This window comes from Topomyia yanbarensis, chromosome 3, assembly GCF_030247195.1.
Source record: "Topomyia yanbarensis strain Yona2022 chromosome 3, ASM3024719v1, whole genome shotgun sequence".
NCBI lineage: Eukaryota > Metazoa > Arthropoda > Insecta > Diptera > Culicidae > Topomyia > Topomyia yanbarensis.
Window position 1 is genome coordinate 144,813,799 of NC_080672.1, and position 72,089 is coordinate 144,885,887.

A 72,089-nucleotide genomic window follows, 5' to 3' on the forward strand; every position below is an offset into this window, starting at 1 on the left:
CCGGTATTCACACAACTATAAAGTAAAAACATTTTTACAAGATAGTGCAAATATCATTCCATAAGTGTGCAAAAATTCATTGAATTATCTTCAGTAGTTTTTGAGATATAAAATTAAGAATTTTATCGTGCAATAAAGTTTAAGGGTTAATATCTTAAAGAAAAAAAGGAATTTTAACGAAATATTTATACCAAAAGCTATTCACCACAATCCCTATACAATAAAATATACCTCATGAAGATCGGTGATTTTGCGAAAACTTCGAGGAACACTTGACATGGCTTTACTCAAGTACGAAGTGGACAAGCTTCTTCGTAGGATGCTAATATGAATGAGTTTGTCGTATCCACGACGTCATCTAAGTCGTCTAGTTGACTAATTGTTGGAAAATATCCGTTCAGAGCCTCTCAGATTGATGTCTGAGCTGCCCCAAATGATGTGATGAGCATTCGCATCACTGCCGATTATGAGCGGAAGCCCATTTCTGCTACAATGATACAACGCTTTTGAAATCATCAGAAGGAGATGATTCGTTATGCGGTAGGTATGCTGAACAATATATATATATATATATATATATATATATATATATATATATATATATATATATATATATATATATATATATATATATATATATATATATATATATATATATATATATATATATATATATATATATATATATATATATATATATATATATATATATATATATATATATATATATATATATATATATATATATATATATATATATATATATATATATATATATATATATATATCTACGTTTCCGACAGTCAGAGTAGTGAGATCCGATATGAGACACGCGTCAATAGCCTTATTTGCAAGAATGCAAGTACGAGGCATTTCACGTGGGTTAGTCATGCCTGTCTTGTTGTAAGCAATGAAGGCAGTGTTAAGTAACTTTCCAAAATAGAAGTTTCCTTTATGGAAATATGGTTCTTGAACCAATGCTATGGAAGCTTTACCTTCCTGCATGAGTCGAGATAAATTCATAGTTGCTGTACGTTTATGTTGGAGATTGATTTGTGCTATTCTAACCATTGTTGATTAGAGAACTGTACATTTCATCTCCAACATAAATTGCACAACAACTAGAGGACACCAAGTGAGTTGGGATGTTAACGCATATAGCGAGCCATATCAGGTTTAAATGGGACATGATCATTTGATTCCCACGATTTGCGAAGAAAATAATGGTCCACTGTGTCAGAGATTCGCATAACAGAGTAAGGGCAAAACCCAAAATGCTCCGTGCGCGACTGACATATTTTAGACCCTCCAGTCATTAAGTCCTCGGCACGGAACTACACCTTGACTTAGGGTCTCCTACTTTCAGTCGCCTCCTACGACATGGGAGCAGGGCTCGAGTGGCTCAATTCTAGGCCGGATACCACACGGCCTCTGGACTGGTTCATCTGTACACATCGAAATTTGATAATCGAAACTCAACAAAACTTCACCGAACTACCATCAGCCGAGAGTCTCAGCAAACCCCCAGCCAACAAAATTCGGCAAAATTAAGTGGATCATCGGTGAAAAAACTTCGGTGTGTAGAGTGAACGTTCCGCTGCGTAATGCAGCATACTGAGGAGTTCGCCCAAATCTTCCCAGGCTCCCTTCGCCATTGAGAATGTTTTAAACCCCCTCAACAATTTTATCCATAGCACGGGTCGCATGACACTATGGAATTGGGGTTCCCTGTTTGGTGGATTTTTACCACTGGAACAGGTAGTCCGTAGTGTAATTCACTACACGGCTTATCTAGGCTGTTCAGTGAAAGAAGCTGACATTGAAGGACAGCTTCCATATTTAGATGGGCGAACAGCCGCAGAAGGAATGAAGGATAACGGGAGGAGAGGGATTTGGGCTAAGCGCTTATTTAAAAGCGGCGCTGGCTCGCCTTGTCAGGGCTGCTTTAGGGTATGTGGTATTTAGGCCGAGAACGTATAGGGCCCACTACCTCGTCCTACCACACCCGCAGTCAGCCCCCGCTGCTGGTTCGGGTCGCGAATAACAACTAGTTGCTATCGCGATTAAGCACTATCCACCACCTATGACCCGCCCGGTTGCTTGCAGCTCAGCTTCCCACATAGCGTTCCTCCACCACCACGGGGCCCAATTTGAAAAATTTCTGCTTGGAATCCCGATAGTTTCAGGAGTACTATGAATCGGCTATGGCTAAGCTTCTATTATGCGATAAGGTTGCCGTGGTGCTGCAAAATATACACAAAAAAATGTGTTTAATAAGTAAACAAACAGTAACCTTTATTTTCCCCTTATTTGCAACCGAGAGCTGATTTGATACCAACTCCAACAAAGTTGTCTTGAATTATGGCATTTTCACCATATTATTCCTTATAATATTCTTAATACAGGCCTATGAATTTCTTAAGGTGAACTTAGGAAATTCATGTTCTCTTTATGAAATGGCTAAGTGTTTTATGGAATCAAAATTGTGCAGGTTCATAACTACCCATAATGGCACGTCAGTCCCATGTTCTATGGGATTCCCTATCCACTTGGGACTGACTTGCGATTATAGGCAGATAAGTAGTATAGTAACTTATGAAAATCTTAAGATTTATCTTCAGTGTACATATAACATTTTCATAGAAAATAATGGAGAAATGAAATTATAACGGATGTTGATCTTACCCCTGTGGGGTGCTAGTTTTACCAGATTTTCGAGTTTACTGTTTTCCAGTTTTGCAACCAACGATTTTCAATTAAATAAAACTTTTGAAGCTCTAGTAAAATTGGGCTATATTGAGAACCTTCTAAAGAAGAATTCTAATTCTATATTTTTATTAGTTTTGTGGTAACTCAGAAAAAGGATTAAGCTTAAGGAGTTGGGTTTATCCATAACTCCCCTGCGAGATGAGGAAGCAGACTGATTTTTCGATTTAAACATTTATGTTGAACTACCGATTAAAAGTAGCTCCCGTGACGTAAAGTAGCCCCCGATGATGGCACCACAAATTTTTATTTTCTTTAATAATTTCATGCATAACATTTTTACCCCCGAGCCAGAATTTCTCAACAGTCCATGCAGTAAGGGGATTGAATCTTCAAACAACATAAACATACTGTAGTTCATTAAATTTATTAAATTAAAAGCCCACACTATTATAGGCAACACTATGGCTCATTTGGCCGCTTAGTTAAAGTGTCAATTCGATGTTTTCGTTCCCGTTCCAGCTGCTTGGCATACTCCCAACAGTCCTGGTCCAGCATGTTCTTGCCCCGGGAAAGACCAATAAGGCGAGCCAGTACCAATAGCGAATGCAAATCTTCGGCCGAAGCATCCGATTCCTTACGCATCTGAATAAAGTCGTTCTGAATGATTTCTGGATCGAAAGTTTTCATATCAAACTCCTGAATTCGCTGTAGTGTGAGGAAGTTACGCATGTCATTCAGTTTCGGTTGGATGAAATGCTTCCCAGCTTTCAGCGTTTCCGCAATCAGTTTGACTGCATCCACATCCGGAATCATAGGCAGATAGCAATTGGACTAAAATTCAATAGTTCAAATGTATTTATTTTGCTGTTTTAAGAATGTTTTCTTACCGGAAGCATGCTTTTTCCCTCGCTTAGTATTAGTACTGGAACATCTGCATTAAATTCCAGTTGGTAAAATTGGAAATTATATTTGAGCTTCTGCGTTTTGATAAGATGTGCAATACTTTGAACTGCTTCCACGCCACTGGCTTCAAGCTTGCCCGTTTGTAAACGGGTTTCATCTAACAACAAATGTGTATGTGGTGCCAGTTGGAGCAATCCACTGGTCAGTTTATTGGTAGTGTAATCCTTCCTAGAAAAAATCAATGCAATCTTCTGGATTTCCTGACTGTTTAATATACTTACTTTGGCACAAACTGTCTTGTGTTCATGTTTTCCAATGTCATTGGAAAATAATGACTGGCTGGAAGCAGAAGTTCGAGTATTTCGTACAGCCACTTCGTATAATCCGGTAATGCCTCTATTGGGATATTCCCCAGATTCAGACTAAATTGACCAAGTGATTCCAATTCGTTACGAATGTAAACGGTTGATATCAAATGGCAGAGCAAATAATCGGCTGCTATTTTGTCCTCGAACAGACACTGTGTCAACAGATTCTGAATATCCTTCCAGATGGCACTGTTACAGGTAGATTGATCAGAACTAATTGGTAACAGTGGGTTACCGTGCTTCAAATTTAGTACGCTAACCGCATGAATTCGCGGTATGAGTGATGGTGGAGGATGTGTAGTATGGTGTTCCGACATTTCATCTTCAAAATCTTCAATCTGATCAGTGCTTCCATCCAGTGCAGGATCAACTGAGAGAAATCCTATAACATCAACCAACGTGTTCAGTTTTGAATCTTCAATGCCTGAATACAATTTTACCAAACACGCTTTGCTAGGTCTTTCGGAGATGGGAGAATTAAGCAAATATTCTGCCGAAATAATTTTCCTGTTACATTTATTAGAACAAGAACCCGTCGAAGAACTGTTTCCTACAACAGAGCAGAAAGATGTTTCTGCGGGGATCGAAGGTTTCTTGATCAGGATTTTCTCTGTATCATCATCGTCAGTTTCCATCACTTCCTCGTCCGTTTCAAGTGTACGTTTGTTACAACCTGAACCATGAGAGGACATACTCCGCAAATTAGGTTGATTTCTCCCATTTACCTTTGCTTCATGTTCTAGCGCCCAGCTATTATAGGCTGGGATTGATATGACGAACATCGATCGTCGTTCGCCGTAATGATTGTAGGCAGCTTTAAAATCGATCGACTCGGTATCCTTATTTATCACCAGAATATCGCGATATTTACCATTCTGTACCCGTACTACTTCGTTGTTTTCTTTTCGGCGCACCTCATACCTTTCTAAATAACATTCGGGATCTTGCATATCTTGGATCATTCCTCGGAATCTAACTAATGTGTTGTCCCGTAAATCGTGCAGATGTGTACAATTCAAAAGTGGAATTCTATCACGCACTTCCTGTCTGATCAAGTATTCCTCACATTGTGCCACGTTCTCGGCAAAATACTCCGGAGTCCAGGTATCTATATCCATTACTATCAATATAACTAAGAATCAACTGAACACAAAGCACCAAGAATAAGACCACCGGATCACAAAACTACACAAAGCGTTGGTTATACACAAACCAGTATTGCGGATGCAAACAAAACTACTTAACAGCCTCTCGATCCCGCGCGAATTACTGCCAAATGATGTCTTTTTTACTCGATAAACGCAAATAATCGATTTATATCTAAAATAATCGAAAAATCAATAATCGATTAGAAGCTTTAAGGACGATTCAGACGATACATCAGCTTCCGTCAACGTCAACGGAACGTCACCGTTCCGTCAGGATAAGTTACATGCCGTTGAATGGAGGCATTCACACACAACATCAACGGCACGGAACGTTTTGACGTACGGCACGTGTGAACGGGCGCAAAAGAAACGTATTTAACTTATCCTGACGGGACGGTGACGTTCCGTTGACGTTGACGGAAGCTGATCTATCGTCTGAATCGTCCTTTACTCTTTCCGATCCGATTCAGTACCGTACACGGACACCTCTTTTATGTTTTTTATATGCGAGCTTTTACACTTCTTCGTCCGGTGCCTGCGCCGGACAAGTGTAAATGATCGCGCATTTGAAACTGTACGAAAGAATATTGATGTCCGTGCACGGCACTGAATCGCCCAGTTAAACTCATTCCGGAACCGGTTTGGATTTCTGAATGGAGTCATTATGGATTCCAAATCAAATGCAACAACCGATTCCGACTCAGAATCGGTTGTTGCATTTGATTTGGATCCATACTGACTCCATTCAGGATTGCGAATCAAATTCCGAATGGTTTGACCGGGCGTCAATGAATCGGATCAGAAAGGTGTAAATTTGGCTTTAAACGACAGCATAATTCATTGAGGCTGTGCTAACATTAAAGTACGATTCAGACGATACATCAGCTTCCGTCAACGTCAACGGAACGTCACCGTTGTGTCAGGTTAAGTTTAATACTTTTCTCTTGTTCCCGTTTACACATACCGTACGTCAGAACGTTCCGTGCCGTTGATGTTGTGTGTAAATGCTTCCATTCAACTGCATGTAACTAATCTTGACGTTCGGTACCGGTGACGGAAGCCTGATATATCGTGTGAATCGTACTTCAATATGAAAATCACAGAACAAAACATGACAAGCGTCCCCAAACTAAATACCTTTTTTGGTTGCAAGCTAAGATTTCCTACATAATCGATTATTGATCTTAATCGATTATCTTGTTCGATTAATCGAATCAGTTATAATAATTCTAGGACAATTTTTCAGAAGGGCTGTACAGCAATTACATGCTTTCGAGGAAATCAGCATTGAAGTTTTTCAGAACTTTTTTAATTCCTATTTTTTACACGAGAAGATGGAAACCAAATTCAAAAGCCAAAACTAACATGATAAGTGAATGCATCATATTATACTTGCATATCCTTGGAACAAAATGTTTCCGCTCTGAAATACGAGAAAATGTGTATTACGCCTTTTTGATATATCAGTACATCATAACGCCCTTCTTTACCGTCCTTTGACAATCAACTAGTGCTGCTGCGGCTTTTGACATCAGCCTTGTTTTGAGTTCGTTTTGCTGCTACGGCTTTTCGTTTGTTTTTAATCGCGTGTGGTTTTTTTCAAGTAAAATTAGCTATTTTAAATTTTGGAACATCTTTCCGTTATAATAGATACAAAATAAAGGTAACTATATCATGTGAAAGTAAATATTAAACTTAAAACTATTATTTTAGATGATCGTGAATCCAACTAAGTATACGGAAGCAACCATTTATTTTGTCATGCTACGCACAAAGTAGGATGAAAAAGTACGAAACGACAAAAAGATTGCTGGATTACTGACAAGTCGGTTACGTTATTGCTAGTCCATCATTTACTACAGCCGTTCTCGTTCGCAGCTGCATTGTGATGTGTGAGATATGTTTGTTCCATTGATGACATGGTACGACACAACGAGAGTGAACTATTTCATCGAAATCCAAAACCGTTCAACCGTATACGTCGAGGGTTGTTATCGGAAGATGTATCAATTCACTTGAGCCGCATGGATCAACCAAATAGATGCCTTTATTGCATTTTCAAGAGCTACTATACTACCTCAACAAACTCATGTTGTATATGCAACGCTATATTTTTGTTCGAAAACAAATGCATTCAATGCACGTTATTATAATCGTTTCGCCGTTGTCGCCCAAACAAAAACAAATTAAAACAATTTTCAATAGATTACTGTATGCATGACGATGTTGTTTCAAATGTGAGCTGTTGCTATTTCAGTGACGTGCGATCTTCGTAGTCAATCTAAGACATTTATTGGAGAGAAACAGTTTTCTAGGTTTTAAAGTATCTGTTATTGATTCCTTCGTAATTTCTGCTTAGTATAATTGATTTGAAACTGGAATAACTGAGTGGATTGTTTGTATCTTATCGCATTCGGATGGAATAGATGAAGCTATATTAGATTGTGAACATAGTGCGCAAAAATAAAATGTATTTTTTGTTTACTATTGCTTTATATTTAATATCATCACATTTAATATTCACATTCCCTGCAATACTTTCGTCGAACATGTTTCCACAGATCAATACTTTTAACCGTTTCGCTATGGACATTTTTCTGTTTCGGTTTGTGGCTAGATTGAGATGTCACAATTAATAAAACTAAACCTATGTTGAAATACATCCTACTCATTTGCAAAGGAAAGAACAGTGTCTCCGATTTGAGTGTATTGATATACTAATGCCCTTGTACATTGCTTATGTAGTTGATAGAAGCTCATCGGTAACAAACAGTGAAGCATTGGTAGTCTTGATTCTTGAGCACTTTTAACGTACCGGGACAGTATGTAGAGTTACTGCAAAAACACTTAATTGACCATCAGAAGGGAAAACATACATGAATGACATGAATAAAACCGCTTTATCACTTAACCTTAAATAATCATGTTGGTCGCAGTGTTGAAGACTAGGATAGCTAGTTTATGGAAACCCAATCCATTATGCAAGAACCATGATGGTTTTATCAATCAAAATGTAAAATATGATTTATTTACTCTATAAGCAACGAAGGGCTCAACAGCACCGTACTTCAAACAAGAGGCTGTTGTTATCGGGCGCGTCAACATAATCGAATTGAAAACCGTCGGTAATGCAGGGCGTACTGCTGGTAAATATGTGATAAGGGTCTAATGCACTCAATGTTTATTTTCGGGGAACTAATGTTAGGTTTATAATAATTGTAACCATAGCTGAAAATAATAGGCAATGAGCTCTCTCAAGCATCGCTAGACTCTTGAAAGCGCTAAAAATTTACCATAACTACTGTAAAACTAAATTAAATATGGGGGCTTAACAACAACTTTTTTTCCCTATAAAGTAAGTTGACATAAGCCCTTTTTTAAAAGTCTTAGTAAGGTGGTCCAGACCGTTCTTTTCTATTTCTTATCAAAATATATGATAATTTAATGCATAAGCTTCAATAAAATGTGAAAACCCATATTGTTTACATATTGCTGTAACGCCCTTCTGAAAAATTATCCTAGAATTATAGCACTCTAGTTAGAGTGCGGCCAAGACGCGTTTGACGTATCCAAACGAGCAGAAATCTGACGTATTTCTATTGTGAATACGTCAAATTTCATGTTCGTTTGGATACGTCATGGCCTCTTGGCCACACTCTAACTAGAGTGCTCTAATAATAAAGCTCTCGCCCAGGGATGCCATTATGCCAGATTTATCTGGCACAGCCAGGGTTTTTGGCAGCTTCCGGACAAAAAGACAAACCTAGAGCGTTTTTTCATTATATCATCATATCTAAAAGAAACGTCAAACGGAGAAAATCGCGTGCAAAAATTTCCTTGCAACTTTCAAATTTATTTAACAATTAAAGCACACAGAAGGCTATTAATTCTACTATCACCTCTGCATTTACTCATTGCAGGATCGTATAAGCATATTAAATGTTTTTCGCGAAGATAATAGAGAGATAATTGATAACTATTATTTTATTACATTTTGCCGATCACTTTTGCTATTATGCTCGTTTACATATGTGGTCTTGGCAACTCTGTTTGTAGATGGCACATTTTACTGTGACGTTTAGAGAGACGGGCTTGTAGTTGTGATATATTTCATGTGCTGTATTGCAACCGTGAGTGTAGATATGAGGTTTGGCATTGGAAAAACATACTAACTACAGCCGACTTGGAGAAACATCACAACGCAAAACATTACATCTACAAAATATTAGCAAAGCTTTGGTATACTATATGTGACATTTTGACTTGAGATTAAATTAACATATAAAGAGTTATCATTTTTGTCTATTATTTGTGGACGATAAAGAGTCAATGCTTAGCTTTTATTTGGCATAATAAACTCAGTTTGTTTACATTTGTTAGATATTAGGTTTTGAATAAACGGTATAGAAACCTCTCATTCTGCCAGATTTTTAAGTTTTAGAAGATGCAACACACACATTTTGGAAATTTAGGGTAATAATGTCCCAAATTTTACAAAAATCTATTGATACAGGTTCTATGAAAACTACAATGTATTCCAAATTTCGATGACTTTGAGTTCGCTGTCAGGTGCCAGATTTTACCAGACATTTCTCGACAAACATATGATTACGACCTAAAAACCAACTGTCAAAATCCACTTTGAATGGAAATTCCAGACAAACCGTTACTAGTCGAACACAGTTCACAACAGTTTATGAAAGAGAAAGCTTTTCTCTTTCGTTTATTATCAACATCTGTGATTGGCGTGTAACGGTTTGTCCGGAATTCGAGATTTTTAGTTGAACCGCCAGATTTTCTTTGAAAAATAGTGGCAACCCTGAGTCTCGCCCAGTATAGTTCAACCGGAATTCCGGCTGGTTTCAGCTAGTACTCCGTCTCCAAAGATACAACCGATTCTAGTTAGAATCCGTTGTGTCACTGGAGCCAGAATACCAACTGGAACCAGCCGGAATTCCGGCTCACTTCAGACTGAACTTTACTGGGCGAAAATTACTCGATTTACGGATACTCGATTGCCCATTGTCAATTGACATTTCGACGTGTTTTGATTCGAGCCAATAATAGGGGCCCTTGCAAAGTATATAATAATAATATACAATGTATATATGTCGATTTCATCAGTTTTGCAAGTTGTTTCGCGAACAATAAGATTTTCAATCTTTTCGTATTATAAACTATAGCAGTAATAAAATAAACCAGCTTGTAATCATAACTATAACATAAACACAAGTTTTGTGAATAAAAATAAAAGATGGAAGGAAAAGGAAAAAAAAGTAAGTAGTTTTTTATCTATATTTTTGTGTGGTAGAATGGCTGATAGGAAAATGGCCTCCTTCACGATTTCGTTGAAAAATTTTTCGCTGTACGTGCACTACTTTTGGAATTATAATGGACCTGTATAAATAGATCCGTAACGCATACTTCTGAATATGGTCAGTACCATACAAATCTGATCATTTCTTCGCTTTTTGATTCAAATACTTGATGACAGACCATTTACGGTCCATATCGCTCGGGTTGATCTTTTTGCCTTGCTCATATAAAGGTGTGTTATGTGTTTTGCCTTTCTCAATAGAAAGGTATTGCAATTGCTCTGAAAACCGACTTTTTAACGGAGGGCCGAGTGACATATACCATTCGATTCAGTTCGTCGAGTACGGCAAATGTCTGTGTGTGTATGTATGTATGTATGTATGTGTGTGTGTATGTGACCAAAAATGTCACTCATTTTTCTCAGAGATGGCTGAACCGATTTTGACAAACTTAGTCTCAAATGAAAGGTGCAACGTTCCCATAGGCTGCTATTGAATTTCTAATGGATCCGACTTCCGGTTCCGGAATTACAGGGTGATAAGTACGAACACGCAGAAAATGTCGATTTTAATAAATTCTGCAATGAATGTATAAAGGTGAAAAATTTTCCAAAATATGAACACAACTGCTTCGATTTGTAGTATTAGGTCACTAACATCCATTCAAAGTCTATTTGGCCACATTGGCCACCATCCTCGGTTCCGGAAGCCCCGGCGGAAGTATCTAAATTCAGAATAACAGTCACATCGGTTTCTCGGAGATGGCTAGACCGATTCGACTAAACTTGGCCTCGAATGAAAGGTATTGCGTCCCCGTAAATGGCTATTTAATTTCATCCCGATCCGACTTCCGGTTCCGGAGTTACAGGTTGTGGCGTGCGATCACATAGCAAATTGTGATTCAAACCGATACTCCGATGAAAGCAAAAAAGGTAAAAATTTCGCTAAAATGTCTCTCAAACAACTTAAATTTGCTGTTCTAGGTCACCGACGGCCAACCAAACTTTCGTTGACTACATTGACCACCATAGACGGTTCCGGAAGTGCCCGGGAAAAGCGGCCATCTTTCAAAATTTACGAACTCACATCAGTTTCCCTGGAATGGTTGGGCCGATTTTCACAAACTTAGTTCCAAATGATAGCTATAATATCCCCACAGATGTCTATAAAATTTCGTACGGATCGCTTATATGGGTCCGGAAATATAGACTAAATCGTCCGGTCACATATGAAATTCCCATATAAGCCAGAACTCAATTTTTTTTTTCAAAGGGGGGACCCCATGAAATTTCAGAAATCGAATTCGTATTTTTGATGCCAAACATCTTTAAAATGCATGAAACGTCGAGATTTTATGTTATCTCGAAAAAAATTTTTTTTTGTAAAAATCGACTTTTTGGGACTTTGCCGATTTCGCAATATTACCGTGGCTGTTTTTTTCAAAATTTTAGAACTCGAACTCTTTTAATGAATATAAACAACGCACACATTCTCGTGATTCATAATTGAGAAAGGCACAATTGCACCGCTAGGTGGATTAAAATAGGTTTTTGACTACGTGAATGCACTATTTACGTCGTATTCAAATATTTGTATCATCTTTCGATTGTGCGGCTAAGTATTATTAAATATGCATCAATAATAAGAATGTTGATTTCGATGGAATACGGAATTCAGACCTGAAACTAGGCTTGTGTAAGCAGAGCTTAAAAAAATTGATATCCCTGTGTGAACTTGAAAGAAAACAAAATTCAATTCATGCCCACTGCGCTGAATGAAATTTTTGGTTCGTTTCCCTCGTCATTCGTTCTCCCGACACAGCGCATTAAAGTTCGGACATGTTCTGTTTCAGAAGAAAAATTAATTTTGTTTTTATGGTAGCTCTGAGAGGGATCATTGAGCAAAAGTGCACCAGATATAGATTACGCAGTTAATTTATGCTAGAAAATGTAGGAGATGCTAACTTCTGCCTTCAAACTGTCCACATAATAACAAATGAATGCTTTGGTTGGTGAATGAATTTATATTTCTTCTGCACTCAAGCATTCGACTCTGCATGAAATTTCAGTCAGTTGAAAAGTGAATGAATGAGGGAGGCGTTGAATCTGAATGTCGGTTTCGGTAAATGCAAGCAGAAATAGGTAGCTGATTTTGAAATTTCGTAGCACTGTGTGTAAGAATAATACAATTCGCACTGACGTTCTCAAACTATCCATATCTAGAATCGTCTAGAGCTAAATACAATTAATATAAGGTTTGTTCCAGTACACGGAAGTTGCTCCCTGTTGCTCCGGAGCAAAAAATTCTTGCTCCTTTTCACTCCGGTTTGCTACCAAAAGAAGAAAAAGGGAAGAAGATAATACAGGAACGTTTTTCTCCCTGTTTGCTCCGGAGTACTTCCAGTTTCTCCTGGTACTGGAACAAACCTATAGATAATTTGTTCCGAAGTACTTAGTATAAACAATTTGTCCTATATGATAATACGGAACAATAAGGGATCATCTATAAATGACGTAGCATTGTATGGGGGAGGTAGGAGTTTTGTATTTTGTTATGATGTGTGACGACAGGGGGGTAGGGGGTCATGTCATACTACGTAGCTTTTTTAAAGGGGAATAACTAACATCGTTTTTTTATTTCTTTTTTTTTTTTTAAATTACGGGTCAGGGAGGGAGGGGAAGCATTACCGTCAAGCTACGAATTACCAGGGGGTATTTGGAGGTTTTTGACGAAATGCTACGATGGGGGAGGGGGGTGTTAAAAATCACTCAAAAATCTCTCGCGACCTTGAAACTTCATTGATTACATTGATGTTGAAACTGCATGGGCCCGCTTTAGTAAAGTTGTGGCAAATTGGGTAATCTGTAATCAGAGAACTCATATTTTTTATAATCATAGCTATTAATATATATCTAAAGTCCACGAGGCGTGAGGCTAATTTCTGGATTTCAACATGAAATCCACCAGATCCGTAGTTCAACGTAGTTCATATCAATGGTGCAATGGTGAGACGGGAGGTGTACAGTTAATGCACATAGGTTGCAGAAATAGGTTGTGGAGACAGCCCGATTGCACACTGATAAATAACAACAATTTGATATCTTCCAAATTTTAGAAAAGGCTGCCGAGAATTTTTTGCTTAATATAAATTATAATTTTTCTAATGAAAACCGTTTTACATTCGTCTTAAAAATTTATTTATAGAGAGTAAAAAACCGTTGTCAAATCCTTCAGGCGATCAACAGCCTCATACAGAATCCCACAGTGAGCCGCAGCATCATGCGGGCCAACAGAGAGGCAAAGGTAAAGGGAAGCAGCAGCATTCCAAACAGATCGAGGTCGGTTCCGGAGACACAAGTGTGCATCAAAAAGGACCCCAAAAACAACAACAGCCACCTGTTCATTTTGCCGGTGGGGGCGATGCAGAGCAGCATCCGCCGCAAGCCTACGGAAAACGCACGGGAAAGTATGTTATAAAAGACAGTGATTACGATCTTAGCATGCGTGATTGATTTCATTGTTATTTGTGATCTTTCAGACAGCAAAAACAATTGCAGCAGGAATCATCAGTACCGACGAACCCAATGCAGCAACCTTCGCAAACGCAAGAGAAAAGTGTACGAAAGTAAGTTATAAAGCAACATTAATATGATCAAAGAATCTGATCTTCTGAACTTTCATCTTTTGGACGGGGCTAGTCTACCTGTTCGCCTTTTTGTGCCGCGAGACATGAACTGCCGTCGTTGCAAACAATTGGGTCTACAGCGACTTATTGTAGAAACAAGGCACGCTGGAGACTTCGCATGATCTCTCAACATATTCCGCACATAAATTATGTGGGGCAAAATGAAACATTTTTTTAAAGAACGCTCCAATAAGAAATGCAAAAAAGCGCTACGCCACCAACAACGACTAATTTCTACGTTTCCTTGTACCACAATGCGCAAGAGTCTGACCATCCCATTGTGGGAATATCTTCTAATGTACCTATAAAATTTCAAAAGAGGAAAAGCAGTTTTCTCTCTTAAGCTTCCTCATAAAGACCTGACCGTGTCCCTGGAAGACTGCTGTTACAAAACCGAAGTAAGTGGTTGCTGGTCTAGGTAATCTTTGAAACTAGCAGGAATTTCCACATGGTGTCCCTATATATCAGTTCCTCCATTTTTCCCCCAGGTTTTACACAAAGCATTTGCGCTACGATTAAAGGTCAGACGAAAAGAGAACCCGACGCAAACAACAGTGGACAGTCTCCTACCTCGTGGTGGGCAGAGATTGCTTAGAATTGTACGCGAAAGGGACTTTTGAACGTCGGATCCCCCAAATTTTTCCCAATTCACGCGATGCTACAAATGCAAATGAAGAACTTGATGAAAGCTGAAAAACGTGATTATTGGCACCGGTCCGTCGACGGATTAACGGACGGATCATCAGAGAAATACTGTTTCGTCTGGTGGCTAGGGCCTACGTTATAAGAAAGATCGCGTAGCTTCAACAAGTTTTTAAATATTTCTTCTCAGAGGTACCAACAAACCTTGGTCCAAGAGAATGGCTGAGGGTCATGACTTCATTCGGCTAGATATCTTGGGTCATGTACAATCATTATACGTAGAATGCCTATCTCCGGCGTATTAGGGTCATGGAGAGCGGTATCTGCGCTTGTGGTGGTAGTTATCGCGATATTATACACGTTGTCTGGTTGTGCGCTAAGTGTTCTAGTACCACATTTCCGTTAAAAGAATCCCTTCAGCCTTGTTCCAGTCTAGTCCGAGATACTATAATTAATTCGTTACTGATACTTTTGGCATGTATCAGGCAACTAGCAGTTGGAAAATTGGATTCTGAGATGAGCAACTGTGCGGACTAGTCGATCTGAACACTGTTCATTCTAGACATACGATAGCGGATGTAACCTTTTTCTCAAATGTATTGGCTGGACGCACCAAAAGTCATCGTCTGCGTGATAATCTAACCTTCAACGATAGTCCTACGGTACTACGACGTCGTCGGATCTTCGAGCCACCTAACCGATCGCGAAACTACACGCAGCACGAACCATGCACTAGGTTCATGACCGAGTTCAACCGTCTGGCAGATGTGATCTACACTACTCCGAGTGTGATGGGCCGTAGATTAAGCCTTTATTACAGAGGACAACTACTTTAGTGCTGTGATTCGTAGCTGTAATTTATAATTATTCCCTATTCAGTAAATTAGCTTTAAGAAATGGGTAACGGGCTACAGCCTACTACAAATAAAAATTATGATTTTCATTGGTATAGTTTTCGATAATCAGTTTGGACAAGGAAAAGTTTTTTTCCAAATAACTTTTTTTCCTTGAAAGTGCCCAACTTGAATTTTTGACGGTAGGTAGGGAACATAATTACCTATCTTGGAACAAAATTTCATCCAAATCAAAGATGGTTTTTTTTTCTAAACCGACTTTATATTTTTAAAATCGATTGTTTTCAGTGTAGGAGTCTATAAAGAATTTTTTCAATAATTTTATTAGAAAAAATTGACTAATTTTGTGAAAATCACTCCTACAACATTTTTTTGTAAGATTTGTCATTTTTAGTAATTTAAAAAAAATGGCAAAAAAAGTTTGACCCTTTTCAAAAGACAGTCCAGATCATTTTTGGAAAAAGAAAGTATGCAAAGTGGTTTTTTGTGACAAAGTTCTCATGTACAGAAAGTTTCATTGAAATCTGAGAGGGTGCTGCCAACATTTGTTCGAGTTGGCGTGAAATTTGTCAAAAGAACGTACGCGTGATCAAATAATACATGACGCATAATTAATTTTTAATTTTTCAGGCAGCAACAACAATCGCAACAAAAGCAGCAGCAAACACCCCAAGAGCAATCATCGTCTATGGAGCCATCTGGTGGTAAGAAGCAGGAAGGCGAAGTCAAGTTGACTTACAAGTAAGTTGATTGTTTATAAAATCGCTATGTTTGATGTCAACCTACCAATGCGGGGTTTCGTTAACCACGGACCACGGGGCGTAACGAAAGTTTATTTTGTTTGAATGGTTGTATAAAAAGTTCTTGACAGGAATTGCTTATCTATTATCTGGCTGGTCTACGACTTTTCCCCGAAAATTATTCCTCCGAAACTAAAACACCAAAGTTGTTTCCCCGGGAAGAGCTGTTCGCCAGAAGATCATTCCCTCGAAAGCACAAATTCCTAGAAAACTATTTCAGAATATACTCTTTTCCAGAAACGCATTATCTCAGAAGTTCATTCCCCAGATATAACAATTTTCCATAAATTTTTGATAAGATGGATAAGATGGGAAAATCTTATTCAGATTGTTAGCCATTTTGCTCCCCCTGAAGAGTGCACTGCTAGCGGCATTAGACAAGACTTTTTTACATTTCTTCTAGTAATATAAATACATGTAGGACAAGTTTCAGAATTTAGTACAGGTGTGGTTTTGAGAGCCATTTGTCAAAAATGATCGGAAGCGGCAACCCCTCTTCTTAGTATCCAAGAGAATGAAGCAGTGTTGTGCGTTGCGGTAGTTGGTGGCTCATAACATATTAATTAGTAAGCAAAGTTATGTGGCGAAGCCCAAACTTTGCGTATTACCTATGACAAAAAACGGCTGCGGTCGGTGTAATCCATTCGTATACCCGGTTTACTCGAACATAGGGATTGATTCCTTCTTTCAAACATGAGCAGTTCTTTGTATCTGTGTGCAAAATAGCTCTTGCTCTCAAACTTGTGATCATTCGAATAGATTTTATAAAAGAGTTTTCCTTCTTTTCATCATGAGTTGTTCTTTTGAGTTTAATTTTTGATACATTTGTTTTGATTAACTTGAAAAAATTAAATCTATGCATTGAAAAAATTAAATCTATGCATTTAATGGTTGAGTAGGTTTGATTCAGTGTAGAATAGATATAGCCATTTTTTCTCCTGGGAAATATTATGAATTATGCAATAATAGTTCCTTAAAGGGAAAATTGGATTGAGCCAATTTGCGCATTAAGAGCACTAAACCTAACTTAAAATTTAGTTTGTATGTGTGTCGAATTCATCTCTTCAGTAACTAACACCATTTGGGTGTCTAGTTAGACGATGTTTCTAATTTAGTACCCAAATTAGCACTAGTTAGACACAAAAATTTCCAAACAGTGCACACATTATATGTGAACGCTTGGAACCAATTTGCGCATTAGGGGCGCAAAACCTAAAAAACAAACTTAAATTTAAGTTAGGTTTTGTACCCCTAATGCGCATATTGGTTCAATCCAATTTTCCTTTTTGGGAATTATTATTGCATAATGCCAGGCGTTTGGCTCCCTAAGCATAAGACAAGAATTCGTTTTCGCTTTCTCGTCAGCAAACCGAAGCTTCTGAATTTGCTTCCCGTGAAATCATTCGGGACAAGTCAGTTGCTTTTGATGCTCCCATAAGTCGTGTGAACTGTTTGGAATTTTTTGTGTCTAACTAGTGCTTATTTGGGTACTAGTTTAAATGCATCGTCTAACTAGACACCCAGATGGCGCTAGTTACTGATGAGATGAATTCGAAACACACAAAAAACAAACTTAATTTTAATATTATGAAATTCATGCAAAAATACGAAACGTCTGCATATCAACTAGAAATCGTAAATTCTGATAATTGTTTCTTTTTCTTTCCAGACAAAGACAACTGCTTAAACAACAGCAACAACCACAGCCGGTACAAACGCCCTCTCAGGAACCTGCAAAGCAGCCATCACATGCATCCACACCGTCTTCTCATGGGTCATCGCCCTCCCATGCTGCTGCATTGCAACAAGTTGCTGAGGATTTCAGCTCTATGAAAATAGACAAACAAAAGATACAATCTTCAAATCTGCTACAGGTTCTTATTCGTCCCAATGCATACGGAACTCGTGGCAAAAAATTCTCAGTCGAAGTCAACTATGTCCAGTTGTTGATTGATCGTCTAATCGGTTCGGCATACCACTACGATGTGGATATAAAACCGCCGGCATCGCGCAAATGGCAAAGAGCTGCGTTCGCTGCATTCGCATCACAATTGTTTAAAGGATATAATTTCGGTTTCGACGGCCACAAGAATGCATACTCGGCCAAACGGCTTAAAGCTGATCACTACGAGCAGGAAGTGAAGGTACTGGAAGATGGCCGGGAGCGCAAGTTTACCGTCACCATGAAGGAAGCAGCCGTAGTGGACATGACCTGCCTGAAAAAGTAAAATTTCTTGAAGCGAGCAACTGAAAAGATCAATAACAAACTTTGATTTTGTTTTAGTTATATGAACAATGGTAGTCTCGCTAAACCAATGGCGGCCATCCAATGCTTGGACGTAGTTCTTCGTACAGCATATGAGAATAATAACCGATTTGTGAAGGTAGGTTTATTTCTATATATTTTGCAGAAGAAGAACATAGCGATATATTCTGCATCTCCCTTCCGCACACAAAAATAGAAGTGCAGGGCTTGCCAAGTCAGATCTAGAGTTTCCCATTATCTTGCTTAAGAAATGATAACAAATGAGTGGGTAACGTTTGTGTTGTCATAGTTTGCAATCACTTTCTCTATGTTTAAACAACGATCAGTTGTGATTTACTGTAGACCTGTAAGCTTCATCTGTCTTTTTCGTTTAAAAAAAAATTAGAATCAAGGTTAAGGACATGCTGAATAGAGCCACAAGGTGGCAGCTAAAATGGCTACCGTCATTTCTGCTTCTTCTTTTTATTTCATCGTCAAAATCAAAACATTGCATTGGCGCGCAAGACAAAATCTTTTGTAACTTGAGTGTCTTATCTCAGATTGCTTAGAAATTGTATCACTGTATGCAGGCATGTTAGCACAAGCTGATGAATAGGTTCTCTTCACGGAATTTTGATTCGTTTGGGAAATTTGTACCTTTTTATTTTTCAAAACAAATGAAACACGTGGTGCAAAAAACAGTCAGCTGATTGCTGAACGATACGCTTGTGTGCGTGCCATCTCATATCGGTATAGTACTTTCTAGCCGCACACAGATGCTGAACGTAACCCGAACATAACCGAACCTTTGTTGTGATTTTGGCATCGCTTCACCTTAAAGTGTTTTTATTCATACAGTAATGACCCGTTTTTGTCAACCAATCGAAAAATGTTGGTTGATAAAACGGGGAAGTTGATAAAATCGGGATTTTTTTTATCTACATTTTTCCATGCTACATAATTAGAAGCAACCTGAGAGCTAGGCGATTTTTTCAATTAAATAATCAAAGCTAATTTTTTTCTCAATACAGATATTTCAATTTAGAAAATTCTAATGCCATCGTATTCTTCAGACATTTTCACATAAAACACGCTCATAAACTCAATATAATTTGAGCGCATCCTGAGATACACCGTTTTAAAGGAAAAAACTGGTCTCTATATTTTGTAGATCTGGTATAAAATAGAGCTGGAATTTAGATCTAGCAATGGAGATGCCCTTAGCATATCTGTTTACTGCTTATAAACGTATATTTGAAGGGCTTAGTGCAAGAACGGCCCAAGTCAAAAGTATCAAAAGTGGGTTAATCACAAATTATTGTATGTTATTATGTAATGTGTGCAATCACACCGACTTCTGACCAAAAAAACTCAATTTGGAGGTATTTATTTGAATAAAATATTGTTTAGCATTTGAAAAATTCTTCAATTCTTTAAAAGGAAGAGCGGCCCAAATCGAATTGGGCCGTTTTTCCTTTTAGTCCTTGTGAGGGATAAGTAATCTTACATAGGGTAATTTTTTACGACGTTTGTACAGGAGTATACATGTTATTACATATAGGTTTTTACACATAGAATATTTAAAACGATTTGATGGTACATCATGTCAAACTTAATAGTTATAACGTTCACTATTCGATACCTGCTTTTTTATATTGAATTAATGTCGGATTCGTCCCAGTCTCCGTTCGAAGGATTTTCAGTACGAGCCCGTTCATATACCACATGAACAATAAAATCTTCATTTTTGACTCCCTCCTTCCCCACCGTGGACAAGCGAGGTCAATTCATGTACCCCTCCCTACCTTCTTCCCACGATGTCCACGTTGATTTTCAAAAATTTTATTTGGGTGGCTTCATAAATAGTAATGGATGTTCAATTCCAGAAAAAAAATTATTCAATGTGTTAACTTTAACCACAGAATACCATAGCATCTCTTTGAGAAATTTCTATGGAAATGTCTCATTTCTGAACGACATTGTAATCTATTGGATTTACGTTTCAAAGAGTCATCATAATAACACAAAGTTGATATAGATAGATTGACAGATTATTGAGTTGGCTCGTAATTTCAACAACCTTTCAAATCTAAAAATATTTAAATGTTCAGATCTTTTCAATTTAAATAAATGCCTGCACATTCACACACTTTGCTATTATAATCACTTTGGTTATTTCAAAATTACGAAAAATTCAAATGCAAATTTGTTTCACTTTCTTATATAAGACAAAAATATAATGCAAAGTCCCAGTGGGCATTTCACATCCCTTTTTCCCCTTCTCCGTGGACAAGCGCGGACTTTCTCTTAACCTCTCTACACCTCTAAATTGTCCACGTGGTATATGGATAGTCCCAATCGGAATCAGAGTATGTGCCATCTGATAACATTGATTCTTCGGAAAGTTCTGATTTTAATTTGGCTTTGGAAGTTTCTGAATGCCGTCATATTCAAGATGGGGGAAGGGGAGGGGAGGTTTGCTTCTCTAATCTTCCGGCCATCACATCACATGATTTGGTATTCTTAGTATGTATAACAAACATAAAGATGTGACACAAGTTGCTAAAAACGCACAAAAATTCTGTCAATCCTATTTTTCATTGGATTGTCTGCTCTAAAAATATTACCAAGGGCCGTTCATAAATGATGTCGTGTATTGACAGTTGGCGATAAGCCTTGAATTATCGAGAAAAACTAAAAATTTGAGACCAAGGGGTGAGTCGCTCAGAAAAATGTGCCATACACACTGTATCTCCTACGATAACACGATATAAGATTACGATTCACAGTAATGCACGATCATTTCACTCGTTACAACAATGTGTGGCACAACGAGACACACTTTTGGAAACTCAAAAACTGTCAACAAAGTGTAGTGGCCAGTGAAAATAGATTTTCGATTTCCCGCTTTTTTCCCGGTTTTCCCGACAATATTTAAATGTTTTTCCCGGTCTAGGAAATCGACAGAATAAAACATAAATTATTGCTATCATGTCTTTATTTTACGTGACACACATAAAAATATCAGATATTTAGTTTTTGATTAGTTTCATTTTTTCATCAAGAATATTGACTTCCTTTTGAGCGTCTGCCAGAATTTTAGCTTTTTTCACCTCCAGTTCACTGATTGATCTGGACGCCACACGTTTCTGCTCAGCTTGCTTTAATTTTTCGTTGTCCTTTTTTTCCTGGCGTCTAATGCTTCCTTATACTTGGAATACGCGCTTCTGGAATATTGCAACAAACTTTTGCAGATGTAAACCTTTGTTAGTCCACCGGCATTATGCACCGCATCATATACAATACGCTGGGCTACTAAGCTTTCCTCGAGCTGGTTAACCACTAGGCAATCTTTATTTATTGAGAAACCACGTTCCGATGAAGCATTACCATGGGAAAGTATCAATATTTTCTTTACGAAGCAGCTCAACAACTCTAATGATTTCCCTGAATCAGATATAGCTGTCATCCAGAAATAGTCCACACGTTGTTTGGTCCTTTGGTACGTTGACAAACTGTGCTTGAACGACGGTAATGAAATTAGGTGCGCATACTCATCTTTAACTCTATCGGCCGATGTTCCAGTCATATGTCCTTTCTCTACTACCGTTTGCAAACAAAATTCAAGCCTTTTCTTTGCAATATCGGAATACTGAACAAGTAATTCCGGATTCAGGCACGAAATGAATCGAGTGAAGCTAAAGTGGTAAGCTAAAGGAGAACGTTCGAACATCTTCTTAAGAAACCCGACGAAATATGCTTTACAACTGGATCGGAATAGTAAAACATGCTTTTCTGATTGGTCGACCTTCAATTCGTTGAGCACCACCTTTGCGGTAAACCCGATATCAACATTCGAGACAGCAAGCAAATTATCTTCCACTAGCTGTAAATTAGCTAGTGATTTTGGTTTAGTTTTAAGAATTTCTGGTTTGACGACTTTTTCCATTACCAGCAAAACTATTCCAGTGAGATCATCATACAAAAAAGGCGACATAGGTTCCTCATCTTGAAATTTTTTTAGAAACGGTTCGACCGATGCGGCTGAAGACATGAAGAAAGACAACTTGGCTTTGAACAGTTTGTCACCGACAGCCTCAGCAACGATCTTGAAGTTTTTCGTACCGACGAGCCCTGGAAAACTCCTTTTGTAATCCGGATGACTTTCCTTCCATTTCTTTTCAGTCTGTTTGTTGATAGCGTTGACATACATTTTCAATTTAGGTAGCATTTCATTAGCTCTTTCAGCTACACGGTGGTTTTCAACCCACCTAACTGAACAAAATTTCAACGGAAATAAAGACGACCCAGTCACCGCTGAATACTCTGCTAAGCGCAGGGGAACATCGCGAAACAAATAGTACAACGATTGCAAGAAATCATCAATGTGCCAGTTTGTTTCCTTCATTCCGTATTTAAACGAATTGTGGACAACGTGTAAGCCACAACTTCCTATATTCAATAATTCATATGTGTCTCCTCGTTGTTCACGCAATTCTTTTGCAAGATCTTTGACCAGCTTCAAATTTACATTTGGTCCATCCATTGACACTTGAATAACACGACTTAATAAAGAAGGGTTTGGTTTGAGACAACTTTTCAGCCCATCTAATAAATCAACAGCACGTGTAGACGATAAAAAGGCAGAGCCTATGTATGATGATCGCACTTCCTTTTTGCTTTCATCGAAATATTTGACGCAGACGTCCATTTGTTGCCGTTGAGACACTTTGTTCAGTGTTTCATCAAACCCTATAACAAGCTCAGTACAACCACTCAAAGCATCGAACAACTGCCGTGTATAATATGGAGCCAACCCGTATGAAATCATATAGCCGATTTTTGTGCGGCCCAGTTCCACTTTAGCAGCTATCTCGCTATCCGGGAACATATCTTTAAATAACAACACATCCGAACCGGCACAACGCAAAGACCGATGGGTGATCACTGTTTGCAATATCCACAACACTTCAGCCTTTGCAACATTGTCATTCAGTAAGAATTTTTTTATCTTGCTCTTCTCATGGCTTTCGGTAGCAAATAACTGGATATTTGAATCCTGTTGAGTATCTGTTGGTTTTTCATTCGCCATTGTACTGACCTGTGTTGATGGTCCTAAAACAAAACAGGAATAGTAAAACAATAATAAAATAATATGACCTACTTACCAGCTTTTTCAAAATGTTCCACGAATTCGGGAACCGCTAATGTCCTGTGCTTCGCTTTCTTTAATTGCTGATGCAATTTTCCTTTTTCGTGGCTCGTAAACGCAACTTTTCCCATAGTATCAATTTTAAACGACTTGTTACATAAAATACAACGAGCAGATCCAGAATCTTTAGGATCCGGGGCGCACCACGAAAACTGTTCTTTGTAACGTAACGCAAACTTCGTCATTTTTAATGCGAACCAATATGAATGATTTTTGAATGGCGTTTCACACATCAATGAAATATTGGATCTCTAGCTTCTGCATCGGTATATTCGGTATAAAGGAAGAATGCATACAAACGATTCACGACTACCCACACTAGTTTGGCCGCCGCTAACGTAAATACGCCGACAATAATGAGAGTTACCAGAACTACCGATTTATCCGTTGTTATACCGATTCGCAGATGACGAGGGTAAATTCCACCAAAATATAACTATTTTTGGGAATTTGGAAAACATCCATTAATATCTGTTAAGTTTAGTCTAAAACCTCAAGAGTTTCATTTAGGGAACGAATCAAAGTTTGTAATTCCAAGTAATTTGTTATTAGATTACAAAATGGTACTACAAAATACCATCTGACCACCCTGGAAAGATGGTAACGACATTAACGGTAAGAGTTGCAGAGGAGAAAATAAATGCGAAGCGGAGAAAGTGCTCTCTTGGCTCTCATCGTTGTATCAACCAGCGTACGAATACATATGGTTGCCATGACTTGGATTGAAAACCATCAATTGAACGAGCAACGTTGCAACTCGCCTTGGCACTCATTTTAGCTAAAAAGAGGCATTCTCTATAGAGACACACGGATATCGCGAGAGTATGTGCTAATGTATGGAGAGAAGTTCTCTTGGTACCGTAAACCGGGGTGACTTTGATCATTGGGGTGACATTGATCCAAGAGGATGACATGACGTCATACTATCGTAGTCAACATAAGAGCATTGGTTGTAACGAAATGTATTCTAAATACGAACGAGGAACACTTTTGTTTGCATCAAATCGAAGAAAGTGTGCATTGTTTTCCATTGTTTACTGCAACAGCTGTTTCTTAATGACATTTCAACCGATTTTGACATTGTCAAACTGACCCCCATCGATCGGTGGAAAATCGATGTTGCATATTGTCAAACTCTGTATGTAGAGATAGGGACGTCAGTTACCTGCATTGATCACACGAAACTTTTTTCGTAGATCCCACACTACTTTTACATCCCACACTACTTTTACAGTAAACGGCAAGTTACGGCGGGTAGCCTAGAACAAAGTTTCATTAGCCTACCGCTCATCAGCATCTACTGGAACCCGTCTAGCCGCATTGTCGTTTATGAGCATAATTATTCTCAATCATTATGGGTTTTATTCAAAACTTGCTCTAAGTCTTGAAGCGAGGGCATTACGTCAGTTGTTTGATATTGGTTGCAAAATAATGTGATATAATATACTATACAACCGGTGAAATGACGGCACTCTAGTATTCGTAAGATGAATCTAACAAAAGTGTTGTGAATAACATTGCAAAAATCTGTTTTCTCACTATTCTTGATATAATTTTACCCTGTGAATAGTATTAGTTCATCCTGTTGAGCTTGCATATGATTTTAAAATGGCATAGTCGCGAGTTCAGAGTATAATACTAGCAAAGAAGGTTTTATAAGTGATGGTGATGGGCCCAGAAAAAAAATTGGTGCTATATATTAGGCGAATATAGAACAAATAAGACCAAATACAATTTATTGTATTTTGTTGCATTTTAGAATACAAAGAGTTGAATGGTAGAATACACCGAAAAAAAACTCAGATCCTCACTTTCTAAAATTTCCCGGTGTTTTTATGATTATCCCGCTTTTCCCGTTTTTTTCCCGGTGGGTTGAAATTCCCGCCGTTTTCCCGCTTTTCCCGTTTTTCCCGGTTCGCTGGCCACCCTGTGTAGTTGAATAATCATAGCAACCATTGCTTTTGTTTTACTGAACACCATGGCACACCGTGGCACATTGCGGCACAAGCTACCACGCTGTTTGTTTGTGAGCACAATTCGATTTGTGCTAAGCGACTCACCCCTTGTTTGAGACGCACTAGTGGAACTGGGTTAAATAAAACCAACAGCAATTCCTCGAATTTTTTCAGCGAGACATTGTTTATGAATGGAACCCAAACAAACAATATTCCATAACGAATATCACGTAACATCGACGGCAGAGCAGTGGGATCAAGGCCAAGTTCCCCCTGGGTCGTGCAAAACTGAGAAGCATCATCATGTTCAACACAGAGAACAGACTTCCATCTCAAGCGTTAAAGTTGAGTAAAAGGCACATCCAAAGGTAATTGAGAGGTTACCACCAAAGGTGGTTCGCTCGTCATTCCGTTTAGTGCGTGAGTGTTACTGAATTGATATTCAAGTGATCGTTACTATTATGGGATATATTATGGTGGTCGTAATGGTCTAGCAAATATTTGTTAAAATTACAAAACAAGTATTTTAAACTTGTTTGTTTGAAACTGAATGTCTGTTCTCTGTAACTTAGTTGTAACAATTAAAATCTTAAATTATTTTTGAATATGAAACAAAACACTCATTAATATACACTAGAACAGGAAAATAACTGGCAGAATTCATAGTTACAGGGAAATTAACATTCGTGGACGGTTATCAGTGCTCTCTGAATTAGCAATAGTCGATTGATCCGCTTCAGGCCTAAGGGACCCAAGAGGAGATCAGCAAGGATGCAAAATGCCTACCTTTTCTGCGGCTGTAATTTTTCTGCCTACATTCTCATTTCTCTTTCGACGCTGCTGTCTTTCGCTATTGCAGGACGCCCAGCGCTGTGCGGCAGTAAGTAAGCAAAGCAGTAACATGACAAAAAATACTGCCCCCAGTACAGCCACCAGACGCGAGCGGTACAGCTTCTCTTTCCTTATTTTACACTTTTTAATATTCTTAATCTAATCAATATTTTCAATCAAAAACGACGTAAATGAATGCTGTTCGTTTACGCCACGACCGGCATCAACGCTTTCGTGTGCGGGCCTCTCTCTTTGACTACGCAGAGAAAAATGTACAAAGCGAGAGAACAAACATTACTACGCCACACTCTCACCGAGCAGTCGGAGTACAGCAGAAAAACAAAAATGTATTCTACTGCTCTACGGGAAAATGTACTCGGTTTGGCTACCGTTCTGGCAAGAACTGTAGTGATGTGTCGCTGTAGCGGGCTGTACGGCTTGTGCAAATGTAAATATACCGAAAAAAATGTAGTTTACTAATACCTTTGGCATCCCTGGAGATCAGGATCAAGACAGAAGCGGAATCAATGCGAATATTTTATTGCATCACTGACGATTTAACACGCGTTGTTAGGAGCTTGATACCGAGGACCGGTATTTACTTGGCAGACAGTTGCTAATTCGTCCGATTTTGCAAATTTTGTCTCGCGGGACAGACCGAGATCCCTTAAGCTATAAGCTGCAGTCCTACCAGCCCGCTAAAAAAAAATCGTTCATGCTCCAATAGATTTTCAAGTCCAACTTTATTCCAGATTTTCAATTACAACTTAATTTCAGCCAATCGTTAAAAGTCCAGCGAAAATGTTTAGTTTAATTTAATTTAGTTCGATTAATGTAGATAGAGAGAAAACTTGGCGTTCACATAAGATCACAAAACATACAATGCAGCTTCTACCATACGTACCGTATACGTTATGCACTGTTTCTACAAAAAATTAAGGACATCTACTACAGCGGAAGCTAACGATGTTGATAAGTCCCTCGATAATAATTAGTGACTTAAGTTCATGTTTTGGGAATTTCGTTTCTTTTGTTTACGCTAGACCGGACCATGTAATTTTATTTTTTCATAAACGAAACTAAACACATTGAATTTATGTTCAAAGCTATCCTGGCATTTTACCATTTAGACATATGAAAAGAAAATGTAGAGAAAAATTAATGGTCGCAAATAAAACGTAAAAATAAATTCTGTTATTTTCATTTTCCGTTATATCTCTGAACAAGTTTTTTGCAGTTGGGCCGTTCTTGCACTGAGCACCTTCATTTGTGAATGTATGAATGAATACCGATTTGATCAAAAGATTCTCTATCCTGGAATGTTTACCAATAAATAACCTTACCTATACCCAAAAATACAAATATTCGTCGGATTAATCGAGCATCTCTTTTCAGTTTAAAAAATCCATCTACGCCGTACCTAGCCAGCCCGAAGACATCGGCGCAAACCATGAGTTGTGGTACGGGCTGTTTCAATCGGCATTGTTGGGAGCCAAACCCTTTCTAAACATAGACGTGTCGCATAAGGCATTCCCATCCGGGGGACCGGTGTTGAAAATTCTGGCCGATTTGAACCGATCTTCTGTTCCGAACGATGTTCCCGATTGGTTGGCGAGAGAATTAACAACTTATCTAAAAGGAATGGAAATCAGTTACACAGGGCCAAGCGCGGCCAACAAAATTTACAAATTCAACAAACTAAAGGGCCCAGCCAGTAAGGAGTCTTTCAAACAAGATAACGGCACTGTATTGACTGTTGAACAGTACTTCCGCCAACAAGGAATGCCTCTGAAGTACCCAAATCTGCCAGTCATGCACGTTGGAAGCCTTGTTCGCAACATACTACTACCAATGGAATTTTGCACCATTCCGCGTGGACAAGCTTTAACCAAAAAGCATCCGGATTCGTGTACCCAAATGATCATACGACGATCAGCCACCGACACCGCCACTAGGAAGAAAAAAATTATGGATTTATTCAACCAAATCGGCTATAATAATGCTCCAGCTATTAAAGAATTTGGTGTTAATGTTGGTAATACTTTTGAGCAAGTTGAAGCTCGCATGATAGATGCTCCAAACCTACTATACCGCAATAACGCCCAAGCTAAGCCCATGAGAGGTGTGTGGCGCGCAGACAATTTCAATTTTGTAACTCCAAGCACGGATGTAGTAAGACGTCAACTTCGATGGACAATCCTTAATTTGGACTTTAGAACGCGTCCCGATGCTATCGAGGATTTCGGGCGATCCATTTATAGACTAGCCGAAAAGCAGCAAGTTCAACTTGAGCCGTTTTCGATGAAATCCAATTTTTATGAGCCACGTGATATGAGATCATGCATTCGTGACTTGGACAATATTTTGCAGGAGCTTAAACGGCAACAAATGGACTTGGTTATTGTAATCATTCCGGCAGCGGGGGGGCCAAACGGCGATGTGTACGCCAAGGTTAAACAAAAAGCCGAATTATTCACAGGATTGTTGACGCAGTGTATCAAGGGAGATACATTGTTCAAAAAACGAGGTGATCTTAGCACCATCAATAACATTTGGCTCAAGGTAAGTGTGCTATCCATGATAGGCAAAACTAATACAACTTCTACAGTTGTATGTCATTTCCCGGAGTAACATTCCCCAGAACTCTTCCCGGAAATCTCAGAATGTACTATTTCCGGGATAATCTTTTTCCGAAAAGTATAATTTCCCGGACAGCTATTTCCCGGAAAATCAAAAAACCTCAAACAGATCAAACAGATTTTGTGAAGACCTGCTATGCCTCTAACTACATTCTAGAAGATTACCTACTTTAGAACATGAAAACTTGTAATTTATAATGATTTTGAAACATTGCAAATTTTACATGTTTTTGAACATTTGGCAAAGCGTTATGATGGTGATTACAGGAGGAAATGTTGGTTGAATGATATTTATTAGATTCTCCCAATTAATGTTCTGTAGCTAAACTATGATCATATTTCCTTAGAGGGCGCGTTTTACCCCATGGTTTTGTGAATCGTCATTTGACTGATGATATGTGAAACTTTTTTTCAGTTTGCTTCGAGGACCGAGTATTTTAATTTTCCCCTGATAGCGTAAAAACGCTCTATAAACTTCTAAATAAACTTTCCGAAGTAACTTGTATCAAATCATCAACAGAAAATCATAATATCAGCATCCAATAAGCCAATACCACCTCCTTTACACAACGAAACAACCAGCGCTTATCTAATCGTTAATCGATAGAAAGATGAACGACCACTTTGTTTTCAGTAAGTTACAACTTCATTGTATACATACTCCACAGCGTACTCTGAAACGCGCTCCATGGTGATTTTACCTGTACACGCACCTAACGCCACATATAATTTACAGAGCAAGAGAGCGCGGTTCTCTCACCAAACTTCCCCATTATCATTGTATCTTCCGTGTATGCATTACTTTACTTTATTTTTATTTACGTGACTTGAAACTGTCACTCACGTGCATCATTGGAATGCTATCAGCAGCGCTTAGCGGAAGTCATGAGATATATCGCCTACCACCGAAGAATGCGAGATGATATGGAACGCGCAGCAGCTGCTACGCTTACAACGTCAGAACACAAACTAACGAATTTTTCTTATGTTCCCTTTTTATACGTGTCGCAGCTCATTCGATGAAAAAGAGGCAGTCCTAGCAACGCTTGCTACTTGAGCGAATTGTAGCGACCAATCATGGATCAGATAATTACTACTTTCATCAAATCAATTATTTCCGTTATTTTTAGTAATTGTACATCATACAGAATTAGATACAAAATTGTTGTACGTATTTCCAATCAGATAGCGCAATAATCTTATTTTTCCATTCAGTGCAATGGCAGATATTCACGTTCAAAAATATGTTTCGGGTGAGAGATTTTTGTTCCAATTGTTTCAGCTTTCTAACATGAAGCTGCACGAATCAATCCACAGAGATAATAATCAGGTGCTCTCCCGGTGTTGACATACAGTCTGCGGACATCTGACAAGTGGACTTGCTGAAATCGACTGAAATGACAATTCTTTCTAATCTGATCATGGTTCGGTGCATGAAATTAGCGAGAACCAATCAGGGACGAGCTTTAGTCAGATGATTTGAAATCTGTTTTTTCGTGTGTGTGTGTGTGTGTGTGTGTGTGTGTGTGTGTGTGTGTGTGTGTGTGTGTGTGTGTGTGTGTGTGTGTGTGTGTGTGTGTGTGTGTGTGTGTGTGTTTTAGTGAGGTTAAAAAAGCTTCAAAAGCCTGGCGTGTAGTGTTTTGGCACTGTGTGGGACTCACGACTCACGTACGTGCCTAACCACTAAAAACATTCCTTACTTTTTACGCCCTTCTTCCCCACGGAACTACGTCATCGTATTACTTCGTGGGGGGGGGGGGGGGTGCTTCGTTGTGCTTCCGTCGCACCTCTTTCTTCTGCTCTATCTCAGAGCCTCGTTTAGTTCATGGAGTGGCTCGACCTATGAGCTTTGATTTAACTTTCGACTCTACTCTTGCTTGTTGTCTCCATCTATCCACGTCGCCGTTTAACTCTCGTCCCCGTGAGCGGTTGAGGTTCTGATTCATTGAGCCATTTCCGTGTTTCCGTGAGTCATTCAGCTCCGACCTTATCACGATCTACTTGGATAGTTCCCAACGATGAACTCACACTCCTCCGACCGATAGTTCCCCGACGGAGGAATTTCCCCCGACACCGATACCCGCTTCCTTGAGCTCCCAGCTTTATCGAGATGAACTCGGATATTATCCTCCTCCGACTGAGAGTTCCCCGGCAACGGAATTTCTCTCTGTACCGGTGTTTGTCTCGTGAGCCAATTATCTCCCCTTTCCGTCACGATTCTGTCGGGTAGTCCACGGCAGCGAATCTATCCTACCGTGAATTCCCCGGCGGTAGATTGCTCCCGACCCGATGTGCCTTTCTGTGAGCCATTTACCTCCCCGCTTCGTCGACTCGGTCTAGTCCCCGGCGGTGGAGCTAGCCTACTCAACGGGCCAGCCAGTAGGTGCTGAGGTCCATCCAGCGATTCCGGGTGGAGCGTAGCTTCCGGTTCACTGGCGCACCAACGACCCACTGCTAGCTATTCGAAACGGTCTACTCGGTGTAATACTCGACGGTGGATCTAGCCTACTCACGAGCTACCCAGTAGGGTGTCGCGGTCGGTCTGGCGATTCCGGTGAAGCCTGACGTCCGGTTCACTGGCGCCCCGACGACCCTAACCTAGTGCTATATCGCCTACTACTCAACTGGTCCCCGGCGATGGACCTAGTCTACACCGTCGGAGAGTTCCCCGGCGGCGGAATTTCTCCCGAAACCCGATTTGTTGTTTCCCGGCGGCGTTCTAGCCAGTGGTGCTACTTTGCTGGTCCCTTCGCCACTTCCTCTGCAGCTCGGAGAGTATACTCGTAACCACTTTATTCACAGCGTGCCAGATACGCTCGTCGTTGCACATCTCTTCGACGATATTGTTCACTGTCAAACCAGGCATACCCCTTCGGACTTCCTCGAATCTAGGGCATTCGAAGACTACATGTTCCGGCGTCTCTTGCACGTTCGTACACTCCGTTTCTGTTGTCGACTGCCTTAACAGTTGTTGTGCAATGTCGCAATGATTAAGATTAAGCTGGGTTATCTCCATCATCACCATCATCGTTGGCCTGCCTTTAAGTACGCAGGGCATTTGAAGCCTCCCGTCATGTGGTCGTTTCCGTCTTCCGGTTTGCAGATCAAGCACCTTGGTTGCTTCCTGCAGTCTCCAGCAACGTGCCCCTTTTCTCCGCATTTTCTGCACAATGCAGACCTGTCCTGGCCCTTGCAGTTCCTCGCCAGGTGTCCGAGGTCAAAGCATCTGAAGCATCGCTCCATCTGCTTGGAAACTCGCGGAGTGACTCTCAGCGAACACACCGACCATCCTACTTTTATCTTGCCGGTCTCTGCCAGCTTGCTCACGGTAGGTCGAGCTCTTGACGGAAGGATCCTTCTTCAGCTCGAAGATCATCTCGCCCTTCTGTGTGCGCCTCGTTCTAACAACGTTCTCTCCCAACTCCTTCAGCTCTGGGTCCTCTTCGACGATCAGTGCATCTCCTTTTGGCGGCTTCTGACGGGCCGAAGGTTTTCCTTCCTTCTTCTGCTCCCTTTTTTGATCTTCCTTCTTCCTCTGCTGTTTCCCGTGCTTCTTCTTCCGACCTACAACGGTATTCCAGCTTTCTCTCTGTTGGGTGTCGTCTTTTTCTTCGGCAACAGCCACAGCATCTTCGAGCGTCTGCTTTTTGGGCCCGCCTGGTCTTCCGTCTCCTGGCAAGGATCTTGTCCCCTTTGGAAACTAGCGTGTTCTCCACACCAATCTGCTTCTCCTTACCCTGCTTCGGAGGGGCTAGGACGATAGTAGCCTTAGCCAACGCCAATGCTCGCTCGGCTACATCAGCCCTCCGCGTTGCCGTGTCGTACTCATTTACGGTAGACAGTAGCACCTTTCGGATTCTGATGACCATTTCTTTAATGTCCTTATGGACATTGTTTCTTGCATCCACAAACTTGTGGAGCTCCTCCACCAAGTGTTTCGCTGCCACTACTCTTGGCTTCTGTGGGGTGTAGTTCATCCCGCTCTGCCCTGGCTATTGTTGCGGCTGCTGCTGTTGCTGCTGCTTCTCCACCTTCTGCTCTTGCTGAGTGAGTTCAGTTGCTGCTGGTGGTGACCTCACTATACCGCCCCTGCGAACGAATTCGCCGTGCATGCTCCGTTTATGTTAGTTGCTTGTTTATTCTCCATTTTATTGGGTCACAACTACGGGCCGCTATCTTCGCTCGTGATCCCATGATTATCTATACTGCCAAAAGGCAGCAGGGAAGTCATGCAAGGATTGATACTATCCTTTATGGGGAGTAGTGTTCAGAGCCGGATCGGCGTAAATCGGGAATGCTCCAACCGAACCTAGCACCACCAACCAAATGATGGCGAGTTTCGAACGTACTCCGAGACCTGCCAGAGTTTTATTGGGACGGAGACAGCCATGCTGTTAGCCCAATCGCCATTTCATGTCGGTGTCATCCTTCCTTACTCAGGGAGTAGAACAGCACGCCTGTCAGCCCAAAGTCGCTGTCCTATTCGAAATCCGTGTCCTGTCCGTTGTCGTTCGCCATGGCCAGTATGTCATAATCAGGATGTTACTGGCGTCGATCCTGATGTGCCGGTTGGCACTCCGGTTGGGCTAGGGTGCTTTTATTGCTAAGATCTTCGATTATTGGAATCTTAGGATCTTAGCAGAAGCGGCACAGACTCGCTTCGTCGGAGCTGCTTTCGGTATTATGGCTTTTTTTAGAGTTTTTTACCAAATTTTCCTCCTTAGGGTGAAATATAGCATAGTTTTTTTAGAGGTTCAGTAGAGCCCAATCCAAACCCCACCATATCCTAGCAAAACTCCGCGACTCGCAGTAGGGCGGGGGGGTGTCGTTAAGCCCCTAGACTAGACTCCTGTCCTTCCTGTCCCTGCTGCCCCCTGTGTGTGTGCTATCTTACATCCATCAGAAATGAAAATGATGGCCTCTGCTAGTAGCACGTATCGACACAAACTTCTTCATCCACCAGTCGTGTACAGCTCATAAATATTTCTCGGTATTGTACAGACATCCGTTCGCGCCAAACAACCAAATACGAATGTTGATAGAAACAAATCTGTAGCGGACCTATATTTAAAACTTTTCATCATTTAAGTGTTCGGTTGGTGCACCATATTGACGGCTCTGGCCGAGATGAGCTGAAAATTTTCACCATTTTTCGTAGCTTTGATAGATTTTTTAACATACGGTATTTTCGATATTAATGCATATTATACATACTCCAAATGTTAATACATTGCGGAACATATTTTCGATAAAATTGTCTTAAACCTCAAATCATTCTATTAAGTATGATGGAAGTTATTAACGTTCAAAATCTGACACGACTGCCACAGCCGATATTTTAAAACGGAAGCCCCATATTGAAACGTTAGAAGTATTCTACTTCAAAAAATGTTCATCGTGACCAATATACTGCCGTGATCCGCATAACAGTTCCATTTGCTATGGGTTTCCTATGCATGTGGGACTGTTATGCGTATCACGACAGTATATTATCAACCAGGAACTAGTTCAAGAGGCAGGTATGAACCATGAGCAATATTCTAAATCTTTAAAATAATTCACGAGAAAAGATCATGATTTTTGATTTTGCGAACTAACTGACAATCACGAAAACCAGACGGACCGCTAATAATGTTATTAATAAAATTACGAGTCTTCATTTCGTTATGAATGATAATTATAAAGTTCTGAACTAGTTCACGGACAAAATGATTTGATAATGCGAAAACCGTGCAAAAACTAATATCTCTACTAATAAAAGAAGTTGAAGTTGAAGAAAAGTTGATCACAATTATGACACATGTTTTAGTTCACGGTCCTGTTTTCATAATGTGAAAAAGTGATTGCTGAAAAACCTCTGGTGAAAACCCATTTTCGAGGGGCCCTTCACAAATAATGCCCTGCATATCTAAAGCTATAACTAACTACAAAGTAAATGTCTTAAGAAAAAACTTAACTTTATTAGTTCCTCTATAACTTTGTCGACGAGTGTAAACTTCTGTCTGAACAACTGAAGAAAATGAATTTCATAATTCGCTATATTGTCGAAATCAATAGTTTCAGCGCACCCCTTTTACGTTTTGGGTCGCAATACAGTGTTTGAGTCTACATGAAGTACTTCTTTAATTTTTTTGAGACGATTTAATGCAAAGACCCAACGGAGCCGTGAGGCTTGCAAATATTTACAATATTCAAAAAAATACAAAAGGGAATGTTAGCGTGTATCCGGTAGGGATGCACCGAATAGTAGTACTCGGCTTTCAGCCGAATATCGAATGTCTTATGTTTAATTATTCGGTGTACCGTATATTTGGTTTAATTCAAAATCGGCTGGCATTCGACCCGAATATTCGGTCGACCGAATATTCGCTGCATCTCTAGTGTTCGGTAGATCACGTACACACAGGGCCGGCGGATATCGTGGGTAGTATGGGTATTACTACCCACTCGAAACTAACCTGGAGGGGATGTACCCACACGAAAGTTTGGAACAAACTAAAACCAGAAATTAACCGCATATTTGTCTTGCGCACAAAATGCATGCATCTGACATTCTTGAAGCACAATAATTTATATTTTTTTAGATACAAATTTCTTTTGGCTTACAATTTAAATTTCTTGAAAAAATGGTTTAATATTTAGTGTTTTTTTTTAATTTAAGCTTAAGCTTAATACTAAGGGGAATATATTTTGACACATCTATATCTGAAAGCAAAGAATTCAAATCGATATGCACAAAAATGTTAGTGCATTTTTTCAGACTAAAGACTAGATATACATTTGTTAGTTTTTTAGCACGGCCTATTTTTTGATTAACAATTGAAACAAGGAGAAACACTATTAGGCTAATTATAAGAAAGGCAAAAGATATACACAAGAGGAATTGATTTCAATATCAGAGTAGTAGAGATCGTAACAGGGAAAGTGAAAAGAGGACAGACAACAATGTTAGGGAAAAGACGGAAGTAAACTTGCAGCTTATTGGCAAACGAAAGAATATTACAGGACATCATGAACCGGATCGCCGAATGCTCTCCTTGGATCCGCTGGGAACTCTTTTGTAACCAGATTTTTTTTTCATAAAACGTTTATTTGACACGGCATTTGCAAAAGCTTTTTTACGCCGGGGTTTTTTTTTTACATAACATGTTACAAAGGTTCTTAAGACTATCACGTTATAAAAAAATCACTTTCTAATGCTAACACTGAGGATAATCATCATTTTGAATGTTTTTAATTATACTCTATTTTCTTGAATTTCATTGTAAACGTATTGATAGTTTTTCTGTAATCTTTGTTTGTTTTTTTCTTTATTTATATCGTTTTATCTAACTTAACTAACTGCGAAGAAATCTAAATTGTTTGTGGGCAGCAAGGGAAAAAAACTGGAAACATTGTGGGGATAATTCTATTTGAATATTTATTGTTTTCAGGAAATGATAAATATGGCTCATGTATGTAAGATCTCGTAAAGCGAGGATATCACGAACAGGTACATAGGGTGGTTTTCTTCTGGCTCGTAAGGAGTCTATTAATTGGGATCTGGCTTCACGATATTCAGTGCAAGACCAAGCAACATGTTCAATGTCTTCGTAACCCTCTCCGCAAGTACATTGATTATCTTCTGCGATCCCAATACGGCGGAGATGCGCATTCAACGTATAATGGTTGGACATGAGTCTAGACATCACACGAATGAAGTTTCGACTTACATCCAACCCTTTGAACCATGCCTTCGTTGATACTTTAGGGATAATTGAGTGCAACCACCGTCCCAGATCTCCATTGTCCCATGATGTTTGCCAACTAGTAAGCGTCCTCTGATGAGAAGCGCTATAAAATTCATTGAAGGCAATAGGTCTTTCATAGATGTCACCGTCCAGCGCCCCTATTTTGGATAAATTATCCGCTCTCTCATTACCCGGTATGGAGCAATGAGCGGGAATCCACACTAAGGTAATTTGATAAGATTTATTTGTTAATTTAGTTAAGTATTCTCGTATCTTCTTCAAAAAGAACGGAGCGTGATTATCAAGCTTTAATGAGCGTAGTGCCTTAATTGTGCTGAGGCTATCTGTGAGGATGAAATAATGGCTCGGAAGTAAAGTATCAATGATTTCCAGACTATAGTGAACTGCTGCTAGTTCGGCTGTATAAACGGTGGCAGGTTCTGCAAGCTTGAAAGAGATCGAGGTGTTATTGTTGAAAATACCGAAGCCAGTGGCCTCATTGATTCGTGACCCATCAGTGTAGAACATTTTATGGCTGTCAATGTGTTGGTATTTACTTATGAATATTTTAGGGATCTCCAGAGAGCGCTGGTAATCCGGGATTCCACGAATTTCCTCTTGCATGGACGTGTCGAAAAATAAAGTGGAATCGGGAGAATCTAGTATATTAACACATGTCAGAACATAACTAGAAGGCGTTATTTCTTGTGATATGTGATTGAAGTACACTGTCATGAATCTGGTTTGGGATTGAAGCTCGACAAGTCTTTCGAAATTTTCAATTACAAGTGGATTCATAACCTCACATCGTATAAGTAAACGAGAGGAGAGATCCCAGATTCGATCTTTTAAGGGAAGAACTCCCGCTAGAACTTCAAGACTCATTGCATGGAACCTAAGGCGATCCGTAAACAACGATACTGTATTCCTTCCAATTTAATAATGTGAGTGTTTGCAGCTGAACGGAAACAGAAGCACCCATATTCCATTACTGAAAGTATCGTTGTTTGATACAATCTTATCACGTCACTTGGATGAGCACCCCACCAAGATCCGGTTATTGTTCGGAGAAAATTTATCCTTTGTTGGCACTTCTTTATCAGATACCTAATGTGGCCTCCCCATGTACCTTTAGAATCGAACCAAATTCCGAGATATTTAAAGGTCATGACTTGGGCTATCGTTCTACCAACCAACTGAAGCTGAGCTGGATCACGCTTCCTTGAAAAAACAACCAACTCTGGAACGCTGAAAGTATACTTTTTAGTGGTTCAGAAATATTGGAAAACGGAGTGTGTATCTTCGTCGCGAGCGGTTGACTCTTGTAGAGCTCCCTTCGAGTCGGTTAATTTTATCATTTTCGGCGCAGTTTACTGCCTCGTGGTTATCGAAAGTGTCAGTAAGGGTGCAATTCAACGATTATACATAGTTAAGTGGCTTATAAAAGCATTTTCGGCATGTTTTTGACTGACGCGAGTGTGTGTTGTGAAAATCGAATTTCGGCAAATGAAAAAAAAATATCTTTTCCTCGCATTACGGGCCGTCGATTCCCGATGCAATAAAAGTGCACAGAAACATCTAGAAACACAGTGTAAATTCTAAAAATAGTGAAAAATGGGTTTTCAGAGAAAAAAAATTCCATCCGAAAAGTGAAAAAAATTAGACCTGTGCGCCGCCGCGCCACGCCGCCGCCGCCGGTAAATTTTAACAAACGCCGACGCCGAACGGTAAACCGGCGGCGCGCCGCCGACGCATTTTTCTCACGCCGACAATTCGCGAACTCGAAAATCATTGACTCATAATTTTATCTACAAATCTAGGAACATTGTCTATGGTCCAAATATACGACATTAACTGATTCATGATTTATCACATATTGATCTTTATTTGGTATTAGTGGTTGTGAATTAGATCACAAAATTAACAAATTCTTGATATTTTCTCGAAAATCATTACACGACATTTGGAATATAATTCATGGATCCATTCTTGCTTCGCAAACAATTATAAGGAACTCAGACTATTATTCATGGATTATTCGCTCTGCTCTTTGGTTTTGAAATTTCTATGTGAGCTATTGTGCACAATAGCTAACAACCAGTCTCATAGGCGCGATTAGATACAAGGAAACTACTAGGATCTGTAACCTTGTTATTCTTTTGCTAAGATTCAGTGTAATGTTTGAAATCAATTGAAACTGCACTGAGGAACAAAAATACATTACATTGCCACAATTCATGTCCGTGAAATAATTAAGAAGACTATAAAACACGTGACTCTGTGTAAAAAATCCGACGGTAAGCTCAAGACTAAAATATTACGATAACACGAAGAGAATTTACGAAAATCGTTGCACATCGTTCAATTCTTGACTTTTTTAGTCAATAAAGTTAATACAAGATAATGTATCATCAAGTTATCATAAACATATTAAACATACTCAGACACAACCACCGACTAAACATTTGAGTATAATGCCATCTTTTTTGCGTGAATTAGTTTTGTGAAAACACAAAAAATATTTTCAATACGAGGTTTATTTATCATTGATTGACTAGTGGCCTATTTTGATTTTTTTTTCTCGAAGAATAGTTGGGCAGTGATCTTGACTTTTCGCTATGCTGGTGTACTGATGTGGCGATGCAGAGGGTAAGAGGCCGGTGCGGAAACAACTCTCCAGTGCAAGCACTTGGACGAGTTCACTACCGCAGAAGACGTCGTCGCAGCCGTCAAGGAGCACTGCGGCGTCACAATCGAGCGGGCCTCTGTGCGATTGAGAGACGGACCCTCTGGCACCCAAGTAGCCTACCTCAGGCTACTGAATGCGGATGCCAAAAAGGTAACCGAGAAAGGGAAGCTGAAGATCGGCTGGTCAGTATGCCCTATTAGTATACCCCAGCCGCCTTCAGTGGACAGGTGCTATCGGTGCCTAGAATCCGGCCATAAAGCATACGAATGCAAAGGCATAGATAGGAGCAAGCTATGTCGTCGCTGCGGCGAGGAGGGGCATAAAGAGCGGGGGTGCACTAAGGTATATAAGTGCCTTATCTGCACCGCTAAGAAGCAAGCCCATAAACATGCTATGGGCGGACCTTCGTGTCCCTTCGGCGAGTTAAATAAGAAGAAGCCGTGAGAGTCACACAGCTAAATCTTAACCATTGTGCAGCAGCCCAACAGCTGCTGTGGCAGTCGGTCTCGGAGTCGAGGACAGATGTCGCCCTCTTATCAGACCCGTACAGCATCCCTGCCGGCAACGGCAATTGGGTGTCGGACGGGTCTGGAATGGTGGCAATCTGTACAACGGGAAGGTTCCCGGTTCAAGAGGTAATACACCCCTCCGCCGAGGGTGTGGCGATTGCCAAGATCAATGGTGTGTTCTATTGCAGCTGCTACGCCCCACCAAGGTGGCCAATAGAACAGTTCTACCAGATGATCGACAGGCTCTCGTCGGACCTCGTGGGCCGGAAACCGGTAGTAATAGCGGGAGACTTCAACGCTTGGGCAGTGGAGTGGGGCAGCCGCTGTACAAATAGCAGGGGTCAAGCGCTAATGGAAGCGTTTGCGAAACTCGATACTGTGCTAGCTAATGATGGCTCCGCTAGTACATTCCGTAGAAACGGAGTGGAGGCGTGGATTGAATTGACCTTTGCCAGCCCGAGTCTGGCTCCAGGCATGGAATGGAGGGTAGACGAAGGCTACACCCATAGCGATCATTTAGCAATCCGCTTTAAGATCAACTATGGTGTGCAGCATCCGAGGGCGGGAGATCCCTGTCAGGTACGCGGGTGGAAGTCCAATCACTTCGACAGCGAAGCTTTCACCGCGGCCCTGGGACTGGAGGCCAACACCGACAGTCTAAGCGGGGATGCGCTGGTAGCTGTTCTATCACGCGCGTGCGACGCCACTATGCCGAGAAAAACACTGCCAAGAAACGGTAGATGCCCGGTATACTGGTGGAGTGCCGAGATTGCAGCTCTACGGTCAGCCTGTTTCAGAGCTAGACGTAGGATGCAAAGAGCTCGCACCGAGGATGCAAGAGAGAACCGCCGTGAAGTGTTTCGAGCTGCGAAATTAGCCCTTAACAAGGCTATTAAAAGCAGTAAGAGAGCGTGTTTCGACAACCTGTGTGAGAGTGCCAACGCGAATCCGTGGGGTGACGCCTACCGGATTGTGATGGCCAAGACCAAAGAGGGCTCCTCACCCCCAGAACGGTCTCCGGACCGGTTGGCAACGATTATCGAAGTACTCTTCCCGTCTCGAGCCACAAGCCCCTGGCCACCTGCACTACGAGACAGTGCGGGCACGGTCGAAATGGTGGCTCCAGTGACGAATGAAGAACTACTCGTAGTGGCTAAATCCCTAGCAATAAACAAAGCTCCAGGGCCGGATGGAGTTCCAAACAACGCTCTCAAGGCAGCGATCATAGCGAACCCGAACATGTTCAGGCTAGCTATGCAGAGATGCCTTGACGAGTGCCGTTTCCCCGATAGATGGAAAAGGCAGAAACTGGTGCTGTTGCCGAAGCCCGGGAAGCCGCCAGGCGACCCATCGGCGTACAGACCAATCTGTCTGATAGACACGACTGGCAAACTGCTTGAGAGGATCATCCTCAACAGGCTAACCCCGTACTCAGAAGGTACGGACGGCCTGTCAAGCAACCAGTTTGGCTTTCGGGAGGGTAAGTCCACGGTGGACTCTATCAACTCAGTGATAAAGACTGCCGAGATAGCGATCCAACGAAAAAGGGGAGGCATTCGATACTGTGCGTTAGTGACACTTGACGTGAAAAACGCATTCAACAGCGCAAGAAGGGATACCATCGCGCTCTCGCTACACCGGCTTAACCTACCGGTGGGTCTGTACCGGATCCTGGAAAGCTACTTCCAGAACCGCGTACTGTTATACTGTTCTAAGACTGAAATTCCCTCCTGGGGTCAAGATCGTCGGCTTTGCCAAAGACGTAACCTTGGAGGTCTACGGGGAGTCAATCCCTGAGGTAGAACTAACTGCAGAACACGCGATCAATACGGTGGAGGAATGGATGAGCGCAAGAATCCTGGAGCTCGCTCAGCATAAGACGGAGGTAGTTATCGTCAACAATCGCAAGTCGGCACAACATCCATGTTGGAGAAGTCGTGATCACCTCACAGCGGAGTCTGAATTCTCTCCGAGTCATTATAGACGATAAGCTGACCTTCGGCAGCCACGTCGACTATACATGCAAGAAAGCGTCGACTACTGTTGCGGCACTATCGAGGATGATATCCAACAGCTCAAAGGTGTGCGCCAGTAGACGTAGGTTACTGGCAGGCGTTGCCGTATCTATCCGCAGGTACGGCGGCCCGTCATGATCAAGAGCACTGAGGGTAACCAGTTACCTATAGAAACTGGAGAGCACCTACCGCGTGATGTGCCTCAGAGTGATATCTGCTTACCGCACGGTATCACACGATGCATCCTGCGTGATAGCGAGCATGATGCCAGTCGGGCTGGTCATCCGGGAAGATGGGGAGTGCTTCGAACTACGTGGAAATAGAGGAGCCCGCGAGCGCACCAGGGTGACCTCGGTCGTCAGATGGCAGTGTGAGTGGGATAACTCCTCGAAAGGTAGGTGGACCCACCGGCTGATACCTAACATATCGAGCTGGGTGGGCAGGCCCCATGGGGAAGTTCACTTCCATCTGACACAATTCCTGTCAGAAAAATAAAAAAATAGATCTGGTTGCAAGAATTACATTTTGTGCAATTTGTTCAACAGATGTCGGTAGTACAGCGTGGGCGATGATTTTTTTTAGAATTTTCTTCAAGTTGTAACGTCTGTTTGTATGTGCTGCGAAGTCTGTTACAAGAGAAACCGACAATTTGGGAAAGGAATTGTACTGCAGGATTTTTTTTAGGTACATTGGCGTCAATATTCGCCACGCCGGCGCGCCGCCGCCGTTGGGGTCCAACGGTGTGACGCCGCCAACGCCGCCGGCCAAATATCTTGCTTACGCCGCCGCCGATTAAAAATGCATCGGCGCACACCTCTAAAAAAAATACGGCAATAAGAAAAATTAGCATATTCAAATAATTGGCGTTTCACCAGCGACTAGCGACTACCAGGTGTCGCCCCAAAATTCTTCGCCCGAAAAATAGGTGTCAAACCAGCCGGTCGGTGCTCAGCTAATTTCGTCCACGTCCCTTGTTACCTATTTTTTATGGGGTATTCCATAGGCGGAGCTATCTTTGGAAATGAGCCGCCTTGGATATTCAACTGTTTTTTTTTTACTTTATTTTATTGCGAATGAGTAGAGGTTTTGATTCTTTAATATTCGGGATTGCAGATATTTTGTCGCATGTAAATTTTGGGTGTTCGTTGATGTGATGGCACTGTAAGGGAACACGTATCTGCCGGTCGGCAATCTTTTCTTTGGACTGAGCTAACTAACTTCTATGTTTGTTTAGGGTTTGTTTTACCAACGGGGGAACTGATCCAAAGAGCTTCACAACACATGGCCTTATTTGAGTGGAATGATGACTTCAATCATGTATAAGGTTTGAGAATTGACAATTTCCGAGAGGGATCGGGGACCGGTAAGCAATTACCTTCAGTTATGTCAGCACGAAGAATAAGTGTTTTGCTGTCACGTTCCTTGGTTAGCTTTCAATTCTATCTCATGCCTCCATGCGAGTCTAAGTCTAATGATGGCATTTGGTCCTTAGACCGGCGACGACTGGGTGCTATCAGCCTTCTGCCAATAGTAGCAGAATGAGAGGGTGCGAACAGATCTAGCCGAGAAAAGAATACCGTAAAAAGAATAGTTGTTCGGAAATAAGCTCCAATAAGACTTTAATTTGACTAGTATCGATGATCGCGGGTCAATAGGTACTGAAAATTCTCCGCGTCTGTTTTAATTAATCTAATTTCAAATTCCGTTATTGGTAACAAGCCCGTCCATCAGGTTAACGATCCTCTGTATTTTCCTTCAATGCTCGATATAATCGTTCGTATACGTGTATTTCACAAACAATCCGATATTAAAAATAGGAAATACTTTCGTTGATTTATAACATCTCGAGCTATCATAACTCTTTGTCTGTATAACGTGTTGTCACTCGGTAGTTTGCAATCCAAAAAATATATCGTGGAGAAGGTATAGCGAAATTAGTCTAAATAATGTCGCAATAAATAGTGATCCGGCCCATTACGCAGATAAGATTATCTTTTCTAGGCAATACTCCCACGATCGGCTATGTGGAGTTGAAATTGCTTTTGTTTAAAAAACATAGGATACTCTCGGTAGCCGACTACCCAGAGTTTAAAAAGAACCAAAAACTAAACAAGATCTTTTTCGAGCGATCGTGTTCTCGAAAACTTACTAAACTACTACCTAATAAACTATGTCCAGGTCACATCGCTTGCATGGAGCGAATCCTAGAACACCAACTTCGCGACACCTATGAAAGAGTCTGACGGACCTTCTGTATAAGATTCCTCATTTCATTCAAACGATCGCTGGGTAAAATCAGCACCGACACGATAGAAACCACGAAAAAATTCATCGCGTGATTGAATATTATTAATAAATATAAGCAGTGCTCCTTATAGCCGGCTATCCGGAGTTCAAGTTGCTTATTTTGCTAATCGCATTAATACAACAAATGATAAATTTCCCAAATTCTCAGCAGCCGGCTGCCCAGAGCAATTATTACATGATAACGCTATTGGCACACTTACTAACAACTCTCCCATTCCCGTGATACATGTGGAGATGCAGAGGATTCCTCGGTCTCTAGTAGCAACATGTATCGGACTAACATTCCTTCCTTTCCCAGAAGATCTGCATTCGGACGTGGCCGGCGTCGGTATTGATCAGCATGCAGGGATCAGAAGAGATTGTACAATGTGGCTCATCATGTTATTCCCAAACATGGTGTTCCAATGAACATTTTGCAACCTAATTTGGTTCTGGTCAATAACGGAGTAGCAACTACGGGCGATCTCTTATGCTTATGCTTATGCTTTTTAGTGGTTCAGAAATATTGAATGCTTTGAAAATCCAATCAACAATTTCAGAAAATTTCAATAAACCTATCCCCGGTTGAGGCTCGGAGGAAGTTGAAGTTTTATTATTTCCAGTAATGGTGTTCTGTTTGGATTGTACATTACCAAAACCGGGAGGGACTGGCTTCGGTATTGCATCGGAATTCTTTAGCTTTGGCCGCAATTTATTAGTTGGAGAAGAAATTTTAAGGCCCTTGCTTGGCAGTTTGGGAAAAGAGGATTGTTTTCTTTTCCTGGATCCTCTAGGTAAAACAAATGATGTACCTTCGGACGCTTCGTCAGAGTCAGACTCTTTCGGCAATAGAATAGCGTATCTGTTTTCTGGGACCGTGGGTTCAGGAGTAGCATTTTTCAGTATTTCTGCATAAGAGCGCTTAGATCTCTCCTTCAAGGATCGTTTAATTTTCTCCTCCCGCAATTTATATATGGGATATGCAAGGAGCTCGTGTGAAGTTTCTCCGCAATGTAAACATTTTTCTAAGTTTTTATTGCATGTATCCTCTTGATGAGGCCCCCCACATTTGCCACACCGTACCTTATTGGAACAGTAAGTGGCTGTGTGGCCAAGCTGTTTACAATTGAGGCAATTCATCACACGAGGGATGAAAAGGCGAACGGGGAGACGAATTTTATTAATGAGAACATGGCTAGGCAAAGCAGACCCAGCGAAAGTTACACGAAATGAATAGGATGGTCGGTAAACTTTTTTCTCTTCTTCAATTGATACTGAGTACAATTGCTTAACATCGAGTATTTTAACTTTATTAAGCAGGGTGTTCTTGAAACAACCAACACCATGCTTAAGTATATCCTCGGCAGTGAGGCTGGGTTCGGAGATGACTCCATCGCATTCTATATCGCGCGAAAGTATATAAACTTTATATTCGCAGGCTACTATCTCGTTAGCTTGTCTAATGTTATCAATGCTAACTCGAAGTTTATCTTTATTTACTTTCACGATCTCTGTTACAGCAGAAAATCGTGAAGTCAGATCCTGTGCAATTTGGACAAGGTTTAATGGCTTTCCTTTCCGCCTGAGGAAAACCTGCCAAGGTCCAGAAGACCCTTGGGGGTATAATTTTATTCTAAGGGGAGTTGAGGGAGGGGGATCAGAAGAATTTTGCTCTTGTGAAATGGAGGATTCCATCTCACTATCCTCCATCTCGCCTACCATACACAGTAAGTAAATTAAATACTAACACTAGCAAAATTATATTAAAATCTACCTGTCCTTCGAAGAGTTGCAGATTATCGCTGTCTCCCTCTGTCACGCTCGGGTTGAACACAGCGCAACCACCACTACCAAGATGGAGCCGCTGTTTACCTGTGGGTCCAGGGGTATTTCCTTATTATGCAGCGTGGCTAGGTACACAAATACACAAAAGCCCGTTTCTGCACTAGCACAGATGAATAAGTGATGATGAAGCGAGACGCTTCACCAACAAGATGCAGCTCTGTCTCACTTAGCGCCGACTGTATGCAGCGTAACCACTACCACCACCAAGGTGGGGCCGCCGCTTACCTGTGGGTCCAGAGGTATTCGCCTGCTACGCAGCGTGGCTAGGTACACAAATACTCAAAATCCCGTATCTGCACTAATACGGATGAATGAATGATGATGAAGCGAGCCAATTCACCAACCAGATGCAGCTCTGTCTCACTCCGTCGCAAGCGCCGGTTGTATGCAGCGCAACCACTACTACCACCAAGGTGGGGCGCCGCTTACCCGAGACTTCGTTGCCTTCGCACCAACACTCGCTTATCGCGTGGTACCACCACCAAACGACCGCTCTCGCAGCCAACAATCCTGCCTGTCTCCGCATCAACACGGCATCAAATACTGACACGGTACACAAACTTCTAGCCTATTCACGGCTTGCACAGCCTTGGTTGCTACAACCAATCAGCAAACACAACCTTTCAAGGCGAAGGCTAAAACTGTTATGGTTGTAACCAGATTAATAGGTATCTGGTAGCATATCAACCAAATGAGAAGAGATACAATAATTTGGATATCTATCGTGTTTAAAAAATTGTATATAACAGACATATAGGGAGATCGAGTATAGCTCCCTAGTAACAAGAGGTTTTATGATAGTTTTATAGCCTCTCATAAAACTTAATACTTAAATTGTTTCCTTTAACGGAGATCTGGTGCTAGATCTGGTGCTGAGCGCACGACCAGACATGTTGCGATAATCGTCACCATAAGCACAGAGACGACCCCACTACACAGGAGATGCTCATCCAATATATAATTACTGGACCCGATATATCATCCAAATGGAGTTACGAGGCTTATTCATCTTTTTGAACCAAAGCTTGTTTGTGCGTTTGGTATTCCTAAACTTCCATTGTTCCTCGAAATTTGCCAATTTTCGAGCACCCTCTGGCAAGAAATACTGAAAAATGTTGAAGCTGCGCGATCTTTCATGACTATCACCTTTTAATGCCTAACTGTTCATCTTTTCTCATTACCATTCGAATCTAAGTGTCCACAAATGCAAGGAGTGCTTTCCATGCTCCATCGAATGGAGAGCATCCTTGGAACTGTAACGATGTGGACATGGTCGTTTAAGGGTAAATATAAAACCATCAGTTTTGTGGGGAGAATGTATGCAGCACAGCCTCTTTTATGATCACCCTCACCACTACTGTCATAATAATTAGCATAAAAGCAATCATTATGTTTAAATAAAGTATTATCATTTCATCGCTAAACATCAATTGTTTGAGTTAGTGAACTATATAAAATGCTGTTGTCGCCGAAAAAGGATTTTTGGTTCCGTGTATTCCGATCAACGGTTGAATGGAAGGCACAACGTAGGACCTAGCCACCAGATGAAACATTATTTCTCTCGTTAATCTGTCGATAAACCGGTGCCAATAACCGCGTTTTCAGTATTCATTAAGTTTTTCATTTGCGTTTTTCCAATGTTGCATATATTCGGCAAAAAAAATCGGGCGATCCGACATTCAAAAAGTCCTTATAGGACCTCTCGCGTACAATTCTGATTGCTCTCTACCCACCACGAAATGGGAGACCGTCCAGTTTGCGCCGGATCTCGTTTCGTCTGACCTTTAATCGCAGTGTCAATAATCATGCCAGTTAAAACCTTGTATACTTCCACTGGAGGAATTTCTTGTTTTGATTCGATTGTTTCGGATATAGTGGACGCGTAGCTATTCAAATCAATATGTGGTGGAGTAGTCATAATAATATTGAAATTATCGCGAATATCATGCAGTAAGATAGATCGGTCACCAACGTGAAGACACCACCCTCCCAGCCCGTGGGAGTTGAAGTCTTACAGAACCAGCTGCGGTGCGATGTATAGGGGAACAATGTCTGCCTTTGATTCGGACTTGACAATCGACAACTTCAATATCTGGTACCGCGGATTAATTCGGCCCTGGCGAATAATGTTAAAATTGTGGAAGATCAACGTCGGAAGTTAACCAAATACTTCGTGTTAAACCTAGGAAAATCATGGAAATGAAATATAGGGACACGTGGGGTTTTGATGTCCTACAAGAAAATTTCTGTTAGTTTCTATGATTTCCGGGACGAGGAGCCACTTACTTAGGTTTTGTAAGGGACCATTCATAAATTACGTAACGCAAAAATTGTCCAAAATTGACTCCCCCCTCCCCCCATGTAACAAATTGTCACAAATTTAGTTATCCCCACCCCCCTCCCCTATTACGTAACAAATTCCTTGAAATTTTTTTTTCTTCGATGAAAACATGTTACGTAACGATCTAGCTTACTCCCCCTCCCCCCTATGTCACAATATGTAACAACTTCTCGAACCCCCTTCCCCCCTAAAAGCGTTACGTAATTTATGAATGGTCCCTAATAGCACCCATCAAAGGAGACTTTCAGGCCTTTACGAAGTAGCTTAGGAGAGGAAATGATTTTCTTTTATTGGAAATTTATAGGCACATTATAACATATTCCTTCAATGGTATTGTCAACTCTCGCTTTTTAGTAGACAATGGAGCGCAGAATTGTTCGCAATGGCGTCATGCCCTGAGGCACAAAAAGGCGAACGGGTAGACGAGTCCCGTTCAAAAGAACAAAGTTTGAACGAATAGATCAGGTGAAAGGCTCGTCATGAAACTGATTGAAAATAAGTTCTCATACTCCTCGATTTATGCTGAACGCATTTGCTTGCAAACCAAAATTTTCACTGACTGAAGCAAAACGTTTTGGGAGGAGCCAACCCCATATTTCACAATTAAGACCCCTGTCGGAGACTACACCATCATTCTCTACTTCCCAGGCGGGTACGTAGGCAAGATACTTCTTCGTACACGACCGATTGTTGTTTAGTTAGTTTACGCGATATATCGATGATGTTAAATGGGTTATATTCGCTTCGGTAGTAGACCTTCTAGGGGTTTGTTGTATTAGACGAATATAATGTATATATATAAAAGGAGATTTATCGGCATTATCTTGCCATCGGATAAATACACCGAAGACCCGTTTTTATCAGCCCCTTTGGTGTATCTATGGTTGACAAAATGGGAGCAATGACCAAACATATTTATTTATTATCTTTTATAAACCGAAGCCGTTAAAACATTCGACATTGGTTGGTTGGCGAAATCGGATCGAAAAGCTGACAAAATTAGAGACTGATAAAAATGGGTTCGACCTCCATTGAACCAGACGGACTGTCTGTTGTCGGAGATACCTTCCCATTAGTCGACACTACGAGTAGAAATCACTCCGAATCTTACTACCAACTCGGGAAAAAAGTGTTTCGCCGGCCCTGCCTACACGTCAACTGTATTTTAGGGGTAATGGTGGTAATTGTATGTTGGAAGTGATGGCTATTATGGTGATCGCCAATAGACGTTTTTCCTCGTTTCTTGAACTTACTGTCCGCCAGTTTAAATGCGGTATTGGCTTTCTCGCTAATGGCATTGGCAATAATGGCAATATTTTTCCCTGATCATGTAATCGCTCCTCGATTTTATCGTAGTCTATTTAGAAGAACTGGGAATATTAAGTATCAGAAGATGCTGGGTGCATTTCTGTTTCCCATATTATTCGACGATTTGGATGTGTTCCAGTAAAATGCTCGACATTTTTGATTGACGCCCTCCACTAGCGCTTCCGGCAGGTTTTTCTCTGTTTTTGTCCATTTCCTAATCGCGTCCTTTTCGTCCTTCCCCTTTTTTTGGTCTCGCGAAGTTCGAAGTTTTTTATCAATGCCCAATAAGTGTCGATAGCAGGATTACCAGAATAATCTGAATTTACACAGATTTTTCAGCCATTTTCAGACCAATAATCTGTATATACAGATATACAGGTTTTTGGGAAATGCTACGAAAACGACTGTTAAAATATTTTTTTTCAGTTTCAGTGAAACTTCTCCTCTGTCTCTCTCAGCTTAGCATTCTATGTTTCAATTATCTTCATTTTTGAGAGTGGTAGCTCAATCAGCAAGGTAAAGGTTTGTAATACTCAGGTTCGCACCAAACACGCCTGGCTGTGCTCTACTCCCAGAAATGTTATTTGTAATGTTTGTTAATTCTCCTAAGATTCGACAGCTACAATGGTTGACTTAATGTATATAAAATTAAATATCAACAAACTATTGAAATGAATTGGAAAATTTAATGAAGAATAAAATTAATCTTCCATTGGTCATATCGATAAAGCTCTACTTTCTGAATGTAAATTATCAGAAAGATTTGTATTGGCTTTTTACGAACATGTAAACAGGTTCCCACTTGACCGATTTCAACCTCAGGTATCTTCCATAGATAATCCAGCCAAAGGTTAATCAACTCAATTGAAGAATCAAAGCAAAACTAAAACGTGTTGTGAGACACCTGTCTGTCAGGCCTGCAATTACAAAAAGGATGATGCTTTAATTTTTATGAAGGAAGTGAAAGGTTATGTAATTTTTGCGGATTCCGACTGTGATGTGCAAATTTCTATTGGCGAATCAAAGCGTGATTGACTCACAGATGGCACGTATGTAAAAATGATGGCGGGAAATTTGACATCCGTCAAAATAAGAAAATTTCTTCAAAACGGACCCCAAAATGGCAAAACCCCATTAGGTAAGTTATAGAAATTAGAGCACTCTAGTTAGAGTGTGGCCAAGAGGCCATGACGTATCCAAACGAACATGAAATTTGACGTATTCGCAATAGAAATACGTTAGATTTCTGCTAGTTTGGATACGTCAAACGCGTCTTGGCTGCACTCTAACTAGAGTGCTCTAATAGAAATCTATCAAAGCTATAACTGCAAAAGTCTTAGGCCACTTGAATAGTTTTAATCGCCGTGTGCTGTTCCCGCGTGTCTGAACTATTTTGGAGCATCCAAAAACCGCATTATCGGATGGACGGATTCTCCGACGTAAACTAGGACGTCCACAATAGAAATTTGCACATCATAGTCGGAATTCGGAAAAATTACATAACCTTTAACTTCCTTCAAAATTAAAGCGTCATCCTTTTTTGTAATTGCAGGCCTGACAGACAGGTGTCTCACAACACGTTTTAGTTTTGCTTTGATTCTTCAATTGTGGACGTCCTGGATTGTGTCGGAGAATCCGTCCATCCGATAATGCGGTTTTCGCAGTCTATCTTACTTGCAATAATATTCGTTGAAGTAAAATGAGCCGCATATAATTTTGGCGCGCTTACCGGATAAGTGCAAGAACTGCTTCCATCTATGAAACATTGGATAGCCAGACGAGGGAACTTTGAAAAAGATGGTAGAACTTCCGGATGCACCAAAATAGTTTAAACACGCGGGAACTAAACAGACTAAGATTTTTGCAGTTATATATTTGATAGATTTCTATAACTTACCTAACGTTGTTTTGCCATTTTGGGTTCCTTTTTGAAGATATTAGAAAAAATTTCTTAAAAACTAAAAAAAAATCACCATATTTTGACGGATGCCAAATTTCCCGTCATCATTTTTGCATACGTGCCATCTGTGTGTCAATCACGCTTTGATTCGCCAATTGATTCGATACAGTTTTTGACACAGATTTCTCGAAAAGAAAATACAAATGAAAAGATTTTTTAGGATAAAAATACTAATTTCCTTTTGGCAAACCTGGTCGATGGGACGGAGTTCAAAACATGGCTATTCGCACAAAACCTATAATATTGGCCTCATACCACTTCAACATGGTTTTGAAATAGTGGCATGACTGCAAATCAGAACAAAACAACGATTTTAAATCACGGTGTCTTAAAAACGGCATAGCCGTTTTTGCAGGCGCTCAGCTTGGTCTCACCCTTGAAGGTGTCTTTCATCAGGTTCACTACGTTTGCCACAAGTGCATATGGCCTGTCAAATCAGGGTTTTCTAAGCTAATTTCGATAACTTTTTCCGTTTAGAATGATCATTCACAGCAAACTTGTCCTAACGCTGGAAACATGCGATTTACATATGCGATTACATATCAAATGATGTGAAGTTCCGTAATCGGATTCACAAAGATCACGCTGAATAGTGGCCATGGAAAAATTGTGTTTGTAATATCCTGTATAAGACGCTGCAATTGTGCTTGAAGAAATGCAATAAATTTTTTGACAATTTCGGACTCACCTTTGGCGGTTATTGGTTGAACGCAAGTGCAAACTAACGCTTGACATGTTCGGATGAAACCCAATTGCGAATTTATTCAACTGGTTCTGGACCAACAAAGTTAGTCGAAGTGCCTACTCTATTCGTCCGCCTTTTCATTTCCAGTAATATCTGGATTACGTTGTACCTATAAATGGTTGACTTGCCTTTAGTAATTTCGATCTCGAAGCTGTCGAACTAAGTGCTTTTAGGGCAATCTGTCTGTTCAGTGGCGGATCCAGGGGGAGGAGCGTCCCGTGGATCCGGACCCCTCCGAAAATGTTCAACTTGTTGAGAAATTTTAAATTAGCTTCATTTATATATTACTTTCAAACTTAAAATAACTTCAAACCAAATTTGGCCACCAAAACTGATTTTCATTTAATGAGGTTTTTACGTATAACGTATTGTAAAATGTTGATACCAAAATCAAAATTTCGGACCGCTCCCGAATTTTTTTTCTGGATCCGCTCCTGCGCATAAGGGTTGCGTCAAAAAATCCGAAAAGCTCATGTGCCTCATAAAAACCGGGACCTTATGACGCACACCTGTTTTCGGATATAATGATGCCGCCTGATGTGTCATAAGCATAAGAGATCGCCCGTAGTAATGATGCCATCTGATGTGTCAATGTCCAAAACATTATGACGCACTATTCGTTGTGACTTTATGACCTGGGATGTTATAATGTAGTTCTTGTGCGCCGTGGTGTCCAAAACTGCGTGCGTCATTGCACTCCGCAGTGCCTTTGCGTCATAACATCTCAATATTATGTGCGGCATATAATCCCGGATAATACGACGTAGTACGGATCTCGGACATTGTAACACTAGAATGATTACGGAATTTAAGATGTGCATTTACACTCCGACCTTATGACACACAATTGTCATAATGTCTCGGACGTTATGACACACATAATTTTTGGACGATATGACCTATTATAATGCAGCTCTCATGGGTTACAATATCTGAAACAACAAGTGCGTCACAGTGTCCAGGATATCGACTGCGACATAACATTTGAAATTGAATGTGCATCATAACGTCCGGAACATTATGACGCACAAGGGGTGCGTCTTAAGATCAAAAATAAATGCGTGTCACAAAATCCGGTGCTTTATGGCGCACATCCCTTTTTGGATGTTACGACGCAGCTTGGTGCGTCATAATGTCTTTCGGCCGTTATGACACGGTGCCAAACATTACATATGTTGATGAATAGTTTTCGAAGGGAATGTTATAGAATCGTAGTTTGGTGGTTTCCAAATATTGTGAAATATATAGGTTCATACAAAGTAATGTCATTTATACTTAGCCCCCCTATGGAATCGTGTTACCTCGTGAAATAACGTGTTGACCTGATTCCTGACTTATATCAAATTCTTTATTATTTTCCTTCAGATCAACGCCAAGACCAACGGAACAAACCATACGCTAGCACCGCCTTGCAAACCACCATTTTCCCGCCAGAAGATAATGTACATCGGTGCCGATGTGACGCATCCCTCGCCGGAGCAGACAAACATACCGAGTGTTGTTGGTGTTACTGCTTCCTACGACTTAGAAGGATTCCGCTACAACTGCAGTTATCGACTGCAGAATCCCAAAGATGAAATGATTCGTGATCTGCAGAACATTGTGACCAAACAGATAAGACTGTTTCAACAGCAGAATGCTTCCCTCCCTGAACTGATTATGTACTATCGCGATGGAGTCTCGGAAGGTCAGTTTTCCGAAATATTGACCATCGAATTGAGAGCTATACAGGCCGCTGGAGCGAGTGTTAGCCCTACATATAAGCCGAAGATCACATTCATAGTGGTGCAGAAACGCCACCATGCTCGATTTTTCCCAACACCCAACTGCCCAACGGAGGGCAGAAACAACAACGTTATGCCAGGGACGATCGTGGATCGGCACATCACCGCTCCGAATCAGTATCAGTTTTTCCTGGTTTCTCACGCCGCCGTACAGGGTGTCGCAAAACCGACAAAGTACTGTGTACTGTATGACGACGAAAACTGCAACCCGGACCAATTACAAGCACTTACGTACAATCTATGCCACATGTTTGCACGCTGCAATCGATCAGTTTCGTATCCAGCGCCCACCTACTACGCGCATTTGGCTGCCTACCGAGGAAGAGTCTACATCAAAGAGTAGGTGAAAACGCAAGGTTATTACGATGCGAGCGTTAAGTTGTTGTTTTTCATTTCAGCCGCCCTCTTAACATGGACAATTTACTGCAGGAATACCAGCGTCTGCAAATTAAAACCGAAATCATCGATGGTCATCCCATGTTCTTCGTCTAAAGCGTTTGATACAAACTACAGTCATACAATCTCGTCTTCGTGCACCGCTATGTGGAATGCGAATAGGAAATTGTATCACCGTTAGTGATATTTTTTAAATAATTTTCTTTTGCCTTGTTAACACATAATAATATTATATTATATCTATAGCCACACAAATATAAAAAAATAAATGATATTTTTTTTATTTAGTGGTCTTGGGGTAACTTGAGACTACAAACTTCAAAGTGTGCAGATTTGCTTTTTGATCCGAAAATTTATTTATTTTGTTCCGTGGACTCACAGAGAACAGACATCCACTATCGAACAAAGATATTTAAAAAACGTGTGTAAACATTTGAATACAATAAACACTAGCGCCGCCACACCAACCTATCCCAACTATCCGTCAAATCCATTCCGGAACTGGTTCGAAATCCTGAATGGGTTCAGTGTGGAATCTTGCTCAAAGAAAACAACCGATTCCGACTCTATCGGTTGATGCATTTGAGCTGGAATTCATGCTGGAAGCCTGAACCGGTTCCGGATCAGTTTGACTGGGTAGAGGAATAACCGCTGTCAATTCTGTCGAACTCAGCCACAAAAAACATGACGACAGTAGCGCACCTGGTTTGGATATCCCAACTACCTTCGAAACCGTTAGAGATTTTACACAAGTTGAATGCTGAAGATGGACGTCTGTTGTCTGTGATTCCATACTGAACCCATTCAGGATTTCGAACCGGAATGGATTTGACGGATAGTTAGGATAGGTTGGTGTGGCGGCGCTAGTGTTTATCGTATTTTAATTCAAGTATTTACACACGTTTTTAAAATATTTTTGTTCGATCATGCATGTCTGTTCTCTGTGATTTTGGCAAGTACAGGGTGTAGGGAATGAGATGGAGAGAAAGCTAGAACAATTAAAATAAATTCTCTGGAGCGGAGAGAATGCACTGAAGAAAGGGTTCGAATGAAGAGTCGGAAATGGTTCGGCACGGCAGTTGTGTGATAGCCCACTGAGACGTCCAAAAATATGTTTCAAAATCGTTCAACACGGGTCCAACGATGGACGTTCGTTGAACGGTTTTTTGGACGTTGTCCAAATTGGTCCAACGAACGTCCTTCATTGGACGATTTTGAAACCAACTGTTCTTAGAGGGAGACTTTGAACGAGGAAGCACAGAAGTCACATCCATGATCGAACAGATATTTAAAAAACGTGTGTAAACATTTGAATTAAAATACGATAAACACTAGCGCCGCCACACCAACCTATCCCAGCTATCCGTCAAATCCATTCCGGAACTGGTTTGAAATCCTGAATGGGTTTAGTATGGAATCTTGCTCAAAGAAAACAACCGATTCCGACTCTATCGGTTGATGCATTTGAGCTGGAATTCATACTGGAAGTCCGACCGGTTCCGGACTAGTTTTTGACTGCCCTCTAAGAACGGTTGGTTTCAAAATCGTCCAATGAAGGACGTTCGTTGGACCAATTTGGACAACGTCCAAATAACCGTTCAACGAACGTCCATCGTTGGACCCGTGTTGAACGATTTTGAAACAATTTTTCGGACGTCTCACTGGGTGGATAGAGGAATAACCGCTGTCAATTCTGTCGAACTTAGCCACAAAAAAACATGACGACAGTAACGCACCTGGTTTGGATATCCCAACTACCACAGAGAACAGACATCCATGATCGAACAAAAATATTTCAAAAACGTGTGTAAACATTTGAATTAATATACAAAAAACACTAGCGCCGCCACACCAACCTATCCCAACTATCCGTCAAATCCATTCCGGAACCGGTTCGAAATCCTGGATGGATTCAGCGTGGAATCTAGCTCAAACACAGAGAACAGACATCCATGATCGAACAAAAATATTTAAAAAACGTGTGTAAACATTTGAATTAATATACGAAAAACACTAGCGCCGCCACACCAACCTATCCCAACTATCCGTCTAATCGATTCCGGAACCGGTTCGAAATCCTGGATGGATTCAGCATGGAATCTAGCTCAAAGAAAACAACCGATTCCGACTCTATCGGTTGACGCATTTGAGCTGGAATTCATGCTGGAAGTCCGAATCGGTTCCGGACTAGTTTGACAGGGTAGAGGAATAACCGCTGTCAATTCTGTCGCACTCAGCCACAAAAAAACATGACGACAGTAGCGCACCTGGTTTAGATATCCAAACTACCTTCGAAACCGTTAGAGATTTTACACAAGTTGAATGCTGAAAATGGACGTCTGTTCTCTGTGCAACTACCTTCGAAACCGTTAGAGATTTTACACAAGTTGAATGCTGAAGATGGAGGTCTGTTCTCTGTGGAGGAAGTTCGGTTGCTAGTACGTCCCGCACGACAATGGCACAGTTCGATCAACGACACGACCTGAAACGTCATGAAACCTCCTGAAGAAAAAGTGTCCGAGTAATTTACCGCCAGTTACCAGTATATTGAGTGACCCCTCGATGCGCCCAAAACAATTTTTCACTAGTGGTCTATCCCCCATATGCTTGTCCAAATGTCAGTGGCGCCACAATTTCAAATGTGGCCACAGTCCCAACTACAAATATATTTAAAATGACCGTTAAAGCGGGCGAAGCTTTGTTTTTGAGTGTTATGTCTGTTAGTCTGTGGTTTAACCACGAGAGGGCATTGAAAGTTTAACCACAGATATTTAAAAATCGTGTGTACACATTTGAATTAATATACGATAAACACTAGCGCCGCCACATCAACCTATCCCAACTATCCGTCAAATCCATGCTGCCCAGTGAGCAAATTTTCTGGCAGAGACCGCTCTGCTAGATTTCTGTAAGTCTTGGTTTGGCAGCTCTGTCAGATTTCTGCGCGTATCCTGTCGGATTAGTTGAGCTAGGGCGAACTCGGTTTCGCTCACGTTTTCTAGCAAATTTTGACAGGAACCGAGCAAAACCCTGGCATAACTCGGACATAAACTGTGCAAAGATCCTGGCAATTCCTACCTGGTAGAATTTATCACGAATCGAGCAAAACATCTGACAAAGATGTGACAGGAAGCGTACAGAGATCTTGGCAGTACATTCCTGGCTGGATTCTGGATACCCTCTAAGAACGGTTGGTTTCAAAATTGTCCAATGAAGGACGCTCGTTGGACCAATTTGGACAGCGCCCAAATAACCGTTCAACAAACGTCCATCGTTGGGCCCGTGTTGAACGATTTTGAAACAATTTTTTGGACGTCTCAGTGGGTAAGAGAGCAGCATCGGTTGGTTTAACCGCTTCTGTCAGAAACGGTTGTTGCATTTGAGCAAATTCGCACACCAACCTATCCCAACTATCCGTCAAATCCATTCCGGAACTGGTTCAAAATCCTGAATGGGTTCAGTATGGAATCTTGCTCAAAGAAAACAATCGATTCTGACTCTATCGGTTGATGCATTTGAGCTGGAATTCATACTGGAAGTCCGAACCGGTTCCGGAGTAGTTTAACTGCCCAGTGAGACGTCCAAAAAATTGTTTCGAAATCGTTCAACACGGGTCCAACGATGGACGTTCGTTGAACGGTTATTTGGACGTTGTCCAAATTGGTCCAACGAACGTCCTTCATTGGACGATTTTGAAACCAACCGTTCTTAGAGGGTGGGTAGAGGAATAACCACTATCACCCAGTGAGCACATTTTCTGGCAGAGCCCGGCCAGCGTGGCAAGCAGAAAGTTAGCAAAAGTTGAGCAAAGCGAAATTTATGCTGGCAATTTCTGCATGCATTTTGCGCGATTTGTGCGAGAATTCTGGCAACGAATTCACTCAAATGCAACAACCGTTTCTGACAGAAGCGGTTAAACCAACCGATGCTGCTCACTTTTATCCAGAATCCAGTCAGAAATGTACGGCCAAGATCTCTGCACGCTTCCTGCCACATCTTTGTCAGATGTTTTGCTGGATTCGTGCTAAATTCTACCAGGTAGGAATTGCCAGGATCTTGGCACAGTTTATGTCCGAGTTATGCCAGGGTTTTGCTCGGTTCCTGTCCAAATTTGCCAGAAAACGCGAGCGAAACCAAGTTCGCCCTAGCTCAACTAACCCGACAGGATACGCGCAGAAATATGACAGGGCTGCCAAAGTAAGACTTACAGAAATCTAGCAGAGCGGTCTCTGCTAGAAAATTTGCTCACTGGGAGCTCCCAGTGAGCAAATTTTCTGGCAGAGACCGCTCAGCTAGATTTCTGTAAGTCTTACTTTGGCAGCCCTGTCAGATTTCTACGCGTATCCATGGTAGTTAATATAATTTTTCCGTGTACTTCAGAGTTGATCAAAAAGATCGAAAACGTGAAGGTCTCGCTTATTTTATTATTCCGCGCTTTTATAATGTTAATCTGAACATCGCAATCATCCTGTATTCTGAAGTTACTGTTCAACTTGTTAACCCTTTTCAGTTTGTGAAATTGTTCCGAAGAATATTTTACCATGACGGAGAATAACGCGTCGTCAATATGCTCCTCAAACAACGCCAGCCATAAACCGAAAGGTAAATTTCATTTTACGTGAAACGTTTTTTGGTAATTGTATACTTTAGGTACTTCTGCCCTTATGAGCGGAAAACATGTTTTTCTTTTAGAAATAAGCTAGTTTAGTGCTGTAGATGCATAAAAAAGGAGCGGAAAGCGAAAATTTTATTATTTCATTAATTAGTTTTAAGTAACTTGGTCGATGTTAAGTCAAACCGGACTAAGTGACAAAATATTGATTTCGAGAAAAACGGTTTCTAACTTTGAACTGCAGCATCCTCTACGTTACAATTGGAATTTTTTGCCATAATTCTTGTTTATGATTACATATTTCATATCTGGCAAAAGTTTGTAGCTGAAGAAATTCTTTATCCAGTATTGTCATCTTATTTTTTGAAGTTTTGCGACTTAGTCCGGTCTGACTTAACACCGACCAGTTGTAACTAATAACATTGCTCACGGGGTTGTTGTGATCCCAAAAATAAGGCTTTTGGCGAAGCTAGTTTAATGCGGCTATGCCGCATAGCCGAGTCCTCTGCACGAGTTTTCCTCGCACTCGTCATCGGAAACGCAAGCGAACCTCTGATCCACTCGTTTGCCCAGTATAGTTCAAATCCGACTGAGCGGCAGCGAACATTAGACAATAACAATGTTTTATTTAGTAACAATACGATGGTATTTATTGACAAAAATCAAAATATTGTCACTGCTTACGCCACTTCGTTTCATTTGTGTGCTGCTCGACTAAGGACTAAACTAAGGAAAGCCCCTATGTTTGAGTATACCGGGCAAACGAGTGGATCATAGGTTCGCTTTGCTTGCGTTTCCGATGACGAGTAAGAGGGCAACTCGTCCAGCGGATCCTCAGCGCCTTTGCGCCGCTTCGGATCCTTGGACTCTACTATGCGGCATAGCCGCACTAAGCTAGCTTCGCATAAGACCTTACTTTCGAGAGCACAACCCCATGGGCAAGGTTAGTAGGTAGAACATATTTTTAAATTTATTAATCAATTATTCAAATTTTCGCTTTCCGCCAATTTTTTTTAACTAAATTAGCATATTCACGAAAGAAAAACATGTTTTCCACTTACAGGGGGAAGAGTACTTAAAGTAAACAATTACACGTTTTTTTGGATACCTATACCTAGGTTTAAGTTTCAATTTGTTGACTGATCGATGCATATCTTTCTGTAGCAACAGTGAAGGAAATTCTGCAGAATGTACTTGCACGCTGTTATACCGAAGGTTTACTGTCCCACGATGGGGTGGTAGCATCAGAGTCTGTATTTCGTTACTTTAGTTCGGACGTTTTTCGCCTGCATCGTCAGGATGTGCGTTTGCGCGAATTCCAAGCACTGATGGAACGATCCTCTTTAGTAATTGAAAAGATTGATACAGATCGCAAACAATACAGGATTGACGTCAACCGTCTTCAGGCAGAACTTGATATGGATGCGTCCGAGTCAACGGAGGAGAGGAGCTGTACATCGTCGGTTAGAGAGTCTGCCAGCTTGGAATCGATCATCTCAAGTCTACAGTTCTGCTCGTTGACACGCGAAGAGCGTTATCGTGAAACGATTACTGCAGATTTTGCATACGTGTCAACATTCAAACGACCATTGGATACAAATTTTTTGATTAAGGGCAGATGTTGTATCATCTGTCGACTTAACTTTCCTAATGCGATGGATTTTCATCGTCACGTTAGTGTGCATGGTCCTGAGCTCACAATGCAAGAGAGTCCCACCCTGCGACAGACAAGAAGTCCTTTGTTAGTCACCCTTCGCTACGATGAATGTCAACTGATGTCCACTCTAGTGGTTACGAACATTGACCAATGTCCTCTAATAATCGACTATGTGTGTCTTTATCACGAGCGATTTGAGTTGTTTGCAATAAGTACAGCGCAAACTTGCTTGGAATGTTTCGACAGTAGAAGTTTCCTGATACCAAATAATATACTGTCGAAATCTCATCAAATATACTCGCTGTTTTTAGTGTTTCGACGACCCTATGACCGACTTGATTTCGTCGAACAGTATCACATCAATGTATATGGAACACGTGCGGAACCTGTAGGCTATCGGTCAAAAAAATCAAATCATCTATCCAGGTAACCGAAAGCTACATTGTGCTAATCCCTAAACATTGACTTGGGATCCAATTTCAGGAAACAACCTAAACGAATTCGTTTGAGCGAACTCGAAGACTATCTCCCCTCGAAAGAACTTTGTTCAGTCGTGGCAAACTGTTTCAGACTATCGTCTGATTATACTGAAAAGGAAAAGCAAATTCATGAATCCATTCGGTGAGTAATATTGCAGCATGACAAGCTTAAATTACAGTTTTCAATAACTTGGTAGAGCGAGTAGATTTGTTACTTAGGATAAAAAGTCTAACTTGTTTCTCTCGTAACAGTTATCTCTGTACGACGGATTTCCGGAAACGTCTGAATGCAGCCAATTACTGCGAGATGTTTGAAATGATGGTTCACGTTCATGATCTGAACGTTCAGTGTGACTTATCCCGGTACAGAGCAGACAACGCCGTACTAACCCCTACAGACAAGCCACGCATGTATCAAATCGAGACGGCACATTTCAATGAGCTGCCCACGAATCTAGCGGAAGGTGATGTCGTTAAAATCACGGTTGAGAGTCCCGATGGTGGCTGCACTGATCGCAACGGGGTTATTATGCAGATTTTGTATGATCACTTCGTAATTGAACTGGAGGAACGAATCGAAGCAAATTGTCGTGTCAAAGTGAACCTGCAGGTTAATCGAATTGTCTGCCGGTTAGAACTGCAAGCATTAGCTGCTGCGAAACGTGACGAACTAGCTCAGTTTTTATTCCCCGATCAAAAACCTAGGCCAACCAATGCTGGTATTGCCATGTGAGTACAATATTTCAATATTCGATTGATTCCCATTGCACTTCGAAAACGTTAGCATCGTTCGGTTGTGTCTATTGTTCTGAGTCGTATCTTAACGTTTTAACTATTTTCAGTACATCATGGTACAACCGTTCTCTCATGGAAAACCCAGAACAACAAGCCGCCGTCTTGAACATCGTAAATCGAACATCTTATCCGCTGCCATACGTACTGTTTGGTCCGCCAGGAACCGGAAAAACTACCACGCTTGTGGAGGCAATCGTACAAATTTGTACTCGATCTTCAGCAACTCACATTCTGGTTACCACCCAATCCAACTCCGCTTGCGATGATATCACTTTACGGTTGATGAAGCATCTACCGCCAGAACAATTATATCGATTCTTTTCTCGCTCCTCTGAGAAACGAATCGATGAACTTTCGGAAGAACTTAAACGGCGCTCTAACTTGGCCGAGGGGAGACACCGGTGGCCAACCTGGGAAGATATATATCAGGCACGGGTGGTAATTTGTAGCTTGTCCGTGTGTGGACGTTTGGTACAAAGTCGCATCCGAACGAATCACTTCGATTATGTGTTTATCGATGAGTGCGGTAGTGCGTCGGAACCTGCCGCATTGGTTGCAATAGCAGGTCTAGTAACTTCAAAAAAGAAATTACATGCCAGTGTGATAGTTGCTGGTGATCCCCACCAACTCGGACCTGTAATAAGAAGCGAAATAGCTGATAAAATGGGGCTTGGAATTTCCATGTTAGAACGACTAATGAATCTGCCTATTTATCAAAAATGGCCAGAAACAAAAGTTTATAATCAGCAATTGATAACTAAACTTCTTAGAAATTATCGGTCACACCGAGCTTTGATACAATTTGCGAACAAGCAATTCTACGGCAGTGAACTTATTCCTGTAGCGCCGAAAGAGGAAGTATCATTGGCTGAAAACTGGAAATGGCTTCCCAACAAAAGCTTTCCCATTATTCTTCACACTGTATTTGGAAATAATGAACGAATTGACAACAGTAAGAGTTTAACCAACGTCAAAGAAATTGAAACTGCCGAGTTCTACCTTGAGTTTATCCTGCGGACCGGTGTAAATGGCCGAAAAATCACACAGGATGAAATTGGAATTATATCACCTTACCAGCTACAGGCACAACAGTTACGTCAGATGTGTCTACGCAGAGAGTGGCCCTCGGTCGAGATCGGATCCGTCGAACAGTACCAGGGTCGTGAAAAACTTATTATCATACTTTCAACGGTACGTTCCCATACGCCCGGGGTTGGATTTTTGAACAACGTTAAACGACTGAACGTGGCCATGACTAGAGCTAAGGCATTACTTATAGTTATCGGAAACAGTTGTACGCTACAGACCGACCCGAACTGGTACGAATTCATCAAATACTGTACAGAGCATCGAGCCACCGTTGGTAGATGCTTTGATTTGACCCCATCGAGAATTGTCAAGCGTTCCAAGCGAGAAGAGATGTTCGACACTCTGTTTAATAGCCTCGTGTGAGGTACTACTTTGCACTTTAATGAAGGTTAAGCTTTAATTAGTCGAGCACGTATAAAAATGCCAAGTCGACAAAAAAAGTTGCGTAAAATGAAAAAATACGAGATACCTGAATAAGCCTCCTATTTTTATATACTGACAAGCAAATGCTGAATATTCGAAAATTAACATTGCTCATAATACTGAGCGATGATTGAAAAACAGGAATGAATAAATTACTCTATTGTTAGGATCTCTCTTTTTCATAATTGATTTCCTTGTTTTGCAATTCGTCGAAGACCAAGATTTGTTATTTTTTATCTATTCATCCATGTTCGCTTCTATCTGACCCCTTGGCCCGTAGGCTTGTTACACTATTGGATAGACAAAAACTATTCATTTTGCTCGTCAAGTGGAAATTAAATCCGGTAGCAACTTTGTTGAAAACATGAGGGAGTTTCTAACGGCGATGTAGTGTACGTAGTTGGTTCTCCTGAAGGGTAATCACAGGGGAATGTTATTACATAGAGCAAGTTTTTTTGTCAAACGTTGGATGGACATTCCATTCATCCAACGCAATTTAACAGTCTTTAAGTAAATCTTTATTTTTTCCCGCCCTACTAAGAAACATTTCTCAATAAAAATTCTAGGTACACTTATATTTCAAATTTTGCGTTTATATATACACGTTTATATACTATTCACCGAATTTGTTAATTTATTTATTGCACGTTTATTAATTTTGTTAAAAAATCGTTCCAATTATCTCTCCCCTAATGCGGCCCATACACGATACAATTGGTCGTACAACCTGTCGAACGACATGTCGTACGACAAGTCGTATAGACTGTTGAAGCGATTTGTCGTACGACCAATTCGCCACACACGGTTGTAGCTGCAGTACGATAAGTCGTCCAACCAGTTTGACGTTTTTTCTTTCTTTTGTAGAAAAGTAATGCAATCACTAGGAAAATCGATTGCTTAACCAGGGCCCGGCTGGCCTAGTCTCATATACCACTCTACTCAGTTTGCCGAGTTCGGGTAACGTCTGTGTGTGCGTGTATTTGAGAGTGTATGTGTGCATGTATGACCAACAATCTAACATCGTTGAATTTCATTCTGATCGAACATCTGGCTCCGGGTCTGCGGATCGATGGGTGTGATCACACAGAAAGTTTTGATATAAACGCATTTGGAGAGGGAATAACTGTGGAACAGCAGGAACCATGAAACATTCGCAATAAAATCATAATGCATGAACAAAATCGTCTCATTCCCTCATTTTCCATGATTTCTAATTCTTTACACGTGTTGCTATATTTTGGAAGATTTCTTATAACTCTATCTCTTTTAATGATTTTTTTTGTAACAGCCAGAGTAAATTTACAATGAACAAACATTATTCCATTTTTAAGAGTGGCCGTTCATCGAATATAATTCAGTCTACTGCTTTTTATAGCTAATTTTATACTCAATATTTGCCGCGAACAAAGTTTTTTGATTACTTGTCGTGGTTATGTGTAATTTCCCAATTTTTATAAATAGACCCATTGGGTTACTGTGAATGGGTTCCGATTTTCTACAGTAAATACTACTCATCTAGTCCAACATTTGTCAATTTGGGCAAGTTTTGTGGCAATTGTCTCTTCTTTCGGGAATGCAGCTTATATGCATATATAAGTCCGATGATATAAAGATTTCTTTCGTAAACAAACGATTTTCGCCTTATTATAACTTTAATTAGAATCGCTAGGATCATTCGTAATATTTAAAGAATACAATTTACACTCCACTATAGACGACGTCGTGTTTCATAGTTCCTACCCATGGGGCACACTGGTAAATTTTAGCACCGACTGTTTATTATCAAAAAAATATAATTTAATTAACCCTTAAATGCGCAATGTTGTTTTAAAACAACATTGCGAAAACCATCTCAAAATTATCATAGTAACGTATCAAAACTGTGAGACAATTTTCAGAATATTTAAAAAAATTGATTTGCGCCTTTAAGGGTTAACAACAGAATGGAACTATGTACCACTTTTGGCTACACATATGACATGTATTATCACCAAATTTAATCGTGGAAAAATATGTTTCATTGCAACCCTCTCTCCCTTACCACTAAAAGATAATTTTTTATGCAAATGGCTGCCAATTTGCTTTGATTTGCAGGCTTAGGTAATTGAAGACTAATCCAATGGTTCCAGAAGCTTTGGTGCTAATATTCAAAATATAAATCGGTCTCATAGAACGGCTGCTACTGAGTTTTGAGTTTTGAACAATTGTTGGCTCAGTTGATTTGGCACATTTTTACGATTCCCGTATAGAAAGATTATGCAAGCGATTTGAAAATTGTTGAACTAAATCCGGCCCGCAGGTCCACAATTTTTGGAGGAATAAATTTTCTGGATTTTAACAGCGGAGTGGCTAGGGCTGACCGAAAAGGGGTTTCACATATCCACCTTCATATTATCCCCTTAAACCAATACTCCATCCATCCCGCTCAGACTGACTTCTCTCTCATCCTTATCACTTTCACTTGCCAAGCATACCAAAATAAAGTGAAAAATCTATTGAAATGCATCTCAAAATTATCATATTATATTATTTTAATTTAGGTAGTAAATTGAAGAAACCAGATAAATTCATCGAATTCATTTTAACAAAGACTGAAAATGTTAAAATTAACTCTAGAAGTGTACAGATCTGATAAAAAAGGCCATAGTTATTAGTATTTCAGTTTTTCGGGTACTCTATCGGGTCCACAACGATTAAATCAAACTTTCGTTTGCGGAGTTACAGATTGGTTACTGCGATCACATAGGGATTTTTCGTATAAATCGGTGCAATCGTAATATTGTTAAGGTGCAAGTGAGAAAGTTTGAAAAAGCGGTCATCTTGGAAAACGCAAAAAGCAGTTTTTTTGTGACACCGTTGGACAAATCTTCAGGATAATCAATCAGCAATGTTCATGAAGATTTTTACAAAGGTGGTAGAAAAAACTGCTTTTATCGCACTATGCTATATTTCACCCTAAGGAGGAAAATTTGGTAAAACCAAAATTTCTCACTAGGGTGAAAATTTGTTGGTCAAAACCAGTCTTTGTACAGGAGGGCACAAATCCTTATTTCATACTATGTTGCGTTTCGGCTTCGCCTCATCAGAAACCGACACTAACACATTGTCGGAATAGATTAGCGCCGGCTTGACGCAAATCCCTTAAAACTAAAACACACTATGTGTTTCAATCAAACGACTGATCAAACGTGATGTCCCGTTCGAGCAGAAGTTCTGTTTATGCCGATGAGACACAAGTGAAGCCGAAACTTGTCTTGGCTTAGCAGGCCTATGCGAAAGCACTATGCTATATTTCACCCTAAGGAGGAAAATTTGGTAAAACCAAAATTTCTCACTAGGGTGAAAATTTGTTGGTCAAAACCAGTCTTTGTACAGGAGGGCACAAATCCTTATTTCATACTATGTTGCGTTTCGGCTTCGCCTCATCAGAAACCGACACTAACACATTGTCGGAATAGATTAGCGCCGGCTTGACGCAAATCCCTTAAAACTAAAACACACTATGTGTTTCAATCAAACGACTGATCAAACGTGATGTCCCGTTCGAGCAGAAGTTCTGTTTATGCCGATGAGACACAAGTGAAGCCGAAACTTGTCTTGGCTTAGCAGGCCTATGCGAAAGCACTATGCTATATTTCACCCTAAGGAGGAAAATTTGGTAAAACCAAAATTTCTCACTAGGGTGAAAATTTGTTGGTCAAAACCAGTCTTTGTACAGGAGGGCACAAATCCTTATTTCATACTATGTTGCGTTTCGGCTTCGCCTCATCAGAAACCGACACTAACACATTGTCGGAATAGATTAGCGCCGGCTTGACGCAAATCCCTTAAAACTAAAACACACTATGTGTTTCAATCAAACGACTGATCAAACGTGATGTCCCGTTCGAGCAGAAGTTCTGTTTATGCCGATGAGACACAAATGAAGCCGAAACTTGTCTTGGCTTAGCAGGCCTATGCGAAAGCACTATGCTATATTTCACCCTAAGGAGGAAAATTTGGTAAAACCAAAATTTCTCACTAGGGTGAAAATTTGTTGGTCAAAACCAGTCTTTGTACAGGAGGGCACAAATCCTTATTTCATACTATGTTGCGTTTCGGCTTCGCCTCATCAGAAACCGACACTAACACATTGTCGCGCTAATCTATTCCGACAATGTGTTAGTGTCGGTTTCTGATGAGGCGAAGCCGAAACGCAACATAGTATGAAATAAGGATTTGTGCCCTCCTGTACAAAGACTGGTTTTGACCAACAAATTTTCACCCTAGTGAGAAATTTTGGTTTTACCAAATTTTCCTCCTTAGGGTGAAATATAGCATAGTGCTTTCGCATAGGCCTGCTAAGCCAAGACAAGTTTCGGCTTCACTTGTGTCTCATCGGCATAAACAGAACTTCTGCTCGAACGGGACATCACGTTTGATCAGTCGTTTGATTGAAACACATAGTGTGTTTTAGTTTTAAGGGATTTGCGTCAAGCCGGCGCTAATCTATTCAGACAATGTGTTAGTGTCGGTTTCTGATGAGGCGAAGCCGAAACGCAACATAGTATGAAATAAGGATTTGTGCCCTCCTGTACAAAGACTGGTTTTGACCAACAAATTTTCACCCTAGTGAGAAATTTTGGTTTTACCAAATTTTCCTCCTTAGGGTGAAATATAGCATAGTGCTTTCGCATAGGCCTGCTAAGCCAAGACAAGTTTCGGCTTCACTTGTGTCTCATCGGCATAAACAGAACTTCTGCTCGAACGGGACATCACGTTTGATCAGTCGTTTGATTGAAACACATAGTGTGTTTTAGTTTTAAGGGATTTGCGTCAAGCCGGCGCTAATCTATTCCGACAATGTGTTAGTGTCGGTTTCTGATGAGGCGAAGCCGAAACGCAACATAGTATGAAATAAGGATTTGTGCCCTCCTGTACAAAGACTGGTTTTGACCAACAAATTTTCACCCTAGTGAGAAATTTTGGTTTTACCAAATTTTCCTCCTTAGGGTGAAATATAGCATAGTGCTTTCGCATAGGCCTGCTAAGTCAAGACAAGTTTCGGCTTCACTTGTGTCTCATCGGCATAAACAGAACTTCTGCTCGAACGGGACATCACGTTTGATCAGTCGTTTGATTGAAACACATAGTGTGTTTTAGTTTTAAGGGATTTGCGTCAAGCCGGCGCTAATCTATTCCGACAATGTGTTAGTGTCGGTTTCTGATGAGGCGAAGCCGAAACGCAACATAGTATGCTTTTATCGTTTTCCAAGGCCGTGTATTGAGGTGTTTTCAGTTGAAACTTAAGGTTAAAAATGTCAAAATATTTAGATTTACAGTTCTAGATGACTGATGGTCAATCAAAGTTTCTTTCGCTACACTGTGCATCATCGATAATTCTAGAAGTCCATAGACATATCGTACGACTGGTAGTACGACAGGTCGTACAGACTGTTGAAGCGATTTGTCGTACGACCAATTTACCAGACACGCTTGTATTCGCAGTACGACGGGTCGTCCAACCAGTTAGAGGTTATAGCTTATACGCAGAGGCATTCAAAATGTCAAGTTCCTCAAAACGTAAACTAGCGTCAATTTTTTCCATTGTTTTGTTAACAGACAATGAGGAAAAAGTTAAGAAACGGAGAAAGTGGTCCAAAAATTGACTGTTAAATCGATCGACTCATACGCATATGAATTTACTCTCAGAGTTAAGTGTAACAGAGCCTGAAGATTTTAGAAACTATTTGCGTATGAACGAAGATACATTTAATGCTCTACTCGATATGGTTGGGTCTAAAATCTCAAAGCAGAAAAAATCTGGCAAGATTAAAAAATCTGGTAAAATGTCTGGCTTGAACGAATGTCTGTTTAGTTGGAAAAAATCTGGAAGATTCCAGATAATTCTGGAACATTGGCAACGCTGTTTGTACCGGTGGTTTCCACAGTCTATACTAGGGCCTTTAGTGGTTTCGATAGCTGCACACCGTGTTCGTGTTGGCAGCTGATTATTTTTCAGTCAATGCTAGAAAACGGCGTTTCACTTAGATAACACCCGGTTCGGTTTGTATTTTCATTCATCGGTACACAAAACTGCATGTAAAAAAATCGATTATTACTGATATTTTTTGTTGGAAAATTCATTCATCTTCTTTCTAAAATATCATGTGCGAACCAAAATCCGAATAAGTTCTAGATCTGTCGGTGGATGCTAATCGTCCAAGCTGTATCTACAAAATGAAGAAAAACTTTTATGCAACTGGTTACACATCCAGTCCATGCTATAAAATGGTGTTTAGTTAGACCAATAGAGTTGTCGAAAGAAATGTGAAATTTTTTATTTATTCAAAGATCTCGAAAGGCTAATCCAAAGATGATGAAAATGTACTCGCAAGGAACAGGTAAAATACGAAGATCTAAAAAACCTGTCATTCTATCACGCAGACTTGGGGCTCCTTCCTAAAATATTTTGATGATAATGGATTTAAAAATTTTGTAATTTTTCCATGCAAAAATTTCGACAAGCGACTCGGTAACGAAGCTTCTTGTAGAACATTTCTGGACAAAACATGATTTGCGGAGTTAAGTGCCATTCAAAACCTACTTAACCGATTTATTTCAAACTTTGCATACGTAAAAAATATCTAGCCACAACGTTGAGTTTTGGAGATAATTTTTCATGTTTTCATTTTCGGGAAAATGGCAATTTTTACTTGAAATGAGTAAAAAACCTTTTAACCCTTTGTAGAAAAAAATAATACAAAAATTCAAAACATTCCCGATCTACAAGATATATGAACCCTTAAGTTACCATTTTTAAAATAAAAACCTGTTTTAATCCACCTATTGGTGCAATGGTGCCTTTCTCATTTATTCAATTATGATTTAATGACTGATTTTGTTCAATATAATATTTATTACATTCTTATTACACTTAATAAGCGTATATAAATGCACGCCTATCACGAATCTGACGAACATGTCGACGCTGACACACTTGAAACAAGCAAACATGTAATATTTTATTAGCTTAATCAGCGTGAGTTCAATGTTGTGTTCATGTTAATATATTTTGAAATGTGGGGTGGTGGGGAAGGGAAGGGGTATGATTAGTTGGAGGAAGAGGATGCGCCGGAAACCACTTAAAACTTATTTTGGTATACGGGTTGGATGAAGGGAATGCAGGTGGTAGGTTGGTCTGAGAGGGGGGTGGGGTTGAGAGGAAGAAGGGGGAGGGGTAGAAGCGGGGTCCAACATCCAACTGCATATTATATCTTCCATTTGAAACTAGGATAGTCAAAATAGGTTCAGTTGTCATCAAAGGTAGCTTTAGTTCTGGAATATGTCCGGAAGCCGAGACTTCCGGAATTATCCATAGTGAACAATGTGTGAACAATCGCTATGCGAATTGGAACAATTTGATGTGCATTTCAATAGATTTTTCACTTATGAGGTATTACGATTGTACCTGTTTTTATGAGAAATTCTTATGTGACCGCAATAACCGACCTGTAACTCCGAAACCAATAGTCAGAGCCGGGGTCTCCGGGGGCGTCAAGAACCGCCATAGATGGCCAATGTGGTCAATGCTACTTTGATTGGTCATTAGTGATCTAGGCCCGTAAATCCAAGTAATGTTTAATGTATTTGAATAGGTATAACATCATTCGGATATCATAGGGTTACCAATTTGTATGGGGAATTGCTGTGTTACCGCACATTTCAACCCGTAACTCTGGAACCGAAAGTCCGATCAACTAAAAATTCAATAGCGTCTTATAGAAGCGTTTTACTTTTCAGATGAAACTAAATTTGTGCAAATCGGTTCAACCATCTATGAGAAAATCGAGTGACTTTATTTGACACACACATACATACACACATACATACGCACACACATAGACATTTTGCGATCTCGACGAACTGAATCGAATGGTATATGTCACTCGGCCCTCCGGGCCTCGGTAGGAAATTCCATTTTTCGAGTGATTGCATAGCCTTTCATTATATGAGAAAGGAAAAACCATTTTTAAAATAAACTACCCTAATAAATCACCAAATGGCAGTAGGTTCGCTAAAGCTCGTATGAATTCGTTATACTAACCTTTGAATAAACTACCAAAAATTTTGTGTAGTTC

The 72,089-nt window shown here is 40.5% G+C and overlaps 3 protein-coding genes across 3 annotated transcripts; 2 read left to right on the top strand and 1 right to left on the bottom strand.

Moving 5' to 3' along the window:
- Positions 1 to 3,114: 3,114 nt before the first annotated feature.
- On the bottom strand, positions 3,115 to 5,283 carry LOC131691962 (mini-chromosome maintenance complex-binding protein). The gene is made up of 3 exons (XM_058978753.1): positions 3,894 to 5,283; positions 3,597 to 3,840; positions 3,115 to 3,540 (listed from the first exon to the last, which is right to left on the bottom strand). The coding sequence occupies exons 1-3, from the start codon at positions 5,096 to 5,098 to the stop codon at positions 3,169 to 3,171; spliced, it is 1,821 nt and encodes a 606-aa protein (XP_058834736.1). The 5' UTR covers positions 5,099 to 5,283; the 3' UTR covers positions 3,115 to 3,168.
- A 4,938-nt stretch (positions 5,284 to 10,221) lies between these two features.
- LOC131687708 (protein argonaute-2) lies at positions 10,222 to 55,237 on the top strand. The gene is made up of 9 exons (XM_058971802.1): positions 10,222 to 10,404; positions 13,648 to 13,909; positions 13,982 to 14,068; positions 16,255 to 16,365; positions 18,094 to 18,648; positions 18,709 to 18,808; positions 28,063 to 29,229; positions 54,100 to 54,857; positions 54,917 to 55,237. The coding sequence occupies exons 1-9, from the start codon at positions 10,383 to 10,385 to the stop codon at positions 55,008 to 55,010; spliced, it is 3,156 nt and encodes a 1,051-aa protein (XP_058827785.1). The 5' UTR covers positions 10,222 to 10,382; the 3' UTR covers positions 55,011 to 55,237.
- Positions 55,238 to 59,309: 4,072 nt separating this feature from the next.
- On the top strand, positions 59,310 to 64,126 carry LOC131688694 (putative helicase mov-10-B.1). Its single transcript, XM_058973142.1, has 5 exons — positions 59,310 to 59,516; positions 60,691 to 61,609; positions 61,667 to 61,804; positions 61,915 to 62,391; positions 62,505 to 64,126. The coding sequence occupies exons 1-5, from the start codon at positions 59,456 to 59,458 to the stop codon at positions 63,907 to 63,909; spliced, it is 3,000 nt and encodes a 999-aa protein (XP_058829125.1). The 5' UTR covers positions 59,310 to 59,455; the 3' UTR covers positions 63,910 to 64,126.
- The last annotated feature ends 7,963 nt before the right edge of the window (positions 64,127 to 72,089 follow it).

Bases quoted from the DNA above. Each gene is read 5' to 3' on its own strand.
- LOC131691962 (XM_058978753.1), bottom strand. From the start codon at position 5,098: ATGGATATAGATACCTGGACTCCGGAGTATTTTGCCGAGAACGTGGCA. The intron at 3,841-3,893 runs GTAAGTATATTA...GATTTTTTCTAG, and splicing joins ACAAGACAGTTTGTGCCAAA to GAAGGATTACACTACCAATA. The intron at 3,541-3,596 runs GTAAGAAAACAT...ATTGAATTTTAG, and splicing joins AGGGAAAAAGCATGCTTCCG to TCCAATTGCTATCTGCCTAT.
- LOC131687708 (XM_058971802.1), top strand. From the start codon at position 10,383: ATGGAAGGAAAAGGAAAAAAAA. The intron at 10,405-13,647 runs GTAAGTAGTTTT...ATTTATTTATAG, and splicing joins GGAAGGAAAAGGAAAAAAAA to AGAGTAAAAAACCGTTGTCA. The intron at 29,230-54,099 runs GTAAGTGTGCTA...ATTTTCCTTCAG, and splicing joins TCAATAACATTTGGCTCAAG to ATCAACGCCAAGACCAACGG.
- LOC131688694 (XM_058973142.1), top strand. From the start codon at position 59,456: ATGACGGAGAATAACGCGTCGTCAATATGCTCCTCAAACAACGCCAGC. The intron at 59,517-60,690 runs GTAAATTTCATT...ATCTTTCTGTAG, and splicing joins CGCCAGCCATAAACCGAAAG to CAACAGTGAAGGAAATTCTG. The intron at 62,392-62,504 runs GTGAGTACAATA...AACTATTTTCAG, and splicing joins ACCAATGCTGGTATTGCCAT to TACATCATGGTACAACCGTT.